Source organism: Corvus cornix, chromosome Z, assembly GCF_000738735.6.
Source record: "Corvus cornix cornix isolate S_Up_H32 chromosome Z, ASM73873v5, whole genome shotgun sequence".
Lineage (NCBI taxonomy): Eukaryota > Metazoa > Chordata > Aves > Passeriformes > Corvidae > Corvus > Corvus cornix.
The window spans coordinates 3430534-3483824 of record NC_046357.1 but is presented as its reverse complement, the minus strand read 5'-3'; the positions used below and the strand labels follow the sequence as shown (position 1 = coordinate 3483824).

The following is a 53291-nucleotide window of genomic DNA, read 5'->3' as shown; positions in this document are numbered from 1 at the left end:
CTGTCTTCTTTACGAGTTTAATTGATAGACTGCCTGCATTTGTGGAACTGTGACTATAAATCTCTCTGCATAGATATGTTTCTTTGATTTGAAGGGTATCTATGTAAATTGTTTTTAGATTCAAAATGTACCTGGGTTCAAAAACACTGACTTCTAAAGAAACTGAATACTTTTCTGTGTCTTGGTATTAGACTGGTACACACTTAAAATACATTAGTGTATGTAATCTTTGCTACAAAATAATTTGACTTGGTAAGCCTGAACTGAGCACAGGCTGAAGAGGAAACATGCTGGGAGCTGTCTCTGCTGGAGGATCTCTGAAGTTAGGAAGACTGACACTTTGGATACATGAAAGAGTTATTTATGGAATCAGTATGGAATAGTCCCTCTTGTGGCACTCCTTTCCCCAACTTCCCAGCCTGTATGAAATGATTTATGAAAAAGAAATGGCCATTGACCTGTGATTTTCAATGCATTATTACATTGTTATTAGTGATAGTTAAACAGTTTTACTCCACAGGAAGCCTGGTACAAAAATCAAGTACTTTATCTCCAGACACTGATCTGACCCCACATTTCCAGGGTATAAATCTGTGCTGTTTAAAATGTACCATACTTACTTAGAAAGACAGTCACTTGAATTTCTTTAAAAATATATATTTTAAAGAAATGTGGAAAAGTCTATATTGTTTTCATTTTCAATTTAACTTTTAAACTTACAGTTTATTTTTCTGTCTTAAGAAGATCATGCAGAAATACTTTCCTTTTTTTTCTTCAGTACCTTCTTCTTTCCTCTTCTCTCTATGCATCTGTTTCTAGAGAAAGGGCCTTTTTTCCTCCTAAATTTTACATATCGCTTTCCCCTTTTTTTTTCCTACAAAGATATCTCTTCACATTTCTCAGAAAATCGGTCTCTCTTTCAGAACTTACTCAGTCCATTACACTTAACATACCCTTGGGAAATACCATCAGAAGCCAACGACCGGAGCAATAAATGGATCAGACAAAAATTGTAACAAAATGGAACAAGAGAAACTCACAAGTAAAAAAAAGTTCATCTCTGTTGATTTTTTGGAATTACCATACAGGCAAGGCAGAGGAAAGCCCACATATATACTTTTAGTTCATTTTGAGTTGTAGAGCTGCAAAGAATTTGACTGCAACAGGCCACGTACTTTCTGAACTTTTCTCAAGGTCACCTACCTGTGGTCTTGAGAGGATGCCATGGGAGGAAGCAACAAGCCCCTACCTCCTGCAATCCATTAAACATCAGGAGATGAAGCTAGAGTAAGGAAAACTTGATAGAAATACTAGTTCAGACAAGAAGAAAGAATCATGTCTCTCTCTTCAGGAAAGTTTGCGGCATACATACCTCTGCTTTCAAGGGAGAGCATTTTGTTTCCTGGTGATACCTCTTTTTCAAACTGAGTCTTGTTACTTGCACTGCCCACCCTGCAACAGCCTTTGGTGGCTTAGCTTGGAGCTCTTTCCCCCATCCCCATTCCTGGGATGCCTACAAAAATAATTTTTTCTTATGCATCCCAGACTCAGTTGGTACCTGTTTCTCCAACATAACCTGTGTTGTGCTGATGAAGTGCCATCAAATTCACTATGTTCCATGATGATTTCAGAGGTCAGTCAGAATAATTATGAAAATGTGCAGTCTTACAAATTACAGAAAGAATCACCATATCCACTTCCAAATGTGGACATACTGAATATACAATGTGAAGTAAGTTACTAGAACATCAAAACTGTTCCAGATGTTGGCTGATGGACAAAAGTCAGCTGTGACTCAGCTTTATATAGGGCAGATATATCACCAGGAACTAAATTATAATTTTTCTTAAAAGCCAGTGGGACTTCGGTGCTGATTTCAAGGGATCAGAACTTCAGCCAAGACACGTAATGTAAAAGCAAATATGCTGCACTTTTTGGTAGATTTATTGTTACTGTTGTTTGGTTTAGTATTAGCATTATTTCTTTACTGCTATTGCAGTAGCTCTTAATAAGACTAGAAATAGACTGAAATAAGACTACAACATTTGACTAAAATGATCCTTGAGCAACAAATAAAACACTAGCAGTGGTATGGCATAGTATTATATTTTATATTCCCTTCACAAATATATCTGTTCTTACCTATATAGATGTGAGGAGAGGATGTGTTAATTTTGCTTTTTACCAGTATTAAAAATATTTTTCTTGTCATTAGGAGATGTCTTTTCTTTATATTGTAGCAAGGTAATATCCTGGCTCAAAGTATAATCTCATGCATTTATTTCCTATAAAAGTATTAAGTTAAAAATATGAAAAAAATAAGTGATGTCCTTAAAATAAGACAAACAAACTGCAAATTTTTGTTGCTCTGAATGCTGAAAATCTAGTAGTATGTTTACAAAAGTAAAGTTACAATTACAATGTCACTTTAGTTTTAACTAATGTGATAACAGCACTCGGAAGTGCTACAAATCCATCCATACAACCACACATCCAGTAGCTTACAGTTCTGTGGAAATAGCAGGAAAAGTCTAAAAATAGTTTCAAAGTAGATTCATAGGCCATGTCCAGACAAAGGTGGATATCAGGTTGTCTGTGCTATAGTAATGTTCAGCACAGCCTGAAGAGTTCCTCAACCTGTCAGAGTGCCATTGCTGGCATATTCAAGCTCCTTGGCAAGACTAGGTTAGTCTGTGTGATGTGTTTGATGTTGCTTTGGATTCAAGAACATTACCGAAACACAAAAAAGCTCTTACTCAGTGGCCTGAATAAATACAATTATACTAAAAGTGAGCTAAACAGCCATAGCTCCCTGGCTACAGAGAGAAACAGGACCAGCAGAAGCTGAAGTTGGCTCAGGCCATAGCTCATGCCGAGGCAGTGTGGTCCCCAAGAGCCCCTGGGGAAGGGAACTACAGGCACAGAACGGGCACAGCCCCACACGCCTCTGCATTGGAGGGGCTGGTGCCCAAGGCCTGTGAGCATCAGCCTGGTGAACTGCAACTGCACTGTGGTGCTGGTACACAGAGGAAACAGTTTATCTACTCAATCATTATTTAACCTTTTCTACAATAAACGAATACAATCGTGTTGTATCACAAACATCAAGCATTTTTTTGGAGCCCCAAAATACTAGGTGTTTTAGAGACACAAAGTAAGTCATAATATCATAGAATATGCTGAGTTGGAAGGGACCTGTCAGGATCACTGAATCCAGCTCCTGGCCCTGTGCAGGACACCCCAAGAATCCCACCACATGAATGGGAGTGCTGTCCAAATGATATGCAGAAAAGACTCCACTACTAGAGTAAGTAGTAAAGGAGGTATGTTTATTCCAGTGCTGGGACACATGGGGGATTAGTTCCTCCAAAGCCCTGCGTGCCGACAGCTGCATTGAGCTTGGTATATATCGGGTTACAAGTTCCATATTCATTAAGTTTCCCAATGCGTCTATACATATTCATTACCTAGCCCCACCTAGCCTCGCCTCATATTACAATGAGCCCAAAAGTCATTCACATCCGCGTTGCGGTTGCGCAGTGCTGTCTGGTGGTCGTGGGCAGGGGTCTGCAAGATGAAGTAAGGGTCTTCCTCAGATGGAGTTGTTATAAACGCATATTGTAATATTGGCTTCTCGCAAGTATTAAGGTGAATATTATATAATGTTAGAAATGCTTTTACTGTGTGGATGTAGTTTTCTTTCTTTTTAGCAAGAATTTAGCAAGTGTGAGCAGGTAAGATAACCTCCAAGCCAACAGAGGATGAGGCCCAAGAATGGCTAATCAACACTCTGCCCGGAGAACAAAGGGGCCCAAAGCGGATAATCACCACTCTGCCCGGGCGGCAAAGAGGCCCAAAAAGCTGCTATCAAGCCTTACTGTCTGGGGAATTAAGAGGCCCACTCGACTATCAACTCTCACCTAGTCAGCCCAGGCCCAAGAATCAAAAGAAATGAAACTGCAAGGCAGAAGAATATGCATGCTCTAAAAAGGCGGAACCAAGGAGTGGCCATGCAGAACAGCTCCTGGAAAAGTTTGAATATGCATAAAGAACAGACAGTAAAAATGGTATAAAAATGACTATCCTCGAGCATCAGGCGTGCTCTTGGCAGAGCACCAAGGCAGCCGGCCGTTACCTCTTTGCTTTATTTTATGTGTCTCTTATTGTCTTTTTATTGAACTTTTAAATTCTCACAGGAGAGTTAACCTCGTTTTTCACAGAGTAAAGGGTCTTCCTCATCCTGAACTTTTCACCTTGCTTCCCTTCGCATGCTCTTTACGTCCCTGGCCCAAGTCCAAACTTCAAGGCTGGTTTAAGTTAGTTTTAGGTTGAAAACAGGATCTTTGGTCAAGATTCCTTCCCTTTATCAATCGTCTTATATCTTCTCATCCTGCTTTGGTAGGCACAGTAAGTGTTGAGCAAGCTGTATGCATTGCTTTTAACAAACAACTTCTTAGCAAATCATTTAACCTCTGCTTCCCCATCCCCCCTGATTCACAAACACTTCTTGAACTCTGTCAGGCTTGGTGACACATCCCTGGCGTGCCTGTTCCAGTGCTCACCACCCTCCGTGTGAAGAATTTTCTGATAGCCAACGTACACCTCCTCTGACTTAGCTTAATGCCATTTCCTCGAGTCTGATACTGGTGGTGAGAGTGAAGGGATTGGCACCTGCCCCTCTGCTTCCCCTTATGAGGATGTTGAATACCACAGCGAGGTCTCCCCTCAAGTCTCCTCCAGGCTGAACAAACCAGTGACCTCAGCTGCTCCTCATAATGCGTCCCTCGTGGTCCCTCGTTGGGACAGTCTCTAACATCTGATTAAATTTGAGCAGCGAACCAAGTGTTTGTTAAATAGAAAAGCGATGCCTAAGCACGCCTCCCGAAGGCCGGTGTCAACTTCGTCACACGCGGGCGGGGACTGCCCTACGCTCCCCGGGCGCGCCGTGGCGGCTCCCGGCGGGGCGGCGGCTCCCCGCGGGTCTCGGCGCGCCGCTCACCGGGCCCCCTCACGGCGCGGGCGGGCTCGGGGCGCGGCGGGCGCGGGCGCGGCGCTCCCGCCCCGTGGGGGCGGTGCTGCTGACGGCGCCAGCCCCCCCAGACCTGCCGCGCCGCTCCCGGCGGGTGCCCGGCCACACGCGGCGGGTCGGGCTTCCCCGCCGGGAGCACGGGGCGCCGCATGGTGGCCCTTCCCCAGTGGTCACGGGCGCGCTCGCCCCCCCCCGCCGGCTGCGCGAAGGAGGACGGCGGAGCATGCCACAGGCGGGGCGGTTCCGCGGGGACTGACATGCTGCTGAAAGAGGGCAGGCGCCAGCCCCTCCGCCTCTCCCCGCGGTAGCGGAGGCGATGCTGCAGGGCGCTCCCGGGACTCTCCCGCAGGCACCAGGCTATCGCCCACAGCAGCCGCGCTCGCTGCCGTGAGCGGCGCGGCTCCGGCCCGGCCGAGGTGACGAGCGGCGCGGGCCCGCACCCGCGCCCGGGGCGGCGGCGGCGGGGAAGGCGCTGCCCGCGCCCGCGGGCGGCTCCGCGCGGCGGATGCGTATGCATGAGCGCTGCACCGAGCGGGCGCAGGAAGCGCCCCCGCTCCGCCGCTTCCATCTTCCAGGGCAGCAGGACCTCGCCGCACGGCCGCGACAGCGAACGCCGGGGCAGCGGCTCCGATAGCGCCTACCAGACCCAGAGAGCCCTGGACGACTGTAAGATGGTGGGTACCGCAGGCGGGCTTGCCGTAGTTTTTACCTTTTCCGAGCTCTCCCGGCGCAGGCAGCGGTGCCGCTCCTCTCGCCGCCTTGACTATTCCCATCACGTCCAGTTGCACTGTTTTTAAACCCGCAGTCTCCGCCGGGGTGCTGCCCTGCACCTCAACTCGCGGCGGTTCCAAAGCGGGAGGCGGGAGGGAAGGCGAGACTTGCGGGGAACCGGCTGCGGGACAGGAAGCGGAGCGGGCGCCTGAACAGTCCAGCGGGAGCAGGAGTCCTCGCCCTGGTACACACACTGCAGAGCAGCTGGAGTTGCTTTTTGGTAGATCCGTCTAAATCTGTCCCCAGACTTGCGCTCACTGAAGCCGAAATGAGTAAATAGTTCCCTCCAATGAATCACTGCACTGTCTGCTTGCTGTCTTGTGCAGCAACCACACTCTTGCCCTAAAATCCTTTTAAATCAGGACACAGAATTAGAGGCCCTGAAATTCTGTCCTTGGTATATATGGTATCTGTTACCAATCGTCCCAGAGTAGCTCGTTGCAATTTTAAAACCTGAGGTGGAACACCTGCGTCTGTGTTATTTTTGGACTGTCACATTCTGGTATCAGATTTTTCCCCAGTCATGTTCAAAATGCTTGCATCCTGACACTTTCCTCCAAATCAGCGCCGTATGCCCCCTTTCAGGCTCCTTGAGCTACAGTCAGCCTGACACTGGGCCCCAAAATTGCCCCTCTAGCTAGTGACAGATGTAGAAAAAACATGAAGTCGCTGCTACTTTCCTTGACTGATCTGTGTCTTGCTAAAGCTCTGTCCAGTAGCATTGAAAATGGAGCTGCTACTTTTATTCTGCTGGATTCTGGCAATTTTTTTTCCTCTGGTGCTGAAAAATGTGCTGGCAGATTATCCACTCTGATACTTCAAAACTGGGAGCAATTCCCAGTTCATGGAGGAACAAAAGCTGCCACAGTAGCTCTATAAATATACCCAACAAGTGGATGTTACTGGGTTCTGCCTTTTTTCTCATTCCCAACAGCATGATGTGGGTAGTTACAGAGAAGTTTTTAGAATTGACTGATTAGAAATAAAGTATGTTTTACAGGTGGGTTGTCAAGTTGCAGTAAGATTCAGGAGGTAAAATCAGTGTGGTTTTTCTCTTCTTGATTCAGCAACATATGTGTGGTTTTGTTTTCCTGAGCAATGATCAGGTGGCCAAATGAGTCTTTTTAGACAAGGGATATCAGGTGAGAACTGGCAAAATGCATCTGGTGCAACCAGTTACCAGTTGTAGAATGCGACACTTTTCTTCCTAATGCAAAATAATCACACTATGACACAATATAGTACAATTTTTTTCCTCTCCGCTGCCTTGATGCATTCTCTTAAGCTACAGAATGATAAGAGTTGAAGACCTGTTTAGCAAATATTGTGCCTAGGGCTTTGTTTAATGTGTGCTTTTGGGTTTGTTTGGGATGTGGGTGTGGGAGGGTGCAGATGTACTGGAACGCGCTCGGGTTGACTTGCTGCTCCTGAAGCAGAGAAACCTATTTGCTATTTGTAAAATGAAACGTAAGAAAGCATGGCCAAAACTATTTTTGATACCATTTCTCAGCTATACAGTTCATTGCAGTGGGATGCATGAAGGGTATGGATGTAACACTGCGGAAGCGACTCGTTTATTTTCTGAGCATGAGAATTTGAGGGCTTGACTTTAAAAATTGGTAGCTCTGAAAGACTCCAGGTTCTTAGCATGTTTTTATGTTGGGGTGTGTTGAACTTCTGGTGGTAATGATGACTGCAGTATTATGAGCAATTACTCTTGTCTGTTTTTATGTAGTTTGGAAATTGAGGTCAAAACACAGATAAATAAATATTCTGTTCTATTACTCCAATCCTTCCGCCCCCGCCACCATGTGGAGCAAATGGTCTTATGTGCATTCTTTCAGGAGACAGCAAATGCTTAATTTCCTTAAAATATAATTCCATGTACATGATCAGTGGAACTAAACAATAATGATCTTTCCATCATTGTGAAATTACCCATTTATCTGACAATGTCCATATGTATCTGCCTGATCCTGGATTTCTGTAAAGGTTGTAGTGTTTATTTACTCCTTTGTTTCTTTTTCCCACATGCACTTTAGAAAAGGTGCTTTCTGGAATTTTAACAGGAAAATGCCTGTCTGGTACATCTTCTCAGCCAGTAACAGCAGATGAGTTTTAAGACTAAAATCTGGGTTGAAGGAAAGTGACAGAACAGAAATCATTACAAAATAAATTAGCAAAATTGCCAATTTAAAAGCAAATGCTACATTCCAATCCCTAAATGTGCTGTTAATCAGGAAGCAGGAGGAGCAAAGGCAATAATTTCTGGAGATATTTTCGTCTTTCATGATAGCAAAAAATAACCTCATGCTACTAGTAAAACAGATGGTTTTTTTGTCTGCTTAATATTTAATACTAATAACTCAAACACTTTCAGATATTAAAAGCAGAAACACTACTTTCCTACAGATGAACATTTATAGCTCACAGAAGAAGCAGCTGCCATGGAGGCTCTAGTCATTTACTGAATTGTGTGCTCTTGATCCTATGTGCTATGAAATTTTGAGCAGCAGGAACAAGCCCTAGATTGGGCATGTTTTTAAAAAACTGAATTGTTTTTACCAATGTACTTAAAAATTCTCATGTATGTAAATTGTTTTTGTTTTTCAGCTTGTCCAGGATTTCAATACCCAGGTGGCTCTCTATCGGGAGCTGGTCATTTCCATTGGGGATGTCTCAGTCACCTGTCCTTCTCTGCATGCAGGATTGCACAAAACTCGAACCCAAGGATGTGAGATGGCCTATCAGGCTCATCAAAAACTAGCAGCAATTTCTGGGTAGGAGGCAACTTACGTTGAATTAAAGCCGTATTCATGTGCAAATCTTTGTTAAATACTACATTATGGAAACTTTCAGGAAAAGCATTAACTTGTGTTTCTGTTTTATGCATAGAGGTGTATGACCACAAATTTTGCAGAATGCCCATATCCTTACCATAGTACAATTTTGGATCAAATCCTGGTCCCCTTACCAAGAACATATCCTTCTGATTTCACTGGATGCTTTTATGTAAGACAAACAGGATTTTACTGCGTATCACTACAGATCAAGCAGGAAGCCATGCCCTTCGAGGGTGAAATAGCAATAGCTTTCTGCCCAGTCTTCCATTGAGTATATCTAATTGAATAGTTAAGGGACAACTAGCTCAGCTCAACTAGAGACTCAACAAAATTTTATCAAAATTAGGTGAAAATTGAGCGAGGGGAATACAAATACTAGTCTGAAAACTTGTGTTTACATTCTACGTGTTTTTAAACCCTTGTTTGTTGAAATAAGAATGAAAAGTTTGCCAGCATATAACGTTGTAATTTATTCTTTGGTATTACATTATGTACATTCCTTTCCATGGTGACAGAATGTATTATCACATACTTGAGACTATGCCTCAGTGCAAGATCAACCAGCATAAGTAGCTGTTTCCTAAAAAATGGGAATTCATGCTGCTGATTCCATGTGATACACTGATATGCCAGTATGGTGACTGGGGCATTTATATCTGTATGTACCCCCTGACTGATGTCTCATTACACTTTGTCAGAACTGTCTGCATCTGGCTTGTCTACCATAAGCCATTGTGCACCACTGGAAGAAAAACCAAAACTTTTTTGCAGCTCTGCCTAATCCCCATTAAATTTATTTCATCACTTTAATATATATGAGAAATCTGTCATAGGCTTGGTATGTAAGGGAAACCCACAGTAACAAACCAAACATAAAAAGATTTTATTTTAGTAGAATTACCACCATTTTCAAGTAAGACTGTGCAAAGTCACTTAAGGTGCCTTTTTGACCTCTGATTTGTTCCTCAAACAAAATACACATTTTTAAAATACTAAAATCGGTGGGAATTTAAAAAAAAAACCAGCAGTGAATAGACATAGTTCTTTTTAATCAGTACGCTGAAAACGTGAAAACAAACAGTAGTGAAATCTGTTTTGTGTGCTTTCATATAATATAAACAAAGATAATACATTTGAATAGCTTAACCTATTTTGTAACTTCCAAGTATTTTCCCCCATAAAGAAAACAATCGATACATGCTCATTTAGAAAGTACTGAGTTTTTTTAAGCAATCATTTCGCAGTTGGAAGTCTGTCATACACACAAAGATGTCCTGAAGGTTGTGCAGTTGCTGCAAGATTGACATTTGGCTAATCTAAAACTGTTTTAAATAACTGTGATAATACTGTGATATCCATAACAACTGGTAGGTGTTAGAAACTCTGGAAATGACTTGTTTGGTTTGACAGACATTTTACAAGATGTGCTTCACATCCCCACCCTCCTGTAGCTGAGGAAAGGCATATGAGACAAATAAACTTTTTTGGTGTATTTGTGAGGAAGGGTGGGAGATGAAGATACAGCAAGAATTCAGGGTAGAAAAGAAATAGGAGAGGAGTAATAAATAGTCTCAGAGATAGAGTCTTCAGCTCAGCAGAAAGACTGATGTAGTGCATATTATATAGAATCTGGAATAGGAATCTAATTGGATAGGAAGAAAAAGTATCAGGAAGAAAAATGCTTAGGGACAGGAATGCATTAAATCATCCTCGGTATTAAATAGTCAGGAGGGTAGTGTGTTGCTCAGAAACCACTGTTAGTCAGCAGATGGGATGGAGGCTTATTTAGTTCACTGCTTTAGTTCAAAATGCACAGCACTGCACTGGGTAATACAAAAAGGTCTTATTAAAGAAAACGTGTTGCTTTCTCACCTAGAAGGAATAATAGCAAGCAGCTGTTTATGTTACTAGACTATAATGTTTCAAAGCATTCTGTTAATTCCATCAGTAATGTTCAGTTGGTCTCTTAGGTTATCTGCCTGAGGTGTTGCAGGGCACTCTTTCTTATTTGAGAAGTTGGTGTCACTAAGACAATACTAAATTCATTTATCTTGTTTGTACTGATGTTTTCCTTGGAAAATTAGCAGACAGCTTACTGTTACGCTGTTCCTCTTGGAATATATGGGGATTTCACAGAATCACAGAACTGTTAGGGTTGGAAGGGACCTCTGGAGATATCTGGAGATCACCTAGTCCAACTCCTGTAGGCACTAGTGCATTTGAGACTTAAGTGCATGCCTGACTCGGGCGATTAGAAGAGGCACCTATTTCCTTTCCTAATTCACTTGTTCTGCAAGACTAAGCAAGGTAACAAAGAGAAAAGATGCAAAGACTTGGAAGGAGAGAAACAAAAACAAATCCTCTAGTGCTGGGGAAGGCAGCTCTGGGAAGAAATCTGGAAATTGTTGAAAGGGAAAGAAATGCTGAGGTAGAGATAATGCATTAGGAACTGAGCAAGATAGAAGTCATGAGGATAGAAAAATACGTTGGTCATGGGCATATCTGTTTTGGAATATTAGGCAGACATCAGAGTGGGACAGTGGTGTAATGTGAACAAGAAGAGAAAGCTGCAAGTGTACCTATTGAAAAAGGATACACTAATATGCCAACAGAAACAGATTCAGCTAGAGAAGAGAGGAAGTGAAAGTCACACTTACGTTTTAAAAACTGAGAGAAAGAAAGACAAAGGAGATAATGAAAAAAAGACAAGGTAGCATGGGAACATAAAATCTTATAAAGTCCACACTGGATTAAACTGTATCACCCCATCTAGCTCAAATCTGATGGCTGCTGGTAGCAGAGATTTCATAAAAAGTAAGCAAAGATACATAAACCAGGTTGTGCATAGAACGATGCCTTCCCTCATGTACTTGCTGCTACCCAGCACTCAGTAAGCAAAGGCTGCATCTGAACAATCTGTATCTGACAAACGTGAGTTCTCACTGAGGATTTCAGGATTTCTCTAAATATTAAGGTCTTTAACTCAAAAAATGCTGAGGATGAACAAGGACATTTTTATACTGTGGTGTATTTAAAAATCTATTTACTAAAAAAATATTTTTGAAAAAGGAAACTTCAAACTAAGTCTCCAACTGAATAGGCCCTCCTAGGTATTACAACCTCTTCTTTACTTGTTATCTTTTTCTTATAGAAATAGTGAAATTTTAGCAAAGGGGAGTAAAGATTAGAAATAAAAATAATCTAAATTGAAATATCTTTTAGGAATGCCAATCAAAGTAAACCCTTCTTTCAGCGTTGGTTTTCTCAGGACTTCAGGTCAATTCCTGCTCTCATACTAAAAGTTCCTAGTGATTTTTAATGAGCTGTCTTCTGAAGAAGGTGAGTAAGGTTTGGTCCTTTCATCACATTTTCTGCTGTATAATGTAGCAGAAATTAAATATCTCAAATTATTTACATTGTGCATCCTTGTAGTATTAGTTGCCATGGTCAAAACTGGAGAAAGTACAGCAACAAGAAAATGAGTCAGCATTTTCCAAAGAAAAAGGAAAAATACTTGTAATAGTAAGAAGATGGGGGGAGAAAGATGCAGATCTCTGTTATGGAAGAGAGTCTGGTTTATGGAATGATAGTGGTGGTCTGTTAGAATTCATCAAATAGGGAGCTGGCTGTATACATGGAGTCCACTAGGTCTGGGATGTCAACAGAAAGATCACTCAGAATTGTATTTTAAGATACAGGTCTGCACAACTGTGCACACACTTTTGTAAATGTCCTTACATATTCTCAAGCACTTGATATGCTTACATAATGTGTGCACTTGGCACACTGAAACCAGAACTGGCAGTATCTCTCTGACAGTCTGATATATATGTTGGCAGTGGCTTTTTTTGCATGAAACAGAACTGTGTGAGGAGCTCAGGGGTGCATGGCAATGTTCATCTGTGTGAGCGTAGCTCTGAAAGTGATTTTTCTGTTTTTATGACTGGTGTTCCAAAGTCCAAAATCTAAGGAGGAATAAACCTCTACACCCATACACTCTGGGACAGCAGCTTTGCAGAAGAGGATCTTGGGGGTTCTGGTGAACATCGAGTTGAACATGAGCCAGTGCTGTGCCCTTGTGCAAAGTGGGCCAGCAGCCTCCTATGCTGCTTTAGGAAATGTTGCCAGCAGGTCGATGGAGCTCATCCTTCCTTTCTACTCAGGGCTGTTGAGGCCATATCTGGAATACTGGGTCCAGCAGTGGGCTCCCTAGTAGAAAAGAGGAAAGGACATACCAGAGCAGATCTAGTCAACTACCTTAGAGATGGTTAAGCAGCATCCCACATAAACGGCAAGGCTGTCAGACGTGGGATTGTTTAGCTTGGAGAAGAGAAGTCTTGGAGGGGGATATTATCAATATGTATAAAAAATACCTGATGGAATACTGTAAAGAAGATGCAGTCAGGCAGTTCTCAGTGGTATACAGTGATACGACGGCAGGTAAAAATTGAAATATAAAAAAAATTGATTAAAAATTTTTTTAAACTCCCTTTGTGCTGTGAGGCAGGTAGAATATTGGAACAGGTGCACTGAGAGGTTCTGGAGTCTCCATCCTTGGTGATACTCAGAATTCAACTGGTCATGGCCCTCAGCAACTCTCTGTAGCTGACGCTGCTTTGAGCAGGAGGTTTGGATCAAGTTAGTTCTAGATGTCCCTTCCAGCCTGTGACAAAGTCATCATGAATCTCCTTGGGAAAATTCAAAGACAAAGTTTCCTTACTTGACATATGCATCTGTTACTTCTATAAAACAGTTGTAAATTTTAAGTTCCTGTAAGTTCAAGAGAAGTTGAGAAAGTCACCTAAAAATCTCATCCTGATTGCATTCCTGTGCACAAAAAGATTATCATAGTGTTGCTTAAAGTTTTTAATTTTATGTAATTTCTACTTTTGTTTCCCTTTGCAGTCTACAGTGGGAATTCTCATGTTTTCAATAAGCACCAAATAGTAATTTCTGAGAGCTAATTAATGGAAGCTTGTTTCCTAAGGCTATTTTAAAACATACTTCTGACACTCAATTTTGGCCAGTTTTTTATTGAACTGTCTGAATTTTCCCTGAATTACAAACCTTCAAAATTACTACCTCCTTTCCAAAGCACGCTAACAAAAAAGACTGCTTCGAAATACTTTACAAATTAAATGATGAAAAGAATACTTCAGATCTATAAGTTAAAGAAAGCTGTGTAGAGACAGGCATAACAGAAAGCATTTTAACTGTTTAACTGCACATGTTAAATGAAACTCTGCTGCTAGTCAGTATTAGCTGAGCAGAAACAAAGCACAGCAACACTTAGCTCAACAGGGAAGAATTTTTATAATCGTGATTCAAAACCATCTTTATGCCAACAAACCAGAGGTCTGCCCCAGCTAGATACCAATCGAGTAGCATTTATGGAGATCTCTGTGCTCCCTAGACATCTTTGCAGTCATTGCCATGGTACTCCTCTAAGTGTGTGTGTCAGGTGGGGAGAGTGATAATGTCGATCATGGGATTCTGAATCACAGGCACTGCTGCTGTATCCAACCTCTGTTGGAGATGTTAGCATTGTTTCAACTGCCAGATGAAAGTTAAGAAGTAAGGTAAGAGATTGCACCATGATAACCAGAATGTGGCCTGATAAAACTATAGTTAAATACCAAAAATAATGTTATGATACATAAGAAAACAAGGAAAGCAGTCAATATTCACTGCAAGAATCAATACTGTTATACATGATAATACCAGTAGCATAATGCCCTCTGAATCCATACAAGGTGATTTCTTGCGTTGTAGATGTTATAAACAGTAACAGCTTAAAGCTCTGACCTTAAAAATACTGTGAAGTAAAAAATACTGAGATCTTCCACTTCAGAAAACTCTTGGAAATAAAAAACCTCATTTTGCTTTCACAGGCTGTACTAAAAGCATTTCAGTAAGTTGTTTCAATGTGGCATGCTAGATCCCACAACTCTTAAAAATCATTTAATAGTACCTCACTTAGGAAATTGTCCTGATGATTTAACTGTGACTGTCCACAATGAGTAAAGTCAGGGAGATCTTTGTCTCCCTCCAAAGAAGAGTTTTTCAGGATATGGAGCAAGTTCATTACTGAGCATTCTTACCATATAAAGTCTCATTTTCCTTCAACTTAGACATTCAGCTTCCGTAAACATTCACTGGAATTTTCTTACATGGTTAAAATTTTCTTGTAATTTTGAGCGTATCAGGTTCTAGAAGCAAATTCTGACAGTGTTTATTCATTTTTGGTTGGCCGGCATATCTTCACTGATTTCTATGTCCTGAAGTGATTGCAAACTTAGTACCGTGTATCAGAGACTACACGTGTTCCAGGGACTCAAATCCCATTTTGAATAATGGGAGTTGGTCTACATGGGAATGTTTTGATAAAAAAGCTCAGATGTGGATAGTTTAACATACCCCTTCAGGACCAAGTAGTGCATGATAGTGCAGAGTAAGTATACCCTAGCTTACTCCTTTCACAAAGGGGTAAGATGTGCATGTTGTTCTGAATAGATTCCTTGTAAAAAATTTCTCTAATTATACAAACCACGTGCATCTAAAATGATGGAAAGGGATGGCAAAAAGATCAAACTATTTTCTGTGGAACTGAGTTAAGGTGGGTTTGCTTATTAAGAACAAAATCTGTTTACTCAATTTAAGCTGCAAGTTGAAAATGAAATCATTTAAGTCATATCTCCAGTTCAGAAAGCAAATAATGGAAGAAAAACGAAGGTTATTTACTAAGGCTAGAATTTTCAAAATAGCTGACCTCTATAGACTGATTCTTTATTTGTACCTTTGTCTTTGGAAGTGCTTTAATAGGTATTTGGGACTTGAAGATACAAGGTATTAGTATCTCCCTTTATAGATCTATCTTTCATAACTGGAGGCCAGATTTAGTAAAGGGCAAACAGACCTAAAAGTGAATTTATTACTCTATTATTTTTCTATGTTTGGAACAGCAATTCTGAAAATTCTGGAAATTCTACGTCTGCAGTAATGCAGCGTAACTTAGTTTTGACGAAGTGGAAGAGCTTACAGCACCTTGCCTAATGATAAACCTCACCGGCAGTCAGGACGGCAGTCTTGCTTGTCCTGACAAGGTTGATCCCAGAGGTGCTAGCATCCTCGAGAGCTTGACACACCATTTTGGTGCTCCTCATGAAACACAGTGGCCCATGCCACTTTGTTTTAGCCAAAGCTGAAGGTGAGTCAATTTCTAGACCACTTGCACCTGCCTCCTAGAAAAGGGAGGAAAGTGAGAAAAGTAGAAAGTGAGTGCTAAAAGTAGAACAGACCATCATCTTTGTCAGTCTCTTACTTGCTCCTTTCTTCCATCTGACACTCAATTGGCACATTCACAGCCCTTTCCAGTGCACTGCTGAAACTCCAAGACTGCATATGCTGGGTAAGCCAAACAGGTAAGCCTGCCCCTTGCATGAAGGGTCCTCCCAACAGCTGGGAAGCTGTGTCACAGCCCAGCAGCCAGGGATGCTGCCCATTTTTGAGGATCACCACAAACGGCAATATTCTCCCTGGGAGGCATAAAACAGCATAGCTGTTCCTCTGTGACATAACCTGAAGGTATGAGGTGTGGGGAATTAGGGCGCACATTGCCATCATCTGACCCAGTGGAAAGAGTATTTTGCATGAGGAAGAAAAACTGTGTTGAGGTCTGGTCTGTACTTGGGTTTCAAGCAGTGCCATTGCAGGTAAACATCTAAAACTGTTAGGGAACTTCCTTTGTGGTGTTCTAAGCCTTGCTCCCATAATGTTTTTCTATGTTTTAAGCAGATGAAATACATAAAGACACAGGGAAGTAGAGACTCAGAATTCAGGTAAAGGCTCATTATTCCTCAGCATTCTATATCTTCACCCTGGCAAACTTTGAATTTACCTGCACAGTACCGTGGTCTAGGGCTGGAGTACCCTGTAGGTTTAGGTTGGTTTGCCTTCCATTTTGACATGCCCTCTGCATTCATCACTCCCATTATGGGTTCCTGGAACCTAGAAGACGATACCAAAATGTAAGATACTACTGTAATTCAAGTCTTTCAGTGGAATCTTCTCTTCTCTTCTCTTCTCTTCTCTTCTCTTCTCTTCTCTTCTCTTCTCTTCTCTTCTCTTCTCTTCTCTTCTCTTCTCTTCTCTTCATAAGCAGCATTCCACTATAGTTAGATTTTAAAGGGTGGTTTCTCGAAGTCTAACTCATTAATAATGGAGTATTCCAGACATATGTAAGACTATTTATCTGTAGCAATGGTTGAAACAACCAATCTGTTTTACATTCTTATTTTGAGGTATACAAACCTTTACGTGAGAAATTTAAGTGAAGGAAAACAACATACGTTACCAAACAGATATGGGGACTGAATTACATTGGTGGGGCCTCTTTAGAAATGCTGCAGAATCAGAGCTGACCTTTTGCAGAAAATTCAGTGTTTCTGCCAGCAGTCTCTAACTTTATGCCCTTCTCTTGCCCCATTTTGTCTTTTCAGAAGATACGCTCTCATTGTTGGACATAAAATGCTTTTCTCACCTCTACTGTGCAAGTCATTTTCTCAGGGAGTAAACAGCCAGAGGATCCAGCAGTTAGGTATATTTCTAGAAATGAACTGTGAGGATTTTGAAAAGCCCACAGAACTTTATGTGGACTCTGTTTTGACAGTTGCTGTTACCGTCACTTTACTCCAGATTTTCTCATTCCCTTTTCTCCTTTGTCATCCCTTTTTTCAGTGTTTCTGTTTCTTGTTTTTTTTCCCTCATAGCCTGTCTCCACTCAGTAATGAAATTAATATCTGATTTGCTACTGTCACATTAACTGTTTGGGAACTCTTCATGGCAAAGTCTTGAATGTATGTATGACAAGCCCACTGGAATCCACTGACCTTTAGATCTGCGGCATTAAACATGATGAACAAAAATAATAATTTTTTCAAACCTCTATGTTTTGAGAAAATTCTGAAAAATCTCATTCAGTCCCTGACCGATGTTTCAGATGAATTACTTATTAAATAGGGGTACCAGTTCTTACTATCTCTGAAAAATACTTAGTAATTTTACATCATATTTCAGTCTTTCAAGGGAAAGCATTGTTTTCAAATACTCTGTTTTATATTGCTATAGTTTTTATCTAAATAATGCATGTTAATATTGCATTTTTATCATACTGTTTTCATCATTTATTTCTTTTGAAATTGATTTTTAAATGTCAGTTTGCTGGAATTCTAAGCCCTAACATGTAACAGCACATAGCAACTCCTGTTGCTATGTCTTGTCATGTCATGTCAGAAGTGGAATCAGTTCATAAGCTCTTCTTGAGCAAAAACCTGAGTGTTACTAGCTTATGTCAGTAAATAGTGCTTCACAAGGGGATGGATCTAGAGCTAAACTTTAGAAGGTATTTATAGACAGAAGTGTGGCTGATCATGAGCCTTTCATGTCGTGCTGCTTCTATGCCCACAACAATTAGGGGTGCCAGAGAAGCCTACATGGTTCAAAATTAATGTTAGACCAATCCAAAATAACTTTTTCATTGCAGTATTTCTGAAAAAATAATGTACGGAAACTTCATACCTACCTTCACAGATGTAAATAAAAGTTGCACTTGTGTTTATCTGTAACCAAGACAGCCAAGAAGCGTGCCTTTGTGTCCCCATTAGGCCAACTGTTTTAAGACCTGTTTCAATAGCATATTTCAGTATTTCTCTTCTATAGGTTTCTAATGAAACACAGCTAAAGCTAAGAATTTAATGACAAGTTTTTAGTGCTCCTTTCCTGGTCATTTTCCTAAATACTGTTTGATTAAGAAATCCCACATAGCTGCAATTTGATAGGAACTCTGCTTGTCTTCATTCTGGTTAGCTTGGCTTATATTGTTCTCAGAAAATTACTTCTGATTCTCACTGAATCTTATAGAGTCAGTCTATGTTAAGAATATGTTCATATATCTTAAGAGAAGTGAAAACATGAGATAATGAAGTTACACGCATTAGAAAGGCTTTAGCATGAGCTCTTAGAATTCCACATGTGCTGGGATTTTGCTTCTGATTTCTTACCTCTTTTTTTTTAAGTTTTGGACTGAAAATTGCAAGTTAATGGAAATGTTTTTACTAATGCTCATTTCTCCACATTCTGTAACACTGCTCTCTAGTTAGAAAGGACCATTTTGGTTCTGTGCCCCTCACTGAAACCAGCCAATGGCATTGCCAGGTAAATTGTGCAGGGCCATGCAATTAAGAGCATGTCCTTCTCATGCCCCACATTTGGTCATGCTCTTTTAAGCGCTGCACTTCCTGCATAGTCAGCTAAGAAAAGACTTCACACTTACTGTGATCTGCATGGTACATGGAGGTTTGCTCTAGTGAGAGGTCGAGTATCAAAGGGTAACTACTCTTAGCAGCATCATCAGTACCTTGCAAGATCAGTCTCCAGCTATGGGAGATCCCAGTTCTGTCAGGCCTACACTGGAAAAATTCCAACCAATTTCAACAAGGTGTACAAAATCTGTTGTAATTGCTTTATGGTTCTGTTTCTGAGCAATTAGTTAAATACTTGAAACCATTATCTGGGCATTAAGATTTCACCTTGACACAGCATTAAAAGAAGCATTCCTTAATCCAGAATCTTTCCAGTATTACCAGTTAAATGCTGTTTAAATTCATGTTTTAAAATTTAACATATACCAAAGTGTTGGCTGTTAATGCATAGAATTTTCTCCTTGATGGGTACATTTCTAGATCTACATTTACATTTTCCACATAATTTTTAACTATCAGAGAAATAATATACTGAATTATTTGTATATTAACATAGAAGGTCTTATTTTCTCTTACGTTCCATTTTTTATCTTGCTGTTCTTATTTTTCATAAGAATACTTTCATCATGAACATTTCCTGGCAGCAGATCTGGTGTAAGAGTTCAAATACCGACATATTAAATTCTGTGCTCAAAGTTGTTGAAGAAACTGCTTCCCATTTCAGAAGAAAACAAGTTTGCATTTATTGTTTGAGCAAAGAAAAGCTGACACATCATATCTCTGTCTATCAGGGCAAGACAGATCATTGCAAATCTAGTGTTGGTAACCTTGGCAGCACGGCAAATGGTTGAGTGGCAAAATACTTAAAAGTGCCATGTTTATACAGCAGCCTCCAATTATTTCCAACAGCTCTGGAGTTGTTACTGTGGTGAAACAGCACTATCCACCCTTATGCGTTTACAAGCCCTTCCAAAAAAAACCCCAACACCAACAAAGCAGCATTTGGTACTTGGGAATAGTATGACAACTGCAACCACAGTATGTAAGGCTGAGCAGGATGAGGCTGTGTGCTGAGGAAGCAGTCCCTTCATGCAGGGTGAAGAGCCCCAGTGCACCAAAGTCGTGGACATTCCAAAGTCTGGGCATTTAATTTAACTGCAGACCTACCCAAAGTAGTGGGTACAGACTTTTGCAGTTCATTTTGCATCATTCAAGACTCAGAAATTAGTAGTAGTCTGTGCAGCTGCTAATACATGATACTGAATGGCTAAGAAAAACTTGATGGAAAAATCCTTGTTTCCCAAGCAGAAAAAAAGGCTTTGCAAAGAGGGAAAAAAACAAAAGTAACACCAGTTCACAAAGTCAAGTGGAGACCAAAGCAGGATTAAGAAATATGAAGTGAAAAAATTGCGGAGTTCTTTTTGCTAGAATACTGCTTCCTGAACACATTTTATCAACAGATGGTTTTAAAAATTTCTTTTTCCTTATGTGAATTTAAATTCAGGAAGCTAATCTATTTCTTTTTTCTTTTTTTTTTTTTTTTTTGACACATTCAAGTTTTCTCAGTCTCTCAGCTGTGATTTTTAACTACTCTTACAGATTTGGTTTGTGAATTATCTGGTGGCGCTGTGTGAGATTCTTTTACTGATTCTATAACAATTTTTCATTTGGGATACTTTCATATGGAGGTATTTGAACATATGATTTTTTAAAAAGATAAAAAATACTCTGAGGCGTAAGCGTGACATATTCAGAGCACTCCTAGAAGCATTTGATACCTAGAGAATCCCAAACACTGCCTTATTCTGAGCAACCTAGTACTATCTACTGGATGTGCTGTTTTCTTTCCAGTTTAGAATTGCAGCAGTCACAGTGTTTGACCAATAGACAAAAAAAAAATTTATGAAAATATATAGATCTTTTCAGTAATTGCTAATGCAATATATCTCTTATCCAAATCACAGTGAAACTTACAGAACATCTTCACTTTAAGTAGTCCTGGTAGCAAGGTAACCGGTTTGTAATAATTTGAGGAAAAGCAAATACCATGTTCCTTGCGTTTTCATTCTAACCACTCTTCACAACTGCTCTGGTTTTCCCATTTTGGAATATGGAAAACCAGATACCTGAGTTACAAACAGATAGCAGGTATCCAGATCACGCTAATGCTTTAAGGAATGCCTTTTAGGAAAAAAAAGAAATTGAAATTTATATTCAAGGAAAGTACTAAGAGAAATGAAATGGAAAAAGGAAGTGTTACAAATCTAAGGAATCAGCTGGTTTAGTGTCCTGTGAATGGTCAACAGCAGATGGCATCACTTGCCTGCAGCAGAGTTCCTTCTAAATCCAGTATGTTTGTAGTTCATTGTGACTGAGATCCTACAGCATCAAATACCTAAAGCATTTACCTCTCCTTCAGGCTCTCTGGAAAGTTTGACCGTATTTGTCCACACAAATAAGAACCAATTTCGAAAATGACCACACATCAGATATTAGTTTTCATAAAATTTCTGTACAACTGTTTATCAAAGGAACTGCACGGGAGTGTAGGTACGAATCCATTTATGTTTTGCGGATTTTAGAAAGGTAGAGTTTAAAAATTATTTGTTAATGAATAGTGAGTGATTAAGGGACATTTTAAAGAACACAGAAGCTTAACTAAAATCAAAGGGCAAATCCACAGGCAGCATGACTTTTAGCTGCCTGCAGTGAAGTTAAAAGAGGCTGGGCTTGAGCCTGTCAGATGGCACAAATTTATCTGTGCTTTCTCCACATTTTTATCAAATTCATTTGAGAACTTGTCAATGCTGACAAGGCAGGGTTCTGAATAGGAACTCCTTTGATAAGCTTAAGAGTTACTGTATATACAGCTAATCTCACTGTCTCCTTGGTTAGCACAGATCCTTTCTGGAAGGTCTGTGTCATGGTTTGGATTTATCTGTTCTTTGGTATCTCATAATTTGGGGCTGTGAGATTTTTTGTTCAGCTGAGACTAGAGCTAAGCAAGGCTGACTTGAGGGCTCAAAGTTTTTTTCATCTAACCGGACACCACCTTCTCAACAGGGAGTCTGATAACCTGCACAGAGAAAGGCCCTGTTCAGCTTATGTTTGGCTAGTGCAGAAGTCCTGAATTTCTCTAAAGTAGAGGCAAGGGACAGACAGCTGAAGGAAGGAACAACGGGCTTGGAGTTGATTTCTGCAAAGGTGTGGTGGTCAAGCCCTGCATTTTTTTTTTTTTTTCCTTTTTAAAACTTAGAAGAACTTAAAAGCGCAGTTGGAGACACATGCAATTTCATTTGGAATTCTGAGTATTTAGAATTAAATACTGAGTATTCAGTATTTAATTCTGTAGAATTAAATTCTGAGTATTTAGAATTAAAATCCTGCTGGGGATTTTAATCTTAGCTAAAGTGGTGGCTTCTTTTGAGCGAACAGCCAAACTCCCACCCAATTGCTTGCTCATGCACTCCTCAGCAGGACATGGGGAGAAGACAGGAAGAACAGGAGTGAGAAAGATTGGGTGGAAATAGAGACATTGACTGACTGTAGAGCAGCCTTGACTTGGGAATGATTACCCTAATCTATTGCCAATTAAAATAAAAATAATTACTAATGTAGGTAGTGGGAAAAGACACATACTAAGCTAGCACCTTTTCTACCTCTTTTCCATGCTCAACTTCACTCCAGGCTCCTGTACCTACCCCCACCCTCCTGAGAGGTGCAGGTGGGATGGCAGTGGGGGGTTCCAGTCCTTACCAATCTGCTTTGTTTCTCCTTCCTCCTCACACTTTTCCTCAGCTCTAGTGTGGGCTTCTGCACAGGCAGCAGTCCTGTCAGGAAAATCTGCTCTAGCTTAGGCTCTCCACAGGTGGCAGTTCCTTCAAAAATACCCATCTGCTCTGGTGTTCTCTGTGGGCTGCAGGGAAGATCTGCTCTGCCATGGAGAACCTCCTCCTTTCTCTTACCCTGATATTCCCTGTCTTGTTTCCTACTCCTTTTGTTCCCTCTCTCTCCCTGTGGCTATTTTTGCCCTTTTTAAAAATAAGTTTTTGTTCAGCAGATGAACTCAGCTGTGTCCTGCCAAGGAGTCCTTGCAGAGCTGCAGGAACTGTCTGTGTCCAGCACAGGGAAGCCCCCCACCTCATCCCACAAAGGGCACCCTGTTGCCACCATCACTACCAAAACCTTGCAAATGCACCCAACACACCTAGTATTACCTAGAGTGGAGTAAGTTTCCTTTCAGTGCTGTTTTACTCATATACAAGAAGATACACTGAGTGATTTGTAATTGGGTTTGTCCTCTAGTGGAACAGATTGGATAGTGCTCTCGTAGTTTACTTCTTGCCCATTCTTCAGTTCAGCCATTAAAACTCACTTCTGAGGGAAGAAGTCTAGAAAATTCTGGTCTGTGACTCCGATAGTTTCAAAACTATGGTTTTCAAAAAAAAAATGTTATAGTTGTATCTAAATTGTTCTAGCCTGGAAATACCTAAAATGTTATCAACCTTGGAGTTAGCAATGTCTCTACAATATGAGTCACTGCACTATGGTTTTGTTCTGCTGGTTGTATCATATACTCATATTGACTCCATCAGTCTTACCAGAGTTATCGGAAATTTACACTGATCTAACAAAACTAAACCTGTTCACATGTCTTCTGTTACTGAGAGCGCTGTTGTAACTGCTTCAAAACAACAATCTGATTTAATAAGAACAGCATTGCAGTCATTTATGGATCTGCTAGAAGGAACAAGCCCTGCTTTTTTCCTGTCTGGACATGGGTGTGGCATAGCAATTGTATCACAGTATTGCATAGAGAACAAAAAACCAATACATGGCACTGAAGCTGACAGCAGTTTGTGTGCATTTTTTAAAAAACAGCCCCAGCAAATGGAAGGAACACAAATAACATTTTTCCAGAAACAGTTTAGAAGAAAACGTCTTTGTTGGACAACTTTTCTACCTGTATTCAAAATAAATCAGCCAGTCTTTTGTTGCCTTCAAAGATCTATGGCTGCATGGTGAAGAAATAAATGATCTGTTTAAGATACAAAAGCAAAGGCAGGTTTAGTAGGCTGTTGCACCTGAGCCATAATCAGAGGGACTTCTTGTACTTAGTATATAAGGGGATTGTCACCCTTTTCATCCCAACAGAAGCACCATTATGTCTGAGGTAATTTTTGTTCTTCATCTTTTTCATCTTTCTACTGCTTTGTATTTCTCAACCATGGTGTTTCAGATACTGACTTAAAATACAATCTACAGGGTAATATTTGTGGACAGTGATTTTTCACAGCTCATCATGCCAACTTACATTATTTTTCAAGGGAAGTACATATATGGAGCATAAGACAGAATGTGATTATTTAATTTTCACTTTTGGCTTGGCAAATGTTTATTTTCCTTTGGCTTTTGAAAACAAACCATCTTCATTATATGTCTAGATAGTTCTTTCAGCTTATAATATTTTGGAACTATTAATACTTTCCCTTAGAGTTAAGCATAGAACTTGTCAAAACAATGCTTTTACAAGAAGGTTTATCAAACTGTTCATACAGCTTAGCTACTCTTTTAACCAGAGGTAGTACATCTGTTTATGTTTTTTAATGTTGTTGAAAGTACAAATAAATTCTGTTCTGTTGTAAATGTGTGACTAAATTTTTTAAGTTAAATTGAGAATTAGACCATAATAATTTTTCAGTTTTAGTAGTCTTAAGTTTCACTAATTTCAGTGCAACTGTGAATGCTGGGCACCTGTGGGAATTCAGGAAAACCTCAAGGTGTTTCTCAATTGTAACCAACACTTTGGCAGTACAATAAAATCATCTGTCAGCTATTTTGGAGGAAAAAAAAATTTTTTTAAGGAATTTTTATTCTTTTCCTTCGCATTTAAGGAGGAGCATTTTAGTCATGTTTATTAATGTATCTTGAAATAATTACCAAAATAACTGCGTTCACCTCTCTTAAAGATACTGAGTACTATATGGTTGGTGTAAGAGCTCCCTCTGTAGGTTTTATTGTAAATCTCAATCTTAGGAAAATACAAAGGAAAGTAAATTCCACATCTTGTCTGTGCTTTATAAACATACTCAGTTGAACAACATTACATGATTTTTAAAAAGTAGGATTTTATGGAAAGAAAGCCATCGATTTTAACAGTAGTTAAACCATGAGAATGTAATAGATTTACTATAGATTTTATAGACTTAAGTTTATTTTTACAAAAAATTATACTTTTAATAGCAGCTGGATAAACTGCGTAACTTAAGCTACTGTTTTGTATAGGACTAACGCAGCATTTTCACTTTTGTAACTACATTTTATACAGCCAACAATGAGGTGCTGGTCTGTGTCTCTTGGGCGGGTGCTCAGTGCTGTGCTAGCTCTCATATATCCAGCTACACATAAGCTATTAAATAGCTCTGTTGCAAACACCATTTAGCACAGCATTGTGTAAGATTGTGTTATATGAGATTTCTCTTGAATAACTTAATGGTCTTCATAAAAAAATCAGCTAGACTAACTGAACAGCTGACCTGGGGGGTAATATTAGGAGTTTGCATGAACTTTCCTTGTAGATAAATATTATCTTGGTATATAACTATTAAATAATATTTAATATTAATTAATAATAAACTTACCATAACCAGCATTCTGAAATTTATGTCTATACTAGTCCCAGTTAAGCATTTCTCATGGTATGGCATTGAACACACAGAAATAGAAAAACTGATAACACTTTAAAAGGAAATGTTAAGCGCTCTACACAGAATTCAGGGATTATAAAAGAAATCTTGGTGCGCATTCACATCAGAGCATTTGGCTTTCAGAGATGAAAATGAAGCCTATATACATGCATAGAAGGAAATTGGTTGCAAACTAACGGAATTGTTGTGGTCATTATTGCAATTAAACACTAATTAAATAGTTTGAGACAATCAGTGAGGGTACTGGGCTGGAAATAATTCTCATTGTATAAACCTTGTACAATATTTTTCTTCGATACCACTGCTGTTACTCTGGATTTGCAAATGAGAGAAAAATTTTGCCTATAGTCCAAGTACATATGTTCCATATTCTTGAGAAAACAAGAATGGGCCAGAACATGCATATGTTATTGATGTTTCTACTTCTTACTCTCATGCTGTTCATAAATACAGTTTGCAAAAAACCACAGAGATTTATGGCTGCAAAAAAAGTCAATTAAAATGCCTATTATTATGAATACTCTCCCAGCTTATTTGTAAATAGGAAGCCACTAATAAATCTGTATTGGTCCATTAGTTAAGCATCTTCTATATAATTGCTGCCTTCCTAGTCTGCACAGTTAAAAATTCTGTCACTAAGAGCAAAAATGTTTTTTAAAAAGTTTTCACCATGTTTGTTTGATAGAAATTTAATAGCTGTATAAGGAAAACACTGTTTGCTTACACCTGTGTGCAGACCCTGAAATCTTTTTGTCAGTGACACCTACAAAGGAACGTGGTAAATTGTAAATAAACATGGCTAACAAAAGTCCTGCAATAGCCATGACTTTTGAGAGGTCTGAGGATTTCTAACATCAGAAATACTGCAGAGAAAAGTAGAATTGGCATATTTCAGTTTTATCTAAATCTGCTACAAGGAAATTACCTTGTCACAACATAGTGACTGTTTCTCTCAGGGATAGACTTGTGGTTAAATAATCCTAGTTTTCAGAAGAGCTAGACAAATTCAGCTTGACTTACCTGAGAAAGAGGAGCAGAACTTCTCTTTCTGTCTCCCTATCAAAAGAGCTCTCATCATTGAGCAGAAAAAGGTCATCATTACCATCTCTGGTGGCTTAAATTTTTTGCAGGTTCCACTTTGCACAAGAACATGTATGGGGGAATCCCCTTCAGGTGGAATAGACAAGTCAGTGGCTTCAGGACAGAAGAAACCTTGGTCACAAAGAAATCTTCAGACATCTAGGAAACTTAAGCAGAAACTGAATGGGCCTGTGTGTATATTGGTGGGACTCCAGGACTTAGGTATTGCATGATAATAATAATAAATAAGCAATAGTTTGAAGACTTAAATTTTGGACCTGCATACTAAATATGGAAACCAAATGGATCTCTACACTCCTAAAGTTTTTTCTCTCAAAGTTTTTTCCAAAAAAACTGTGTGCTCATTGAGAAAAGGGCTGCCACAGTAATTGATGCACACATTGCGGGGTGGCGGGGGGGAAGCAGAATTGTGGTTGAACCCTTTTGTTCTGCACCATAGCGTTATTCTGTATGTATGATAAAATGCAGAAAGTATTGTGCATGATAATTTTTCAACAAATCAAGACTTCAGAAGTACAAAAGTAGATGTGGCTTAAGAGAAATGGTCATACTATAGTCTAGCCAAAAGAAATAAAGCTCCTAGGATGGGCTGGTTTATTACAATGTGTTTGGTGTAGCTCCTGTAGTAACAGACCACAGCAATTGTAATTTATGCTCCAGTAATTTCCTGCCTCTTTGATGATGTCTACTTTGTAATGGCTTGGCAGGTGGAACCTATCGTCCTTTGTCTCTTTTGACTAAATCCAGCATAATTTCTCTTCAATCTTTAGTCTTTTCCAACCTTTTGGGTTTTTTTCTTTTTTAGCCTTTTATCTTGTTTAAGCATTCGTTTTTTGTACAATAATTTTTTTCATGACTGCACAGCTTACCACTACTGTGATTCCAGCCCACAAAAGTGATACTTAATGCCTGATTTTACAAGTAGGCATGAGAATTGGTTCCTGGGTGTGGGTAAATTATTTTCTTGGTGTCCTAAGCGATTAATTGGAGGTGTAAGATTTCAGGTTTTGTTTTCAAGATTGTTACTACTTTTCTGAAAAAAGTCTCATGCATCCAATTCTCCTGACAGTGCAGTTGATATCACTACTAATTTAAATACAGGGGGAAAACAAATTCAGGCAGAATGTATAGAACGAGTAGGCTAAACCTGACTTGTTTCTGATGAGAGTGTCTTCAAAGTAGGGTTGATTCTGCTTGATACAGGATTTGTAACCTGAACAGGGACTGTTAAAGTGGCCCTGTAATCTCCTGCATTTTTGTCAAGACCAAGGGTAACTGAGACTGGATGGCAAAAGAATGCTTCATTCTCAAAGAAAATACTAATCCAAAGCTTTTTTAAAGAGGGGAAAATATCTCCATCACTTGTTTACCTGTTTTCTGAAAACATGCAGAGGAGACAATCAGGACATGCAGTCTTACCAAAGACAGCCCAAGTTTAGCAGTGTTAAGCCTAGAGTTTTACAGATCTAAAGAATGCTTTGTAAATACATTATCGTAGAAAAATCTTAATAGTTTGTAAAGCAGATTGTGATGTGGTTGCTTGCAACAGTAAAGAAGTGGATTTTATGACCCTTACATCCTTCTAATCTCATTCCTAATTATATTCTTCTCTTTTATTCCAGCCCAGAAGATGGTGAAATTCATCCTGAAATCTGTAGACTATACATCCAGTTGCAGTGTTGCTTAGAAATGTACACAACAGAAATGCTAAAGTCCATATGTCTTCTAGGATCACTGCAGTTTCATCGGAAAGGTACTGAATGGCACAAACACACAGAGAGATGCTAGTTTTAGAAAAAGAACAATCTTTTGGGTCATGAAAGACAAAACACTGTTCTGGTTTTGGCTGGGGTGGAGTTAATTTTCTTCATAGTAGCTATCATGGAGCTACGTTTTGGATTTGCACTGGAAACAGTATTAATAACAGAGGAATATTTTAGTCATTGCTAAACCCACATGAGGTCAAGGCCTTTTCTGCTCTTCACCCTACCCCACCAGTGAGGATGCTGAGGGGGCACAAGGAGTTGGGAGAGCACACAACCAGGACAGCTGACCCCAGCTGACCCAGGGGATATCCCAGACCGAATGGCATCGTGCTCAGCATATAAAGAGAGGGGGGAGGATGAAGGAAGGGGAGGGCATCCAAAGTGATGGCATTTGTCTTCCCAAGTCATCATTACTCATGAGATAGCCTTGTTTTCCTGGGGATGGCTGAACACCTCCCTACACCCATTGGGAATGGTGAATAAATTCCTTGTTTTGCTTTGCTTGCATGCATGGCTTTCATTTTACTTACTAAACTGCCTGTACTTCAGCCCATGAGTTTTCACCCTTTCAGTAGTCTCCATCATCCCACCAGGGGCGAGCAACTGAGCAGCTCTGTGGGACTTAATTGATGTCCGAGGTTAAACCACAACAAGCACCAAATTGTAAAACAAATTATATATTTCTGTAGTAGGTTTTCAGTTACTAAAAAGGAGCTCTATTTCTGTTAATCATAATTCTTACAGAAGTGTGTCTTATCAGGTATGTATCACTAATGTCCTCACCATTAAAAAGTCTGATTCTTTTTAAAAAAGAGTATTCCCTTAAGTTTTGGCTGTCATTAATCAGACAAGTGGGCAAACTTAGTAATGTTATTAGATATATTTGTTGGGCAAGATATGTTATTAATAGTGTTGCTGTTACTATTCATTTTCTTAACTCATTGCTGTTTCCAGTAAATTGTTCTTACCTTAACCCATGAGCTTCACCTTTTGTGCCTCCAGTTCTCAACTCCATCCTGCCCCAACAGGAAAAAGGGAGGGGAAGAGGGAGAAAGAGAGAGAGAGAGTGGCCTACGGTTTGGGAGAGTGTCAGTGATAGCACTAAATTGGGAAGTGCCATTCCTAAAACACTGCCATAGCAAAAAATAGATAAATACGGTTTAAAGATGCCTACCTTTATAAAAGCAGATACTAGATTTGGAAGGGAAATTTCGCTTCAGTGAAAATGCATCTCTGTAATCATTTCATACTTGATTAGCTGCCTACTGAAAGGAAGATGTAGAAATGCTGATAATTTACTGAACAGTTTACTTAGTAACCTCATTGCTCAGTGATGGCACACGCTGATTAGGACTGTATTTGTGCTGATTGTAACTACTCTTTCCCCAGATAGTATCTCATCAATGAAAAACTGGGTAAAGACAAGACAACGTTCTGTAATGAACTGTAATAAAGGTTTCGTAATGAACCTTTTGAATTTCCTGTCATGCTAAAATAGCCTGTAGTGTACTTTTCATATCTGGCTGTAGAATACTGCTAAAGCCAGGGATATTTTTATTATTAAAGTAAGAATGAGAGCTTTATAACTGTTTAACTGAGCTTCTCAATTATTTTCTCAAGTTTGATCCTCAGCATTATTTAACTAAATTGATTTAATTTCATACTAAAAGCATTTTCTGCTTCTTAAAGTTAAAAAAAGCTGAATTGCTGGTGAGAAGAGGAAGAATACATCATTGCAACTAAAACTATTGAAAATCTTTCCACTGACTAAATTGAAAGTAAAATTTAGGGTTCGTATCCATTTTTGAAGTATCTATTACAGAAGATAGCCTTACCTGCCACTGTAAGGATGAGATTTAAAAGCTTTTGTTTCCCTGTAGGCTCTTACCAGGGTAGAAATGTTAAGCCTAAATCATACATTATTCAAGCAAAGCCTGTATTATTAGATGACTCTTTAACTGCTTTCAAGTGACTGAGCAAATGATCTGAAATTCAAGAAAGGATTCATGAATTGCTCACAATATAACAGAATTACTGGTAAAGAGCTTTTTTCAGTTGAAAAGAAATCTGTGTTGTTCATTCTGGCAAATCTGCAAGAGCTTGTCTTTGTGCTAACAAAAAGAACATTATGGTCTCTGCTTCTGTCCTCAAGCTGAGAGAAAGAACCTTTACTATTATTTCATCTAATGCTTTTATTGTTTCTATTGAAACACCTTTCACATCCCTGAAGGATGCATCCTGACAGCATGTCACCAAAGGTCAGGTCAGGGTTCCACCATAAAACTTTAAAATAATGGAACGATCCTCTAATACCCTGTTTCATCAGTAACACCTTGTGATATCAGTGGCAAATGGATGGTTTACCTGAAACATTTTAAATGAAAAAGTAATATGTGGAGATTTTAGTAACATTGTGTTATGAACTTCTTGCCGTGGGAAAAAATAAGGAAACTTATATGACTGAACGACGACAACTGTACCATATGAATCACCTTAAAATACCAGCATAAGCTGCAGTTAAGGACAAGAAAAATTTGAAACACCTGCAGGGGTGATACAGAGTAAAACATGTAATCTGTGAAGCAGGCTTACTCTGCTGTTCCACAAGCAATTGAGTCACCATTCAGCATAACTGTTTGTAACCACCAGAAAGGTCTTGGTCTCTTTCTCTATGTCTCCCCTCCCTTATAATGCCTTCACTTCTTCCTCCTTTCCACTGCTTTTGGAAAGGAGTGGTATGATCCTCCTTCTCTGGCACTTGCTCCTGAACTTGTAGGGTTTTTGACTGACCTTACTTAAACCACTTCATAAGAAAACATCACATTTTATTTTCCCTTTTGTTGGGGTAATCCTCTACCATTTCAATGGCTAAAGTGGATCACAGAAGGATTTGGCAAAGCACAAGTTAGCAATGGATGCCAGTAAGCAGCAAATAAAGGATACAGGACATTCTTTCATAGAGGCTAAACTTGTTATGGTCAATTCATGCACTCTCTAGGATTCACAGTTAGGTAACTGTGGGCTTCCTACTGGCTTTAGAGAGTATTAAAACATTAAGCAAGTATCTTCTGTAGCCTAGGCGACATCTGGTTTGAGACAGGTAGCTAAGAATAACTTGTTTTTCTTTTTTTCAAAGGAATAATTTACCAGATTGCAACTGTTTGGAGAACTTGCTCAAAAACATTATCTTATGATCCAGGAATTTCTAGATTTAAAAAACAAGGTTACCTACCTGATAGCTGGGATATGTATTTGTGATGTGGAAGAGCAGTGTACCATGGTCTGCAGTCTTGATTTTAGCATCCTACAAAAATGGGCTGAATGACCACTGCTCTATTAGCTGGTCTTGCTCTTCATGTACTTTGTCAAACCTTACAGGAACTACTCAGATTTGTCCTGATGTCAAAATTTTTCAAATTGCAAAAATGGTGAAATGAAAAAACATTTCCTACTCATCTTTTTGTACTGCTGGTTTGAATGTTGACATTTGTCTGGGATGCACTCCAGTGTGAATTTTCTTCTGTATTTGGTGCCAGAATTGTAGCTGCCACTACAGAAAAGGAATGCTACCAGGCAATCCAAAGGAGATTTGCAAGATTACCAAAATATCCTACCAATGGTTAGCTCTCTTGAGTGTTCCACTATTATGATCCAATCCTTTATCCTGTTCTCTTCCTCACAAAAGCCCTGGAAGATCTGTCATGAAGCCCCCCTTCAATTTCAATACTATTATATTTAATTTCCATACAGTGAGAATGAATTAGGTAGGTGTCAACACAGAAATTCAGAACATAATACATTTGGGCTGTGGGTGGTGCCAGCTTTATATTGCTGTTAAATCATAAAGTACAAAATTTCACATTTTTGTCTTTTGTTTTCCCTTGGTATTACTGTAGTACTAGGAGACATGAATTGCAGTATTCTTTAATGTCAAAATTTTGAAGTTGTTTCCAAAATGTATGTTGTAGTTTCCTCACCCTGTTCAATTTTGTCTTCTGGCTTTTATTTTGTGTTGCATGAGAGCTAGTGGAGTTCAATTGTACCCCTTCAAATTGGTAAGAGAAATATATGGCAGCTCTCAGGTTTGTAGCTTGGTGTGGTCTGCTCTGCTTCTGAACAGTTCTTACTCAGAGTTTGCATTTAAGCAGTCTTTTCCTCCATTTGTATTGTGCAAGGTCAAGTTCAAAGCATGAATTAGATAATTTGAGTATCCATTTTAATCAATAAATAATAAGGATATATGTTTTGTTTAAATATTTTAAAGGAAAAGAACCTTGCGGCCCACCCAAGATCTTAGATACTAAAGTGGAGGAGAGTTCCGAAGTACCGATTTTAGAAGACACATCATTATCACCAACAGATATTCAACAGCATCTATGGCAGGTTTCCACAGATATTGAAAACACTGAAAGGTATGTGTAGCACTTCATTCCTAAACAAATTTCTTCCTAGAATTTATGTAGTCTCTTCTAATTTGACAACCAGTGTTACTCCTATGAAAAGTATAAGTAAAATAAATAACCTGTTACCTTTTCTGGTACATTTAACAGAGTTTCTGATTTTGTACCTGAAATCTGCCGGACTCCAGTTCTGCATTCCTAAATCAAAAACACAGAATCTAATTCATTTCAGTTAGTTCTGCCCATAGGTTTAAATTCGGAAGTTTTAGGAGGGGAGGGGAATGTAATCTATAGGTCTGTTGTAGTGGTGTTCTCTTACCCTCTTAACTATGCAGTTGAAAGACAAAAATGAAACTGTTTACTAGAGAGTAATACTGATGGCAAATATTTCTTTGAAAAAAATACTATTTTGAGGCTTTGTATATTAAATTGCTGCAGAGATTAGAATTGTTGTCATGCTTATTTACATAAAGCCAAGCTCTGTCCTACAGAGGCCACAGTGTGGAGAATAAAACAGAGCAATTTTTTACTAATTGTGCTCCTGCATTTCTAAGAACCATTTTATGTGCAGATGAATTAAGCAAGACCCGTAGTGGTTTTAAATCCTGAAAGCATTAAGACATTACAAGCCTATAGGTCTACCATCAATGTGTAAAACAGAAACGATTTTGAAACTTCTGGCCTCTTTCAAAACATATCAAAATATAATTAGCTTTTGGAGATGATGTGTTATTATCATATTTTCCATCATCTGCCTTTCAGAAAATCTAATGCCAGAGTCCTCCTAAGGCAGGTGAGACAGATAGCCTTGTTTTTAAAATTTTCATTTAATATGTAGTGTTAAGTACCATGGGTTAGTTGCATGTATTATAATTTTCTGCTGAACAGTGAAACACATTCATGGCACAAGCTACAAAATGCTGATAAGGGCTATGAAGTTGACATTAGTACTAGCTAATACTAATTTTAAGACACATTGTGTGTTCTGCCACTAGGATCACATTGTGCCCCCAAAGGCTTTTAATATGAAATATTCAAGTGCCAGAATAGATCATAAATTTGAACAAGGAAAAGCTAGTATCAGACTGTCATAAAAGTGCTCCCCTGTTAATTTTATTGCCTTTTTTTTGGTATGCATCTTCTGATACATGTATGTAAACCAAATGCTTGCTGTGAATGGATTTTTGTATTTATTGCTCCACTGTTTTAGCATATAAAGCTATACTGTGAGCTACTCCCCATGCAGTCTTCAACTGTTGTTCCATTGTATCTTTTTAAACTGTTGTATCCACAGAGATATGAGAGAAATGAAAAACCTTTTAAGTAAACTCAGGGAGACTATGCCTTTACCACTGAAAAATCAAGGTAGGTTTTGAATTTCTTCATATAAGAAAAATTAAGATAATTAAAGGGTTTGCCTTCCTTTAGATACAAAAAAATCTAGGGTTCTTTAAGAGAGACTACAAAAAGAAAAATCTAGGCAAAATCTCTTCCCTGCTGATTCAGTGGAGCCAGAATCTAGTATGTGATCTTTGGCCTCTTGAGTTTCACATGAGGTATTCTGGAATTTTATAGATAGGGTATCTACACATAAAATAATGAACTTTTCCCGGTGATATGAAGGCAGAAGCACAACTACTTCCCAGTGTCAGGAGTCCTTCTTTCTCAAAGGTAATGAAGGTGCAAATTGCATAGACTATGACAGGGATCCTTCTGAGTGATGGGTTTGCTTCACCCCTACAAGGCTTGTAGCTTCTGTGACCTGACACTCACTCCGCAGAAAAGCTACTTGCTTTGAGTCTGCCATGAGCCTGCTTATGCCATAGACAGCTATCAGGCACCCGATACAAATGCACAGGTGGGCAAGATCTCCATCCTATGCATGTATTTAGCAATGGGTCTTCATTTTGTTGTGTGCTAAATACTTCACATCTACAGGCACTCTCTTTGTTCATGAGAACAGCATTAAACAGATAATAATTTTTCTTTTTGATTTCTTCTTGATAATGGGTGTTCCTTAATGTGGTGCAGTCTTGGCGCAGTGGCAGCTGATGAAATATGCTGATTTTGTCCTAGATCTCATCCCGAGTAACTAAGCAGCCTAGCATTCATCATAATATGCTAAGAGATGAATATAGAGTGAATGGATTCTTTATACAAGTAAGACTTCATGGCAGGATGGCTTGATGGAAAACTATGTTGAAAGGAAAAAGGGCATCACTTGTGATACAGACCATTGTAAAGACTGGAAGAGTGACAAAAAGTCTACGCCTAGTCTAGAAGAAAAGAGCATGCTGGAAATAAGGAAGGGAAAGACAAATTGGGGGGATATAAAGCACAGAGAAACTTGAATTCAGAGCAGAGATAAAAGTGTACAGAATTCTTCTTTGCTGCCTGGTGTCTACACTGCCCTTCAGCACTGACCAGAAAATCACTGACACCCTGTGCAGCAGGATAGGAAGCATCCCAGAGTTTTAAAACTCTGAGATGTGCCCCAGGATCAGGTAATCATAATTATTATGGAGATGCTGTTAACCAGCACTGTAAGACTCTCAAATGCAAAATTTATTTATTTGCTCTGTGCTCTATGGGAGCTATTGATGCCTTTTCCTAGTCTTAAAATCAAGAGTCATACACGGTTAGAAGGGGAAAAGGGATTTTACCTTGGAATTTATTTTAAGGATCCTTAGGTGCACATGTCCAGTTCATATGCATCGAAATGCACCCCGCCAAGTCTGCCCCCAAAGATCAGGTATAATATTATAGGTTTTACTAATTAGCATATCTATCAAAGATTCCCCAATGAGAGGCTCAAGTGAGCCCCCCTCCCCAAGGAACCTTCCCCTGGATGGTTCTAGCTTAGTTTACAGAATGTGTTCTGGAGAGGACCTTGGGGTGTGGGGCACACTGATCCCCAGCTACAAAGCTTCTAAAATGTTTAGTCTCTTAGCTTGACAAACAAGTCCAAGAATGCAGGCAAAAAGCACTAAGAATACAGAAGTTGTAAAAAGGTATAACAGGGGTATAAAAGAAAAGGCAAAAAATCTTCATGGCATCACTATCACGTCATAAAGAGTTGTCAGGCATTGGAATGACTGCCCAGGGAGGTGGTGGAGGTGTTGAAAGGACTGGACCTGGCACTTAGTGCTATGGTCTGGTTGATGTGGTGGTGATGAGTTAGAGGTTAGACTCAATCTTAGAGATCTTCTCCAACAAATGATTCTGTGATCACGTAGGTGCTGTTAGGACACGTAAATTATATAAACTCTTTCCTGTGTAATCTCTGCATATGTGTACATGCTTGTGTTAAAATGTGGGGGTTTTCATCACAGATGATAGCAGCCTCCTAAACTTGACTCCATATCCACTGGTAAGAAGACGGAAGCGAAGATTCTTTGGACTGTGTTGTCTTGTCTCAAGTTAGAAGATTAAGCACAGAAGCACCAAGGAAATCACAACTTTGATTAAACCACTATTATTTGACTACTGAAAAGATGAAGGTGGCTAATCTTGGTTATAAAGTACATTTTCTACACTAGGCTATTCATTTTTGTCTTCTGGTCCATCCCCCTTTTCAAATAAGGGTTTTAATAGTTTTAAGTTACGGTGGTTCAAAAATGGCTGTGGAATAGATCTAGCATATTTAAATATTTTTGAAGTATGTTTTGCATGCTTACTTTCAGTCACTCAAGACACATGAATTATGGTTCATAGATAATTTTAGAGGGTTTTTTTAAGTGTTTGAGCTGCAGCTAAAAGTTTGTGCATAGTACAGTACTCTTACTAGTATCATATTAAAATCATACTCAACAGTTTTTAAGTATAGGAAAAGAACATTTGATCATTCTCTCACAATCTTTAAACATAGGAAACTATTTAAGAGCAAAACTATTAAAGTTCTAAGACATTCAAACAATATTGTAACAGAGTTTGTACAAAATCTCCAGTTGCTTTTCGTGCTCTCATTCATATTTAGTCTTCCACCGTATCAACTTCAAAGCTTTATAGAAAAATATCTTAATTTATGATACACAAACCATATATGAAAATAGTTAGGACTTGTAAATACAGAGAAATCATAATATCTACAAACTGTATAATGCATAGAAGCAACAGATTTCCTTTTAAGCCAATAGTGTATCTACAAGATTTTGGAAAAAATAAATAATTTATCAAAAGAAGGTGTATTAAAATAGACAATGTAAAACACAACATCAACCCATTTTGTTGCCAGTAGAATTCAAAGCATGGTGTCTGCATATCTCTAAGTACTGATCTAATAAGGCATGCCAGAATTATCTCAGACTGTAAGATATTAAACGTTTTACAATGTTAATAAAGTTTTTTATTTAAACTGAATGTTGTCGTGTTTCTAGTTGTACAGCCAGACTATGTATGTTGTCCGGGTACTACAAAAATTCGTGATCATATTTCCATTTCAACAAGTATGTTTACAAAGATAAAAAAAAATGTATGACTGAATTCTTTAAATAGCACAGAAAGAGGTAACTTCAGTGTGTTTGAAGATTTCAGGTCATGAACTATTCTTAGGCATACATACTCCTAAGCATCTAAAATGGGGAGATCCCTACACACACAAAACTCTGCTTCTCAGAGCAAACACATTTTTAAGAAGAATGGAATTGAAGTCCACAGCACGTTTTTTGAAGTTAATTCTTTAAAGTGTTCTGCACATTTCTCATGAACCTTGTGCTCGCTAATCAGAGCTGTTGTCTGTAAGAGGCAGCACCTACATGTTTTCATTGGAAGTCTTGACACTGAACCGTGCCATAAATCAAATCTCTCCTGATGGGAGAGGGTGTTTTAAAGTCTTTGCAAGGAGTTCAAGAGACAAACGGAGACTTTCCTGGAGTGTCACTGCTGCCAGATAGTTGTTTATTAAGTCTTATCAGAGAAACAAGAGTCACTACCATGACCCAGGCATAACACAGAGCAGAGAATGCAGGAGAAAAGACCAATTTTCAAGATTTACACAGCCTTTTAAAGATAATTTAACCAATGGTTACTAAAAACATACATTATTTTCACTTTCCTACCAATTATTCAGTAACACAGCCAGGAACTGCAGAATTTTTTGTCCAGTCATCCCAAATTACTTTTACTGCATGTTATAAATAAAGTATGTAATTCGTGCTATTATGTATAAAACTGAAATGTAATAAGACCATGCAGAGACAGCGTTTCAAAATCCCTCCACCAGCCTGGCTGAGAGAAAAATTTCACAACACTAAAAGAAGTTCTCTCACAGATGTAATCAATAAGTGAGGATTCCACCCAGGTGGGGTTGGATCTTATCACTGGGACATTGACACCATCATGATGACTCCATCACCACCTTCTGATATCTACATCTCATCTGATAAGGAATCCGACATTCCAGGAACTAAAAATAACTGTTCCAGGAACCAGAGATGGCCCATTCATCATCAGAGATGGCCCATTCATCACCCAGGATGGACAATTAATCAGACCCAGGAAAGGCTTTGTGCAGCCCAACTTCGGGACAAGAAAACATCATGAATATGCTAAATTGCGAGAAAAACAGAATTAATTCGGACTCTACCCAAAAACTGTGTAAGAAGGGACCAGCCAAAGCAGCACTCATGAACTTGGGAGATCTGATGCAGTAGAGGTCAGATCTATATGTGTTCACCCAGCTCCGACCCCGGCTCAGTGCTGCTTTTCTTGATCATGGCTTTTGAGACCGATATTTCGGTTGCATAATAAATGTTTTTTCTTTATAAATTTTGATTGGGCAATTCTGTTTATCTCACTGCAGAATATGGAGTAGTAGAAGAAGAAGAAGAAGGTTTGGAGAACAACAGTCCTCCATTTTGATGTCTTTTGCTCTTCTCTATTTACTACAAAGAGAATCCCAAAACCTCTAAATTTTTCACCCTGTGACAATCTTACATAGTAGTCTATCACCTGATTCACACCATTGTATTTTCTAGTTCTTGTCTGATCGTAGGCAGTTTTTTCCAAGGTTGGAGGTCAAAACAGTGTTGTTCAGGGGGGTAAAACCCCTTCAAAACAGGCAGAGAAATATTCTCTGCACTCTAGGTTCCTACATCATCTCAAACCAACAGACTCACTCGGTGACTCCATCCCCACAGATACACTAGGTTTTGCAACTGTTAAAACTTTGGAAAAACAACTCCTGATGTCTAATGGCTATTAAAATTACTGTCTGGAAAGTTGATCAGTAGTTAAAATTAACCAATTAATTTCTGTTCAGCATAAGTGAAAAAGACAGACATTAATGCCAAAAAGAAAAGTATATGAATTCAAGACTGAATGTACAGTGATGCCATGAGAAAGAAAGGGGGAAAGAAGATTACACACAAGATTTCTTTAAATGTCCTGTTACATTGGTACACACAGAGAATCAGATGGGCAGATAAAGCAGTGAGCTTGTCTAATGCAGTACCTGCCCACAGTGCATCACAAGGAATTTCGTATGCGAAGTTACATGACGGCTCACATCTCTGTGTTCTAACACAGGAATATTTGTCATGGTTTAGTGTAGTTTGGGTTTTTAGTTAAAGAGGGCTTCATCAGCCACAGAAGTGATTCTCTTGCAAACAGGTGCTTACAGCTTCCTCTAGCCACAATGGAACCTATCAACCAGCTAATTTGAATATTGGCAACTTTTTAAAGCCACTTAAGAAGCTTGGCACACCTCTGTGACCCACATTTAAGAACGGACAAACCCTGGGAAAGCTCTCTCTTGCTTACGGCTTTTGGACAGGTAACCTGGGGGACCAGCGCGGCCCAGTGGGGCCGGGCCAGGCGCTGCTTGGTGTGGCCAGGCAGTAGTGTGGCTTGGCTGAGATCTCAGCTGCTTCTGCTCCCTGGACACCCGGCGCAGCCCCCTCAGTGCAGGCCAGGCCAGCTGGGAGACAGCCACCCCAGAGCCCCCGCAGCCCTGCTCCGTGCAGGCGCCCCACAGGGCGGCCAGGCCAGGCCAGGGCAGCCCTCACCCAGTGTGGCCGAAATTGATCTAAGGCCGCTGCCTGGCAAAGATCACATGCCCAACAGCCATAAGCGAATTCCAGCTGCAAGGCCTGGCTGAGATTAACCCTTTTAGTGCTGTAAGTTTCCTCCAGAACAGATGAAGCCTGCAGACATCAATCCTCTCCCAAGTCAAAAGAGAAGGAAGGGTGAAGGCATGTGAAGAAAACACCATAAAGACACCAAAGTCAGTGAAGAAGGAAGAGCTGAAACCCTGAGGGAGGAGAAAGAGGAGATGCTTCAAGCTTAGAAGCTGAAACTCTGTTGTAAAGCTATGGTGAGGGACTATGATACATCAGAGTACCCACTGTAATTTCATGAAAGCATGGGGGGGTGGAGCGTTCAAATTGCAATTGTGAGCAAAAGTACCTGTGCTGAAATGAGCAAATGTTGAAGTTGCTGTGATTTGATGAGAAGCTTGAACAGAAAGAGATAAAAGTGATGAAGACCCTTGCTCCCAGGGAAGGAGAAGACCTCTCTTCCTAGAGATGAAGATGCTCCCAGAGATAGGTGAAGAGAACCTTTGTTTCTGAGTAGCTCAACCTTAAAATGGTACCCCAGTAGCTCAAGACTGGACCCTCGAAAGCAGTTGTGAGGAAAGCTGTAAGTCAGGGGAAGGGATTCTCACACGCGAGCAGAGAACCAACCAGGGCGGCTGTCTCGCTGTGATACTGAAGCCATGAGAGAACTGTTTCTTGTGGAGATGTCTCCATAGCATGAGCAAGAGAGACTCCTCTCCCTAAGTGAACTGAAAAAGATTATTATAGAGATGGTAAACTGACTGAAAATCTCAAGGGTTGTCTTTTTACGTTGTCAGTGGGAGAAGGGAGAAAGGTGAGGGGAGGAGAAGTGTTCTGAAGGTTTAGTCTGACTTCTTTTTCTTTCTTTTAAGTCTGTTAATAAAGTTCTTTATATTCTTTTAAGTTTTGTGCCGGCTTTGCTTTCCCCTAATTCTTATCTCACAGAAGGAAAATAAGTAAGTAATGGATATTTTGAACCAAATCACTACAATATACATTAGTTAAGACAAATGTATAAACACTTTAGTTAATTTTAAAAAGCTCTTGACATCAGTCATATCACAATGAGTTCCATAACTTCAGCATGTTCTGTGATAGATAGACTTAGATATGTTGTCTTCAAAGCCCTTTGGGATTGGAGTATATTGAAGTGTACAGTAATAATACATCCTTGTACTTTTTGTTGTTCTGGAAACTTTAGCAGTGTTTCTTTTTCCTCAACTAAAGACTACTAAAATCGCAGTCTTTGCTCATTTTGAAGCCTTTCTATAATTCTAGGCAATCTAGCAGCTTACCTGAAGCAGTTTGTGTTACACTTTCTACTAATCCTAATTGGACACATGCTGTAATTCTCAAGCTGTATGGCCACTTAAGGAATACTGGTGATCAAAGGTGAATGGAATGTCCTCCAGTTATCCCTTAGCAGATTGTGATATGAACCAAGTCCTGGTTAGTTTCTGAACTGAAGAGGTGTCAAGGGATAATTTGGTTTACTTAGGAATGCAGAGGATCATCTTTTACTAAGTCAAAGGAAACAAAACTTTTTTTAATGCCCAGAACATCATGTTGGTAAAAGAAAGATAAAAGTTAATGATGTGACTACATTTTAGTTTAATGGAATAGGGCAGTGTGGGATCAAAGTTTAGAAGTTCCCTCAGCAAAATGCCATACAAATTATTTAGAGATGATTTAGAACCATTATTTGTTTACTTTCCACGTATTTAAAAGACACACCCAACTTCACATTAATAAGCTTCCAAATACATGGAAACAAGCAACTCAGGGAGAATACTGAGGAAAGCAGCACTTGCTTTCTAAATCCTTGGAGTCTGAACATTTTAGTTGAAAGTGTTAAAAGTTAAAGGCACCATAACTCTTTTGCAGGGTAAGAAACAAGTAAAAATTCCTCTTCCCACCAAATATGTCAAGTTTCACCAACTCTTTTTTTTTTTACTAAAACTTTACACAGCTCCAGCTTTTCAAAACCAGATTCTTTATAACCACTACCCACTAGCAGCAACTTTTTTTCACAGATATTTCATGTAATAAAATATACCAATCTAAGAAGTGAAACATCTATGTACACTGTAAAGTCTAAATTTTTCAGAGCAGAAACAAAATACAAGCTTACAGCAGAAGACAGCAAACACATACTGCAGGTTGCACGTTAACTTACCCAAAACGAAAAGTTACCATGCAAAATCTGCATGTTAACTTACATAATACGTCCGAGTATACCCAATACAACCTAGAAAATCTTTGTCAGAAAATGGGGAAAATACAATAACCAACTTCTATCCCATTTGAGGAATAAACATACAGTGGTGCATTAAATGCCTATTGGTCTTACATCAGTATGAAGGTGAAATTCCTTACTGCCTATGTAAGAGATATGCTACCTATTGTCCAGCTTCATGGACAAGAGGCAAGAGAAGCTAAAGAAACATCTATTTCTGCTCGTTCTTACTCATATGTTACCTCAGACCTCAGCCAATGAAGAGATTTGTAGCATTATTTTGGGAAGTTTGTGGTCCTGTTTTAAGTTCTAGGACCTTGAAGGCACTGACCGACATGGGAAAAGTTACCCTTTACCAGCAGAACCAACCTTTTCTGCTTCAAAAAGAAGTGAGCTAGGCTAAACGCAGGTGGGCAGGACATATTTTCTAGGGATCATGGTGTAGCAAAAGTTGTAACAATTACTTTTAACTGTTGTACAGCTGAGTAATTAATCTCAAACCTAGAAGTATTTCCCCCGAGATTCTATTTTCTTGTAGCAGTTTTACAAAAATTGCCCCAGTCGTGTGTCAAGAGGTATACCTTTACTCCTTAGTTGGTAGTTGTACCTTCTAATGTGTTTGAGTTTTTCAACGTAGGCTGTTCCCAGCATATGCATAATTGTACTAGGTTGAAAACAAACCAGTGGGAGGCACCAAGTCAGAATAACAATTTAATGGGGAAATTAAAGAAAAGGAAAAACTAAAAGAAAACACTGGTTCAAATTGACAGAGTCAGGATACAACCTGACACCCTCTTAGTCAGGGTGGTGGTAGCAGTCTGGTAGAATGGTAGCTGCAGTCCTCCTGAAGGGTAATCCTGTAGAAAAAAGGGTCTGCTCTTCCTCAGGTCCAGTGGTGGCTGCGTAGCTCCTGTCCTCTGGAAATCCAGTGGAAGTGTTGTCTCTGGTGATCCAGGATGGAATGCTTGGTTCCTCCCTCTGGGTGGAGCATCTCACAATGGGGTAATGAGTCATGAGGCCAAGTGTTGATTAGGCTCATTAACAGAAGATAGTCCGGAGGGAGTTATCTCTGAGTCATGCAGCAGGACAATGATGGGCCATTAACAGAAAGATAGTCTGGGGGGAGGAGGCAAGGGAACACTGCCCCACCTGGTTTCAACAGCTCATGAGGATGGTAATAGAATACACTGCAACCCAGGACAATAATCTACTGTCCAGATCTAGCCTCATGTTGCCAGTCTTAGACACTTTCCTGTCTGAACTCACTTGGTTTTGAACTACCAATCTCCTTCTCACTAGTACTTTGAACCTTTACCTTATTTTATATCATCTGTAAAATTTCTTGGAGTGGTATTTCTCTCAGTTCCATTCTTCTAAAATGTATTAAGTACCAGTAGTAATGGGAATTCTGGTGTCCAAGAGAGCACCTGTTTATATTTGTCCAGACTGTTACTGTCTAATGCAAGCACATCTTCATTTGAGCCATTACAAGTACTCAGCTCCCTCTTCCATAAGTTATTTCTAGCTCTTCTGGGTCTGCAATTCTTTGATGAAAACAAAGTTTCTGCCAATTTTCAGCCTAAATCTACTCCTGGACAATTGATACCATATACAACACGTTTCTTCCAGGTCAGCTTTATTCCTTGTTGAAATTCTCTGATGGTCAAAATTTTGCCAGGATATTTTAAAAACTATTACAGTAGGTTAAAGCATCAGGAAAATATACAGTACAGATAAGTAAGGATTAATCACTCATCTTCACAGTACGCTTTCTCAGTGGGACAAATACTTAGCTTACACAGAAAAGTGTAAATAAGCCACATCTTGAGTACATCTTGCTGAAGTTTAAATGAACTCTACTAAACAGTCTTTTCAGACTTTTGTCCTTTACTGCTATTATTTAAACTATAATTTTGCTTTTCTAAATAAACATGTTCCTCTGGTCTTCTTTCTCAAATATTTTTTTTTCCTAAAGCTTTTGGTTTCTTTATTCTTGCACCTCTTGTTTTCTGCTACCACCACCTCATCTCATGTTCTTCTTTTGTCACCTAAATTCATCTTCATAGATTGTTACACTAGAATTTCTTGTGAACAGTGTAAATGTTCTGGCATTTTTAATACAGAAGCATTTTTGATGTATTTTTCTCTATCCACCCTTGTTATTATTTATTGTCATTTGCATCTTAGAATGTCTATTAATGCCTTTTTCAGGTCCTTGAGGCAGAGGCATTGTAGTAAGAGGCACCAGGTGCGTGTTTTGCCAAGAGAGTCTCTGATGCATGGTAATTTTCACAAGGTAAGATAGGTTGGCTGCCCAAGACATGGCAATGTCAGAACTACTTTTTAACAGCTTCACTGCTGGCTCTACTGTGGAGACTTTAGAGCACTACTGAATCATCAGTTGAGTGAAAAAGTTTGGGATGTCTGACATTCTCTTTTGCATACAGAGACTGTGTCCTTTTTTGACCAGGGAGAGATGACATGAGGAATTGCAAAAGATTATCTTCTATAAATACATCCCAGGAGTTCCTAGAACTGATTGTTACATGAAACAGATAACAAGCACCATGTCAGGTTCAATACTCATGATACTTTTCAGAGCGACCTGCAGCTGACATTCTTTCCTGTTGTCAACTACAAAAGCACTGAGTAAATAGAGTTCAATATGCCATTATCTCAGCAGCTTGCATGTCCTTAAAGATCAAGCCTGTAAAGGTTGCCCAGTCTGTTCCAAGTTCACAGCTAAACACTGCAATTTCTTCTATCCATAATTGCCTTGTTGCAATTCTGAGCTATATTATGATTCTTCACTATGACTTATTTTTGAAAGGAAAAAGAAAACAAAACCTTCCAGTTGTAGAGCTGTGTAATAATACTGCATCACAAAGAATTTCTTTTTCTTTCAGTTTTTGTTCCACCTCTTGGTTACCTAAGACTTTTGTTTGTCCATCATTTGTGCTCCCTTGCAGAGTGCACAAGAACTAACACATACCATTGAAGAGAGCTCAGAATACAACAAAGGAAGTATCTGACTAAACTGCAGGAAATAATTCAGGAAAAAGTCCTGTAAACAACGCAAGTTGATACTACCGAATGACAAAATCTTTAAAATGTAATGATAGCGTAATATTCATACAGATTTTGATGGTAATAGAGCTTGTAGTGGCAACACACAAAAATAACATTGCAAACAATCAGTGATGTGAACACTGATTTTCTCGCACTGCAGACTGATGCTACTAGCAGGTAAAAGACTTCAGAAGTTTAAGACTGTGAAGATGGTTAAGTATATTGTTAAAATGCCTCTGAAGACCATGAAAACTACTAAGTATGGAAGCATAATTTTGGCAGAATATAAAGAGAAAAATGTTATTGAATTGCTATTCAAATGTCCTAATCTGATATGCATTCAAATTAAGGTAAAACATGCTATACAAAATTATTTGTGTTGAAAGTAGCTTTCAATTACTCTAGTACATTAAGAAAATGTATATACTCTGAACTCTGGAAAAAACTAAAGGGTTTTCCTTGGTGTCTCACAAGTTGCAGGGAATGCTGAAGCTCTAATTTTTGTGCTGGGAATGCCTTTTCCTTTGGCTATTTGTGAAACAAGAGCTTCAGTTTCAATTCAGTGATTCCAGGCTTTGGTGCATTTTGTAGCACAGTTTGTTTCCCAGCTTAGTAATTTCCTATCTTAGCTCGATTGTCAATGTGCACGTTTTTCTTCCACTATCTGGGAAAGACTACTGAAGGAAACACCAAGTATCTGCTTTTGTTTCCTGGTGCCTATTGACAGAGCCTGACTAGCGTTTCAGAGTTTATTGTAAGGCTTGTGAAGGTTGATTCTTCATTACTCTGTGCATTTGGCATGCTCACCCTACATACTACTCACATGCTTTATTCTTGTCTTTCTTTCTGGAAATACGCATTTCATTCTGTAACTAAGCTGACAAGGAATGGCACTTGTTTGCACTGGCATCACCTTCATATTGTAAGAGCTTTGGTGCTTGCAGAGTAGCAGGCATACAATCACTATTGTGTAGAACTGCCTGTACAACAGCAGCAGTTATATCAGGGTTAGCCTTCGAAAGTGTGATTCATGCAAACTGAAGCTAGTTAACAACTGACAGGAATGAAGAAATAGCTAAAGTTTAATATTAGAAGTCTTGTTTTGATATCCAAACCGTTACATCTATGTCAAAGATGAAATGGCCATAGCTGTAGAAGAACAAAACCCAAGCAGAAAGGACTTTAAAAATTGATAGCTTTTTTTGCTTCTGTTTGTTTTCAGCTTGCTTACAGTGATCCTGCCAAAAGAATGTGTAATTGTGTTTCACAGTCTATGACTAGATGAATTTTAGAAGATAATTTTGAAGAATCAATCTTTTTTAGCTTCTCATTGCTCATTCTTCCCCTCTAAGGACCTGAACAGTGTTTCATAGTTGCACTTACTGATTAATGTATGTAAGCAGAAAATGTTGTATAAAACATTTATTTAAAGGGTAATAGAAAATCTCGCTTGAATTTCCATATTTGATGTAACCATTTTGACATTAAGCATATTTAAGTCCAGATCTTTCTACACAAAGCCTTGCAAACGGAAGTCTACCACATCCTACTATAAAGGAGTACAGACACAATCACAACTTAACTAAGAGGGAAGAACTAGTTAAACTTGCATGATTTAGTACTAAGAAACCTGAAATAGAAAAGCAGATTTTTTTTCTAAATGGTCCATCTAATAATTTGAAGCACTGATGTATGCAAATAGATTTCTCAAAAAAATATATATATTCCATTTTTAAACAGCATTGCAAAGCTGTTGGGGTTTTAGGTTAGTCTTAGGTTTTTTTTCCTGTTAAAGGAATTTTCTCCCATATGCATGTTGCTAGGGGACGAATAGCTGTACTTAAGAAAGACAAAAAGGGGAGTGGGGCGGGCCTGGCTACTCCTTTGTCTACACCTGGGTGTGGGATCAGTTCGCTCTGAGCGTCCGGAGAGAGAAGCTGCAGAGAAAGGAGCTGCTGCTTCTTTCTTTTTGGCCGTTCTTTCTTCCTGCTGGAAACAACGCCGGGACCCCAAAAGCCGCTTTCCCTGCCCTGCTGGAGGCCGAGCTGTGGCTGTCCTGCCCCGCTGCTGCTTCGAGTTTTCACTACGCTGTAGCCCTGCTTGCCCTGCCCGCCTGGGCCTCCGTGGCGTTCTCCCATCTGGATACATCTCGCCTGCCACCCGGGATTTGCATTCGTCCCCCGTCCCTGCCGTTCCAGCCTGCTGTTCCCGAGAGTCCGGGATCAGCTGCCCAGGGGTTTGTGAAGCCTTTGTTCCATCCCTTCCCGGGATCCCAGGCCGCCAGTGCCGCGTGCTCCCTGAGCTCGCTCCGGAGCGCCCCCTGCAGCCGCGGGGGAACCATCGCACCTGCCCTGCTCACCGGGAGCCGCCAGCGCCCCTGCCGGCTGCGAGCGGAACTGCACCCGAGGGGAAAGGGCCCGACAGCCGAGAAGGCTGGGACTGGGTTTGTGATTGTTTGCTGTTACTGCCATAGTTATTGTTGTTTTGTTTGACTGGTTATATACATATATATATATATATATAGTAAAGAACTGTTATTCCTATTTCCCACATCTTTGCCTGAAGGCCCTTGATTTCAAAATATAATAACTTGGAGGGAAAAGGGGTTATATCTGCCACTTCAAGGGGGGCTTCTGCCTTCCTTAGCAGACACCTGTCTTTCAAAACCGAGACAGATCTTGGTGCCCAATGTGGGGCCTGAGGGCATTAAGAGAGAGAGGTGAAAAAAGGAATAACAGTTCCTGGATAACTTTATTTTGTGTGCCAGATATAGGAACCTTGTTAGGCAGCACTATGTGGTCTAGTTTACCCTGGTTCGGGTGGCATGTGGCCGTGGCTATATTCTTCCCCTTTGCAGCTCCTTACTTGAATATGGGTCTTCTGACTAAGGCTACCATTGCTGTTATCCAGCTTGCGTTATGGGTCGAGAAGGTGAGGAATTCATGGGTTTTTAACTTCCTCCGGAATGTGGGCACATGGATAAACGGCTATCACACACTGAGTGCATGTTTTTGGGGTTATGTTAACAATGGTACCGTCTGTGAGGAAATGACACCAGGGGAAGTTTTCCCCCAACCCCTCAACCAGTTGTTTGGGCCCACCCCATCAATTTTTGAAGGGTTTAAATTCCCTCTGAATACTAACCATCTGCTGCTGGTAGGCCTACTCTACTTAGCACTCAAAGATAAGTTGAGATCAGCTTGGATAACTACCCAGACACCAGCCCCAGAGACTAGAGATCCTACTCCAGAGCCTGATCCTGCCCCAGAACTTGACATGGCCCCAGAGAGTAGAGTTCCTACCCCAGAGCCTGATCCTGCCCCAGAACCTGACAGGGCCCCAGACACTAGAGACCCTGCCCCACAGCCTGATACCGCCCAACAGTCCACCTCAGAAATGGACTAACCAAACTGGGTGGGAGTACTGGCAAAAGGGATGCAGGAGATGTGCCAGGAGATGTGCCAGGAGATGGGCCAGGTGCGCAAGGAGATGTGCCAGGAGATGGGCCAGGTGCGCCAGGAGATATGCCAATTGCTAAGGGAATACACCTCCTCAGCTAGTGAAAAACCCTCTCCCTGCCCCAAAGAGGGTGAGTCCGATGGTGCAGCAGTGGAACCCACGGATGTTACAACCGTCCAGGCTTCAGCTGAACCACAAGGACAACCACAGCCAGCAGCAGTCGCCCCTGTGCAAAGGAGGAAGTGTAAGACCAATCAGTACGACCAGTTAATGATGATGGGCAACCAGGGCCCTCAAACCAGCAGGAGAGCCAGAGCCAGAAATCATCACTGAGTCCCTGTCGCACGACAGTCTCCGTGCTATGCGAAACGACATTGTGCGAAGGGGGCGTGAGCCTTATACCACCTGGCTGCTTCGGGTTTGGGACCTTATGGGCACAAGTGTGCAACTGGATAGTGGTGAGGCAAGGTATCTGGGATCGTTGACCCAGGACCCAGGTGTGGACCAGATATTTGTGAGGGAGCCAGGGCCTCTCTCTCTCTGGGAGCGGCTCTTAATGAGTGTGAGAGAAAGGTTCATTCACAAAGAAAGAATGCAGGAGTATCATCATAGAATGCAGTGGAAGACACTCGAGCAAGGGATCCAACAGCTAAGAGAGGTGGCAATATTAGAGGTACTCTTTGGGAGGGGTGGACAGCATGATAATGACCCCGATAAGGTCAGGTGCACAATACACCACCTTCGTTGCAACGATTGATGCTGACAATACCTGAGAAACAGTGGGCTCTGTTGCCAACAAGCTCAGGCATTACGACAGCATGATCAATGGCCCGCTGAAAGCTCATGTCTCTGCTGTGGTCCAGGACCTCAAAGAGGAGATGAAGGAGATGAGGAAGGAAATGAGGGAGGAGATGAGGGAGGAGATGAGGGAGGAGATGAGGAGGGTCAGTGTGGCACCAGTGCAAGTCACAGGCCCCCAAGTCAGAGCCCGTCGTCCCCCTGCTAGAGAGAGAGGGTACACCCCACAAGCTGAGCTGTGGTTTTTACTGTGTGAGCATGGGGAAGAGATGAGAAGGTGGGATGGGAAACCCACCTCTGTCCTGGCAGCGCGGGTGCGTGAACTCAAGGAGGGAGGCACTAACCGAGGGGGTTCCGCTAAGGTGAAGGTAGCCTCAGCCTCCCGTGACCGAGCTGCCAGGTATTACAGAAGGGAGGGAATGTACGCCCAGGGAAAGAATGATAACCAGGGCTAGAGGGGCCCTGCCTCTAGCCAGGAAGAGGCACGGGAGAACCGAGTTTTCTGGACGGTGTGGATCCGATGGCCTGGCACATCAGAGCCACAAAAATATGATGCATTGGTTGATACTGAAGCACAGTGTACTTTAATGCCATCGGGACATGTGGGGGCAGAACCTGTATCCATCGCTGGGGTGACCGGGGGATCACAGCAGTTGACCCTTTTGGAAGCTGAGGTGAGCCTGACTGAGAAGGAGTGGCAAAAGCATCCGATTGTGACTGGTCCAGAGGCCCCGTGTATTCTGGGCATAGACTTCCTCCGGAATGGCTATTACAAAGACCCAAAGGACTCAGGTGGGCATTTGAGATTGCTGCTGTGGAGGCAGAGGGCATTAGGCAATTGAACACCCTGCCTGGACTATCTGAGAATCCTTCTGCAGTTGGGCTCCTGAAAGTGGAAGAGCAACGAGTGCCAATTGCCACCTCGACAGTGCACCACCGGCAGTATCGGACAAATCGAGATGCTGTGATCCCCATCCACAAGATGATCCGCGAGCTGGAGAGTCAAGGGGTGGTCAGCAAGACCCACTCACCCTTCAACAGCCCCATCTGGCCTGTGCGCAAGTCTGACGGGGAATGGAGATTGACTGTGGACTATCGTGCCCTGAATGAAGTGACTCCACCGCTGAGCGCTGCCGTGCCAGACATGTTGGAGCTCCAGTACGAGCTGGAGTCCAAAGCAGTGAAGTGGTACGCCACTATTGACATTGCCAATGCATTCTTCTCCATTCCTCTGGCAGCAGAGTGCAGGCCTCAGTTTGCCTTCACCTGGAGGGGCGTGCAGTACACCTGGAACCGACTGCCCCAGGGGTGGAAGCACAGTCCCACCATCTGTCATGGACTGATCCAGACTGCACTAGAAAAGGGTGAGGCTCCGGAACATCTGCAGTACATTGATAACATCATTGTGTGGGGGAACACCGCAACCGAAGTGTTTGAGAAAGGAGAGAGAATAATTCAAATTCTCCTGCAAGCTGGTTTTGCCATCAAGAAGAGCAAGGTCAAGGGACCTGCCCGAGAGATCCAGTTCCTGGGAGTAAAGTGGCAAGATGGACGACGTCAGATTCCCACTGAGGTCATCAATAAGATCACTGCAATGTCTCCACCGACCAACAAGAAGGAAACACAAGCTTTCCTAGGCGCTATAGGTTTCTGGAAGATGCACATTCCCGAGTACAGCCAGATCGTGAGTCCTCTCTACCTGGTTACCCGCAAGAAGAATGATTTCCACTGGGGCCCTGAACAGCAGCAAGCCTTTGCCCAGATCAAACAGGAAATTGCTCACGCCGTAGCCCTTGGCCCAGTCAGGACAGGACCAGAGGTGAAGAACGTGCTCTACTCTGCAGCCGGGAACAATGGTCTGTCCTGGAGCCTCTGGCAGAAGGTGCCTGGTGAGACTCGGGGCCGACCACTGGGATTCTGGAGCCGAAGCTACAGAGGATCTGAAGCCAACTACACTCCCACAGAGAAGGAAATCCTGGCAGCTTATGAAGGAGTCCAGGCTGCCTCAGAAGTAATCGGCACAGAGGCACAACTCCTCCTGGCACCCCGACTACCGGTGCTGGGGTGGATGTTCAAAGGAAAGGTTCCCCCACGCATCACGCCACCGACGCTACTTGGAGCAAATGGATTGCCCTCATCACGCAGCGCGCCCGAATTGGAAACCCAAGTCGCCCTGGGATCTTGGAAATAATTACGAACTGGCCGGAAGGTGAGACTTTTGGGTTATCTTCTGAAGAAGAAGAGGAGCAGGTGACACGTGCCGAAGAAGCCCCACCATATAACGAGCTACCAGAGAGTGAAAGACGTTATGCCCTCTTCACTGATGGTTCCTGCCAAATTGTAGGCGCTAGCTGGAAATGGAAAGCCGCTGTATGGAGCCCCACACGACAAGTTGCACAGGCTACTGAAGAAGAAGGTGGAGCTCTGGACATAGCTGAAAGAGAGAAGTGGCCAAAGCTCTACCTCTACACTGATTCATGGATGGTAGCCAATGCTCTGTGGGGTTGGCTGGAAAGGTGGAATAAGGCAAACTGGCAGCGCAGAGGAAAACCAATCTGGGCTGCTGAAGAGTGGAAAGACATTGCCACTCGGGTAGAGAAGCTATCCGTGAAGGTCCGTCATGTAGATGCCCACATCCCCAAGAGCCGGGCTAATGAAGAACATCATAACAACAAACAGGTAGATCAGGCTGCGAAAATAGAGGTGTCCCAGACAGACTTGGATTGGCAACATAAAGGAGAACTGTTCCTAGCTCGATGGGCCCATGATGCCTCAGGTCATCAGGGCAGAGATGCCACCTATAAGTGGGCACGAGACCGAGGGGTGGATCTAACCATGGACAGTATCTCCCAGGTTATCCATGATTGTGAGACATGCGCTGCGATCAAGCAGGCCAAGCGGGTGAAGCCCCTGTGGTACGGTGGGCGATGGTCCAAATACAAGTATGGGGAGGCCTGGCAGATTGATTACATCACACTGCCTCAAACCCGCCAAGGCAAGCGCTGTGTGCTCACAATGGTAGAAGCCACCACTGGGTGGCTGGAGACCTACCCTGTGCCTCATGCTACTGCCCAGAACACCATCCTGGGCCTGGAAAAGCAAGTCCTTTGGAGGCATGGCACCCCTGAGAGAATCGAGTCTGACAATGGGACTCATTTCAAGAACAGCCTTATAAACACCTGGGCTAGAGCACATGGCATTGAGTGGGTGTACCACATCCCTTACCATGCACCAGCAGCTGGGAAGGTTGAGCGGTGTAATGGACTGCTTAAAACCACCTTGAAGGCACTGGGTGGGGGGACTTTCAAAAACTGGGAGATGCATTTAGCAAGAGCCACCTGGTTAGTTAATGCTCGAGGTTCCACCAGCCGAGCAGGCCCTGCCCAATCCGAACCCCTACAAACAACAGACGGAGATAAGGTTCCAGTGGTGCACATAAGAGGTATGCTTGGAAAAACTGTTTGGGTAAAGTCTGCCTTGAGCAAAGACAAACCCATCCGTGGGGTCATTTTTGCTCAGGGACCAGGTTGCACCTGGTGGGTGATGCAAAAGGATGGAGAGACCCGATGCATACCTCAAGGGGACCTTGTTTTAGGGTGAACTACCCATGGCTCTGTACTTGTATCAGTATCAGCATGTATATTTGTATATAATTTGGGTAATGCATAGATTTATATGGTTAAAAAAATTAAGTTTCATGTAACATGTTAGTATGGGAAAAAATTCGGGGTGGATAATGTTGGGGTTTTAGGTTAGTCTTAGGTTTTTTTTTCCTGTTAAAGGAATTTTCTCCCATAT

The 53291-nt window shown here is 40.8% G+C and overlaps 1 protein-coding gene across 2 annotated transcripts; it reads left to right on the top strand.

Annotated features, from left to right (window-relative positions):
- Nucleotides 1-5027: 5027 nt before the first annotated feature.
- Nucleotides 5028-37235, top strand: LOC104686697 (regulator of G protein signaling 7 binding protein). 2 transcript variants are annotated; one of them, XM_039567814.1, is made up of 6 exons: nt 5028-5703; nt 8414-8580; nt 28333-28463; nt 32741-32888; nt 34171-34241; nt 36209-37235. In XM_039567814.1, the coding sequence occupies exons 1-6, from the start codon at nt 5545-5547 to the stop codon at nt 36298-36300; spliced, it is 768 nt and encodes a 255-aa protein (XP_039423748.1). In that variant the 5' UTR covers nt 5028-5544; the 3' UTR covers nt 36301-37235. The 2 variants fall into 2 exon arrangements, with proteins under 2 accessions (XP_039423748.1, XP_010393623.1); XM_010395321.4 differs by lacking the exon at nt 5028-5703 and adding an exon at nt 26740-26911 and having other exon boundaries at nt 8521-8580.
- The last annotated feature ends 16056 nt before the right edge of the window (nt 37236-53291 follow it).

What these genes read in the sequence shown, in the direction of transcription:
- LOC104686697 (XM_039567814.1), top strand. Translation starts at nt 5,545, where the DNA reads ATGAGCGCTGCACCGAGCGGGCGCAGGAAGCGCCCCCGCTCCGCCGCT. An exon ending in GATATTGAAAACACTGAAAG is followed by an intron (nt 32,889 to 34,170) that starts GTATGTGTAGCA and finishes TTGTATCCACAG; the next exon opens with AGATATGAGAGAAATGAAAA. An exon ending in TTTACCACTGAAAAATCAAG is followed by an intron (nt 34,242 to 36,208) that starts GTAGGTTTTGAA and finishes TTTTCATCACAG; the next exon opens with ATGATAGCAGCCTCCTAAAC.